This window comes from Vigna unguiculata, chromosome 10 (assembly GCF_004118075.2).
Source record: "Vigna unguiculata cultivar IT97K-499-35 chromosome 10, ASM411807v1, whole genome shotgun sequence".
Classification (NCBI taxonomy): Eukaryota; Viridiplantae; Streptophyta; class Magnoliopsida; order Fabales; family Fabaceae; genus Vigna; species Vigna unguiculata.
Window position 1 is genome coordinate 20,332,242 of NC_040288.1, and position 72,089 is coordinate 20,404,330.

Sequence of the window (72,089 nt, forward strand, 5' to 3'; positions counted from 1 at the left end):
AACATCACCACATTTGCTTTTAGTTGCCAAACATATTCAATTAAAACACCAACTTTAGAAAAACCAATTTCTGCCATTTTATAAAATGACGCAAACACTCAAGAACAACCTAAATACCGAAATACTAACACTCCTACTGCATCCTGCAATTATATATATAATTAAATAAATAAATAAAAACTAAAATAAACGAAACAACTCCATCAATGAAAACATCACCACTGCACTCGTGAACGCAAGGTCACCAACCTGATCACATTATACAACACAAAATGGAAAAGTAGTAGAATATTTTACTCCCGAACATAAAGGAATTAAATTTCCTTTCATCCACAAAGATACACATGTTTTATCTCAAATCCATGACATTAATCGCATAACAAACAGAAGTATACATAAGATAGCTCCCCTTACCTGGTGTTTTAGCTTCAAACAATTCCAAATGAATTCTTCCTTGTTTCCCAAAGCTCCCCTCCTTGCCTTCCACTCTAATTCCCTCTCTGGATTGCAATTTCTCAGAACTCACTAGCCATACACTATGACTCTTTGTTTTGTCACTCACTCCTCTCCCTCTCACCAATTCAGTCCAAAATAAATAAATAAAAAATTATAAAAAAAATGGAATTAATTTAAATTTAAAGTTTAATAGCCATTACTACACCTAAACTACTACCTTTATGATTTCTAGAAAATTTCTACAGTTTCTAGATCATTTAACCACTTGGCAAAATAGTAAAACATAAGGATAATATTCACTCTAGCCAAGATTCGAACCCACATCCTTCCTACCCATCAAACACATGCACACCAACAAACTATCACATGATTCATGTTAATTCACATATACATACAAGCTTAAACCAGGCTTCCGCACTCATAATATATTGGTAAAATAAAAAATAATTAAAATATCACACAAATGGCACATCAAGACTCGAACCCAAGTCCTCTCATTAAAACTAAGTACTCTCAACCACTTGAGCTAGTACTATTTCTTATATAAAACTTGTCAAGAAATTCTCTTAGGTTATTCTCAACCCACAATTACTTGTACTTTATTAGTTATTATTTATATGAATTTACTGGGTCTTACATTCCCGCCATCTTAAAAGAATTTTCACCCTCGAAAATTTCACTTACGAGGAAATAAGTATGGGTATGATTCCTTCATGAGATCCTCCATCTCCCACGTTGCTTCCTGCGTTTCTTCATCCCAAAGAACTTTACCGTTCAGATCTCCTTCCCTCTCAACTTCTTGACCTGAGAGTCCACTGTCATTATCGGTCTCACGTCTAACGTCAGATCATCCCTTAACTGGATATCATCTGTCTTTAGCACATGAGTGGGATCTACAATTTATTTTCGTAATTGGGACACGTGAAACACATTGTGCAAGTTTTCCAGGTGTGGTGGCAACGCGATCTCATATGTTACCTGTCTAATTCTCTTATTGATTTGATATGGCCCTATAAACTTCAGTGTCAACTTTCTGGATTTGATCCCCCTCCTTAAACTTTAGCGGCCTCCTCCTTTTGTCTGCATACGACTTATGCCTGGTTTGCGTCACACGCATCCGATCTTGAATTAGTTTGACCTTCTTTGTCGTCTGTTTTAATAGTTCTGGTCCAATAGTCATTGACTCTCCATCTTGATACCAACAGAGTGGTGTTCTACACCTTCTTCCATACAATGCCTCATGCGGCGCCATTCCAATGCTTGAGTGGTAACTATTGTTGTATGTGAATTCCACCAAAGGAAGTACTTTAGTCCAACCACCCAAGTGATCCAATACACACGCCCTAAGCAGATCTTCTAGTGACTGAATTGTTCTCTCCGATTGAGCATCCATCTAGGGATGATAAGAAGAACTCATTCTCAATTGGGTCCCTAGTGCTGCTTGCAAAGATTGCCAAAACCGTGAAGTGAATCTCGAATCACGATTTGACACTATACTTGCTGAAACCCCGTGCAATCTTACAATCTCTCGAATATATAACTCTGCAAGTTTATCCATTGACATCCTAAGATTGATTGGTAAGAAATGAGCACACTTCGTGAGTCGATCAACTATCACCCAAATGGCATCATGTCCCTTTACAGATCTGGGCAAGTGAGTCACAAAGTCCATGGAAATACTATCCCACTTCGAATAGGGTATGTCTAGTGGTTGTAGGGTACCTCCTGGCCTTTGGTGTTCAATTTTAGCTTTTTTACATACTAAATAGGATGTCGTAAAGTCTGCCACATCGGTTTTCATCCCGGGCCACCAGAATGATTCCTTCAGATCTTTATACATTTTCGTCATACTCGTATGTATATTGAGACGACTTTCATGCCCTTCATCCAAAATCCTCCTCCTCATTCTCCAATTCCTAGGCACACACACTCGATCTCGAAATCGTAAGATGCCATTAGCTCCCATCTTGAATTCCTTCCCTTTATTTGTACCTAACCAACCAACAATTTGTTGTAGCTCGACATCATGCCCCTGCCCCTCTCGAGTCTCCTCTAAAAATGTATTCGTAACCTGTAACATACTACACCTGATATAATCGGGATCCAATTGTAATCCCAAGTTCATATCACGTAGTTTCTCTATCAGCTCCAATTCTTTCACCATTAACGAAGACATGTTTACCCGCTTCCTGCTCAAGGCATCGACCACCACATTAGCCTTGCCTGTGTAAGATATGCAAAATTTAATTAAATAAATAAATAATTAATTAATTAATACGGGTAAGTAGTGTATTTATGACATTAAATTCTGATGGGCATGACACGGAAAAGTAATAGCTCAAGTGGTTGAGAGTACTTTATTGTGTGAAAGGATGTGGGTTCAAGTCCTATGTATGCCAATTGTGTGTTATTTAATTATTATTTTTTTAATAATATGTTAGAGCATGTTTCGTATGACATAATACTTGAATTGTGTGATTTAGCAAGAAACATGAGTTGGCCTAATGGTTTAGTATTGATTTGGCTTTGGCTTGGTTGAGGGTTTGAACCTTGGTGAACTCAAATTTACTTTCTTTTTGCTAAAAGTTAGTGTAGCCTGAATATGAAAGGGTAGAGACAACCCTAGCAGAAGGGGGCAGCCAAGGGGCTGAAAAATAACTAAATAATGGGCCTTGAATAGCAATTAAAATACCACTAAGGCTATTTTCGTTTTTGCACTTAACACCAGTATTAAGGCACCTATAAAAGGTCAAAATTTTGTGAAAAGAGGGTTTCTGCAGTTCTACTTTTGTACCTTTTGAGTGGGGAGTGAATTGGAGAGGATTGAGAGATTTCCCACGGCAAATTGTGGGAGCACTAAGGGATTTTTGTGTTGGGCAAGAAGAAGAGTTGTAGCATTATACTTTTGCAAGGGGAAATTCCAGGTTAGGGGAGTTGAACCTAATTTTCGTACTGTTGTCTTTTGCGCATGATGTTGATGATCTTATGCCATGAAAATTGTGATGTATATGATGAGAATTTGGGGTTTGGGTATTTTGATATTGTTTTATGGAAATTCCTAATCAATTGTATGAATATTAGAGTGTTATGCAATGTACCCGTTGTGTATGGTTCAACTTGGATTTTTGGGGACTATATTGAGGCTACATTACGTTCATATGTTGTTACATTGTTTTCAATTGAATTGGTATGAATAGGGAGTGTGGTTTGGGTACAATTATTGATGTTGCGTGCATAAAACAGTGCCAGAGTCTGCAACTATCGCTCAAGCGAGCCAGGCTCGCCTAGGCGAGATATTCAAAGACTCGAACTTTGTTTCTGCCCAAGCATCTCGCTCAAGCGGAGGATTCTGGTCTTACGCAACAGGCCATCTCGCTTCGACGAGTGTGCCTCGCCTAAGCGAGAAATCATGAGAGATCGTTGTTTTCGCTTAAGCATCTCGTGCAATCTGGAAGTTGTGTGGTGGGCGAAGAGTGTCTCGCTCAGGCGAGAGCCCCTCGTCTAAGCGAGAATACGATAGGGAATATGGTGTTTTTGTTTAACTCGTCGCCTAGATGAGGCACTTCATTCATGGGCGAACGAGGGTCTCGCGCAAGCGAGAAAGAGCTCGCTCAAGCGAGACTTCACGGGCTGCAGTTGTTCATGGGGCTCACTCAAGCTAGCGGGCCTAGCTTAAGCGAGATAGGTTGGACTGTTTGAACAAAGGCTTTTAGCCTAAATGAGCGAGGGTTGTTGTTGTGCGTTCAATGCAAGGGTTACTGTTGAATTAATGGGATGAGATAGAATTTGTAAGGCGTGGTCTATAAGGCTTCTAAGATATCTCAATGATGGGCTTGCTGGTGTTCCTTGGGTTGTGGCCCGAAACGTATCTTTGGGTTGTGGCCCAGGATAGGAGTTAAGCACGTGGCATTCTATGGGTTGTGGTCCGAAATGACTTCCCTTGAGTTGTGGCTCGGGGTAGCGGATGAACACGAGGAACTCTTGAGTTGTGGCTCGGGTTGGCGAGTGTTGCCGGTGTGAGTGTGCTGGTTGTGGCCAGTACGGATGGGTCCAGATGGATTGCCCTCCTCAGTGGTTTGCTGACGAGTTTGGTAGTCCTGGGACGTTACGGACTATGTTCGTATTTGGGAACTCCACCTGGCGTTACGGTGTGTGATCCGTAGCATGGTCCACGCACGTGCTCTATCGGTTGTGGCTGATAGGTGTGGCAGCAAGGCGCCTTGAGATACTTAATAGAAGATGTAGAACACTGCTAGCATGGTTGTGGCAATGTGGAAGAGTTGAAACGAGTCTCCTTGATGTACACCTATATAAATGGTTGTGGCCATTTGAAAGGAAGGTAATGAGTCTTCCGCGAGGTGCATTGCTATACATGGTTGTGGCCATGTGATAGAAAAGGAAAAGGTTCTTTGGAAATGAAATGATATCATATATGGTTGGGGGCCATGGGGGATAAAAGAAGAGTTTGTGTTATTGATGTATTTTATTATTTATACATATATATATATACATATATATATATATATATATATATATATAATAAAATGAAGAAAAGTAAATAATTACATTGTATTTAATAATACCTCATTTCCCAAAACGCAGAAAATTTAAACTTTTATAAATGCAAAAGATCAAACCAAAATCCATAATTACAAAAGTGGAATAATCCAACAATGTCTCAAAGAAGTTTACAAGATATTTCAAAACAAAATGTAAAACTCTCAGGCTTTTTCCCCACTCTGCAACTAAGCCTCACTAGCTCCACCTGCAACATCATATGCTCACGTATACCGTGTACACGATCATCGGCAAACACAAACAGATAGGGTGAACTAAAAAATAAAGCATAAATATACACCAAACATATATATATATATATATATATATATATATATATATATATATATATGTATATATATATGTATATATATATATATATATACATGTATATATATATATATATATATATATATATATACATATATTTACATGTGTATATATATATACATGTATATATATATATATATATATACATGTATATATATATACACATGTATATATATGTATATATATATATACATATATATATATATATATATATACATACATGTACATATATATATATATATATATACATGTTTGGTGTACATTTATGCTTTATCTTTTAACTCACTCTATCTGCTCGTATTTGGCGATGATCGTGTATACGGTATACGTGAGTATATGATGCTGCAGGTGGAGCTGGTGAGGCTTAGTTGCGGAGTGGGGAAAAAGTCTAGGAGTTTTACATTATTTTGTTTTGAAATATCTTGTAAACTCCTTTGAGACATTGTTGGATTATTCCACTTTTGTAATTATGGATTTTGGTTTGATCTTTTGCATTTATAAAAGTTTAAATTTTCCGCGTTTTGAGAAATGAGGTATTATTAAATACAATGTAATTATTTACTTTTTTTATTTTATTAAAATTCGTAATATCCTGACGGGATGTTACATCCTGGATGATAAAGGAGCTCAAAATCATAATCTTTGAGGTACTCCATCCACCTTCTTTGTCTCATGTTAAGTTCTTTCTGACCAAATAAATACTTTAGACTTTTATGATCACTAAAGACTCAGAATTGGGAGCCATATAAGTAATGTCTCAAAGTCTGAAGAGCAAAAACTACGGTAGCCAGTTCCAGATCATGGGTGGGGTAGTTCTTCTCATGAATCTTCGACTGTCGAGAAGCATACGCTATTGGCCTTTTCTCTTCCATTAACACACATCCCAGTCCTTGGTATGACACGTCACAATACACCTCAAATGCCTGGGTTGTATGAGGAATGGCCAACACTAGAGCTGAAGTCAACCTCTTATTCATTTCTTCAAAACATGCCTCACATTACTCTGTCCATGAGAAAGGTTTGTCCTTTCACGTGAGTTGTGTCAAGGGACTCACCATCTTAGAGAACCCTTCTACAAATCGCCGGTAGTATCCAGCCAACCCCAGAAAACTTCTCACCTTTGTCACCGTCTGCGGCTGTTCCCATTTCAACACAACCTCTATCTTTGTAGGGTCAACTGTGATGCCATGGGCTGAAATTACATGCCCAAGAAATTGTACTTCATTTAGCCAAAACTCACATTTGGATAATTTTTTGTACAACTGATGTTCCCTGAGTATTTCCAACACAACTCTCAGGTGTTCAGCATGTTCATCCCGATCTCTGGAATAAACAAGGATGTCGTTTATAAATACAACAAACTTATCTAAACACTATCGGATTATTCTATTCATATAATCCATGAACACCGCTGGAGCATTTGTCACTCCAAACGGCATCACGACATATTCATAATGTCCATAACGAGACCGGAACGCCGTCTTTTGTACACCTTCTGGCTTGACTAAAATCTGATGGTACCCAGATCTTAAGTCAATTTTTGATAACACCCTAGGTAATGGGTACTTGTTCTTAATTGTGAGTTTGTTTAACTGGCATTAATCAACACAAAGTCTGGAACTCCCATCTTTCTTCTTAACTAGTAGCACTGGAGCTCCCCATGGAGATGCACTTGGCCTGATAAATTTCTTTCCTAGCAGATCCTCTATCTACTTCTTGAGTTCTGCCAATTCGGCTGGTGCCATTCTATACAGAGCAACTGACACCGGACCAACTCCAGGGATGAGATCGATAGTGAAATCCACATCCCTGCTTGGGGGTAATCCAGGAACTTCGTCAGGAAATACATCCGCAAATTTAGCCACCACATGTATGCTACGTATTTGCTCTTCACTACTCTTCTTCTCTGACTAAGCTATCATCATGAAACAAGTAACTCCCTCCCTCAGTTCTTTCATAACTTCTTGAGATGAAATCAATTTTACTCCCTCAGTTTCTGGGAATACCAATCTGCGTCGTCCACAATCAATTACCACATTGTGGTTGGACAACTAGTCCATCCCCAATACCACATCCAAACCCTCCAATGGCAAGTATATGAGCTTCACTTTTGAACCTACGGCCTGCCACTTCGATCGAACATCCATCACAACTAGAATTGGTTGTAACTTGCCCAGAAGTCGGTGTCGAGACTACTAGCTCGCATCCCAAATCACAAACCTCTAATCCCAACCTCCTTACACATGCATTGGAAATAAAATAATGCGAAGCTCCCGAATCAAAAAGCACCCATACATTCTGAACCATCATTACACATGTATCTTGTATAAGGTTACCTGATCGGTTTGCCTTTGTACTGGTCAGAGCGAATACCCTTCCTGCCGCTCTTGGCCTCTTTGTAGAAGGCAACTATGGTCGTGGCTCTGCGACTGTCTTTTTATTGGGACACCTGTCTGCAAAATGGTCGGTTTGATCACACACAAAACGCTTCGCCCTCCGACACTACCCTCTGCATTTCGAGTAAGTCTGGGACAGTCTCTCTTCAAATGTGCTCCCCCACACTAGAAACATTTCAATCCTTGCGACGATGTCTGTGGTCGGTTATAAGGCTTCTTCTATTGTCTAGCCTCCACAACATTTCTCTGCAGCCTGACTACTCGACTAGGCCCCGTCTCTAACTATTCCACACTCCTCGCGTGTTCCATTAAAAGAGGAAATTCTCAGATCCTAAGTGGTACCAGAACCCTGAGCAGCTCATGTCGCAGACCCCTCTCAAACTTTCGACAACGCCATTCCTTTGTGATATTCTGTGTGTAAAACCTTGCCAGATACTCGAATTTGTTAACATAAGCCTGCACAGTCATATTGCCCTACTACAAGGTCAAGAACTCAGCCTCCCTCTCATGCTTAGCACTATCCGGAAAATACTTTTCCAAGAATCTTTTCTTGAAATTCTCCTAGCTCACCTCCTCCTCCCTAGTCTCCATCTGTTGTTGCATTCCAACCCACCAGTATTCCGCATCACTCACCAAGAGAAAAGTGGCATATGCCAGTTTTTGTTGATCTAAGCAAGCTAGTACACGAAATATCTTCTCGCACTCCCTGATCCACGCATCTGCGTCATCAGGAGTGGCCTCGCCATTGAACTTCGCTAGTTTGTGCCTCATGAAATTATCCATGCTGAGAGCTCGTGGTGCAGGCTATGGTAGCACCACCTGTTGTGGCTGCATAGCGACAACCAATCGGTGAATTGCATAGGCAATTTCATCAACTGAGTTATTGACACCAAATCTTCTACCTCTTCCGCCATTTTCTAGTTCTGGAACATAGGGTATCATACACCATTATAATTTATCTCAGAAAAATGCATTACCAATACACAACATGCAATAACACATATCTCAACAACTCTACAATTCAATCAATTTATACTAATCTCACAATCGTGATAAGCTCACTTCCCAAGACCCAAAAATCATTTTGAAACCATATGCTTTGATACCAAATGTAACACCCTAGATGGATATTACTAGATAAAGCATATATCATAAAATTTTGTTTTGGAATTAAGACATTATATAAAGTTCCCAAGCGCGGGAAAATTTAAAACTTATCTCGTTGTAGTTCAATCACACTACTCCATCTTTATTACATGTTCATAATAGAGAAAAAGCATCATAAAATTTATTACAAAATGCATGAAATAAAACATAGAGAAAAATCCCCCATCGTCTACCCCACTCTGTCACTATGCATCGGCGTTCTCACCTGGATTCAAATCTGCTCCCACGTGACAAGTCACGTGATCATCGCCAAACACAAACACACAAACAGAAAGGGTGAGTTGAGAAAGAAAAATAATACAAACAATAAAATAATAAACATTAAGCCTCACCCAATCTATCTTAGACAATTTTTAGTTCATTGACTTCTTTATAACATTACACCCCAATCTCATAACCTATATGAGAAAGATCCATTCACAACCCTGGTCCTTAGGGACTATCATGCTTCCACGAACCTATCCGCTCGTGGTCCAACTCTACGGACCTCCCCGCCCGTAGACCAACTCTACGAACCTGCCCGCTCGTAATCCAACATGCGTGAACACCTACTATGAACATTCCCACTCTTAGTAGCCTCAAGTGTGAGCACAGAACATACAAACCTCCCCGCTCGTATCCCCACACAAGAGTAGAACAGATACGGACCTCCCCGCCCGCATCCATCACGCATCTCAAATCTCTGTTATGAACCTCCCTGCTCGTAACTAATCCAGCATATCCCTGACCAAGCCATCAAGCCCATCCATGCAAATCCATTTGCAATGGACCCGTACCCCTGAATTGTCGCCTAGCGCTACCTAAGCGCCGCTAGACAAAATTGGGCTACAAACCGCCTAGCGATCCAACCCGCACCACCAGACACTACTCTAGTAGCGTAAATTGACTGCTTGTACCATTCCTAAACAGATTTTGGTGTACCCCAATCATCATGTGCACACCTTAAAACACCCAATGGAATGTACCAGCATTTCCATTCAATTCCCATTGCACCCCACATATCATATTCATAACATAAACAAACACTTATACATTCATAAATTTAAACCCATGACCTCACTTGAGTTTTGGTTAATAATAGACATTGTACATATGAGTTAAAACAAAACAACCAATCATGATTTTCTTACCATTATATTAATACCTATAATATACATATTAATTAAAGTGGTATGAATTCAAACTTGAATTCACGTAACTTATCATGTAAAACAATATATGCCATTGTTTATTAGGCATTGCAAAAGTCATAAGCAACATGCATATCAAGGATACCATATTAACACTTTAATGCATACTAATCACCACTGGGACCCGCGACTGAAATGAAAGAAGTAATTTATATGCATGGCCACTCAAAGAACTCACACTTACTACAACTTCATGGCATAATTCTAAGACCCCACTTTGGTATACTAAAGTGAACCATTGAAACAATAACCCGTCTTCATTTTTCTAATTTACTATTATAATATTATTACTACAAATTAACAATCCACAACCCCAACATTTTATTTTCTACCTGATCTTTATTTACTTAACTTGAAAAGTATAAAAACAGAAACAAAGAATACTAATCCTATTTACCCTTGATATGTGGTAGCACAACCACCAAAAACTCTCCTCAAATACGTAACCACCAATCCATTATTCATCTTATCTAACTACAAAGCACCTGATCACTTTTATAACAAAAGATCAAAACCAAAAAAAATAATAACAAAAACTCCAACTATGATTATGAACGTAAAAAAAGAAACTGAGATGCACTCTCCTAAACCAATTAAAACAATACTTTTAGTTTTACGAAAATATAGATATTTTGATATCCACTACAACACCTATTGATCACCAATAAAATAAAAATAGTAAATTTCTCTGCACATTATTCTATCAACATCTGCAATTCCCGTTAGTAATATCTACATAAAAAAACAACATCACACCACATTTGCTTTTTTGTTGCCAAACATATTCAATTAAAACACCAACTTTAGAAAAACCAGTTTCTACCATTTTATAAAATGACGCAGACACTCAAGAACAACCCAAATACCGAAATACTAACACTCCTACTGCATCCTGCAATTATATATATAATTAAATAAATAAATAAAAACTAAAATAAACGAAACAACTCCATCAATGATCACATTACCACTGCACTCGTGAACGCAAGGTCACCAACCTGATCACATTATACAACACAAAATGGAAAAGTAGTAGAATATTTTACTCCCGAACATAAAGGAATTAAATTTCCTTTCATCCACAAAGATACACACGTTTTATCTCAAATCCATGACATTAATCGCATAACAAACAGAAGTATACATAAGATAGCTCCCCTTACTTGGTGTTTTAGCTTCAAATAATTCCAAATGAATTCTTCCTTGTTTCCCAAAGCTCCCCTCCTTGCCTCCACTCTAATTCCCTCTCTGGATTGCAATTTCTCAGAACTCACTAGCCACACACTATGACTCTTTGTTTTGTCACTCACTCCTCTCTCTCTCAACAATTCAGCCCAAAATAAATAAATAAAAATTATAAAAAACGAAATTAATTTAAATTTAAAGTTTAATAGCCATTACTACACCTAAACTACTACCTTTCTGATTTCTAGAGAATTTCTACAGAACTAATGGCACTAATGGCAAAATAGTAAAACATAAGGACTAATGGCACATCAATTAAAATAAAACACTAATGGCACATCAAGACTCGAACCCAAGTCCTCTCAACAGAACTAAGTACTCTCAACCACTTGAGCTAGTACTATTTCTTATATAAGACTTGTCAAGAATTATTCTCATCCCACAATTACTTGTACTTTATTAGTTATTATTAGTTACATAACACGTGGCCACTCTAGGTTGTAGCCTGTGGTTTAGGAAGTCCAGTGGAGTGTGCAAGATCGTGGCTCGTACGACGAGGTTTTAGATGATTACCCTCTTTAGTGTATCTGATTGAGTTTGGTAGTCTGGGGACAACTACAGACTCCTGTTCATTTTGGGGAACTCCACTTGGTGTCGCGGTGTGAGGCCGTGGCAAATTTATTCCCACATGTGGACTATTAGGTGGTGGCCTGTAGTCGGCGGGGCGAGTAGACTCTCGTGCAGCAAAGATCGATCAATGGACTCACCAAAGGGTGTAGAACCAATAGACGTCTAACGAAAGAGTTAAAAGCCGAGGAACTAAGAAAAAAGGAAATTTGCTAACACCTTCTATAGTTTTGAGATGCTTTACTTAATGTAATGTTTTATTTTTTTATTTACATGAGTTCACCCTATCTGTGTATGCTTGGTGATGATCATGTAACTTGTTACATGGGAGCAGGGATTGATACAGGTGAGCAGGTGGATGCGTAGAGACGGAGTGGAAAACACTTGGGGATTTTCACTAGGTTTTTATGGGCAGATTATGAATTATTTGTATTAGTTTTATAAACATTTTATAGTTGCAATACTTGAACGCCACGAGTTTATTTTGGTTTGGTGCGTTGAAATAAAATTTTTAAATTTTCCCGTGTTTTGGGAAAATGAATTATCATAAATGCGATTTTATACTTATATCCCCATTTTAAATATTTAAATTAGTAATATCCGACTGGGATGTTACAGAAACATATTCTTAAATTTTTTTGTTAGGATTCTAAGGTTCAACCTTTATTGCATATCCAAATTTTCAAATTATTTTAATAATACATAAACATGTTAAATAAATTCAGTAACATGCATTATACGTAATAAGTATAAAAATGTTGTCTTTGCAAATGAGAATTTTTTTTAAGATTTAACAACAATTTTTAAATTTTATAAAATTTAACATTCATAGTAGTGGATCCACCGTAAAAAAAAAAAAATTACGATTGAAATCAATGTTTCAAGAATTGATCATTAAATCCATCGTACAAAGTTTATTGTTTACGTAGTTCACACTATCAAGGATGAAAAACATGATTCACACTAAAAATTGAAAATGGGTATATTATAAACTTTGACATTTGAAAGTACATCATATGAAAAACAAAATTATGTATATTATAATCTTACGTGTAATAGACGATAGTATTTATCAACAAAAACAATTTTAAATGTAAAATAAAAATAAAAGTGATAAATCGTTCAAATTTATAACGATATTGTATTAAGCATTTATATTCATTTTATAATAAGTAGTCAATTTAAACTTACAAATTACAATAAAATTTACAATAAATAATCGTATGACATTCTTAAAAGAATGATAACTCTCAAAATCATTATAAAAATAATCCTAAAAACATTTTTATAAAACTTACAATAGCATCATACAATTTGACTTTTCTATGAATCTGGAATGCTTGGAACAGTGGAACAAACACTTCCACTCAGAATATATAAATGGTCAAGTTTTTTACTTGCCAATGTTCATCACACTTAGAGCCATAGAAGATGCAAATGAAATGCTTCACAGCGAGGTAGTATATACTCCTTACTAAAGACAATAAGATATTTATTCTTTCTTAATAGTGTGTAATATTTGAAGAAAAAATAGTTTTAAAATAACCTCCAACCAGTTAAAGAAAATTAAATACTTATTTTATAGTTTGAGATTTAACTTATTCTAAAAACAATACACCCAAACATATTAGTAAGTCTGGAATCAAACCACGCAAAATATAAAATAATAAAGAAAAAATATAAAAAGTAAAAAATAAAATGGGTTTCTACTATACTAATCTTAGACTCTTAAACCTCTTAACCTAAGCTACACATTGGTTTGAACAAGCTGGAACCACTGGCTTTGAGGATCATCAAGACATTGAGAATCATCTTTTATGCAGATACACTTTGAAGTCACAATGGTAGATGAGTTAGAATCCTTTTGCAAGCAATGTTGTTCCTCATGTTGATTTAGAGTTGCCAAGTGAAGTTTAGAAAGAGATACAAATTTCCAAGAATTGTTATTCCTTTCACAATTAGAAACTACAACTGGAAGCCCTTCACCAACTGTTGTTAAGCACTTCTTAGAGCCATGTAAAACTATTTTAGTGGTATCCTCTCCACGAACCCATCTGTTTTTGGTCTCACAACTTCCAAGTTCAACTTCATTCTTGTCATTCACTTGAGCACATTGACCAGATAGTGGGTGGTACAAGATATTTACAATGGGGGCATTGGAGTTAGGTTCTGCATCAACAACACGCAGTGTCAACATTTATACACATATGCTAGTAATTGATATAAGTCATCTTATGAGTGTTTTATATTGGTGATCAATCTAAAAGTGCATGATAAGTGAACTCGAAAAGCTTACCAAGATTCTTCCTTTGCAAAAGTCGAAACTTGTCGGTGAAATTGGGATATCTAAGGTTGTGCCATGTTTCATCCATTACACCAAATGACTCATGAACTTGGACCTGGTCTTTCTTCAAATAGTAGGTACCTTGGAAAGTCCACAATCCCCAGTCTAAATCCTTTCCAAGAAGATAAGTCTGAAGGCATGTCAAGAATCTGTTGTCGTCCACTGAAGAACCTACCTCGTTAAAGCCAAACTCTGTAAAAATCAAAGGAGTTGCATTGTTGCCTGTGGTAAGAAATCCTGCTCTGTAGTCTATCGCTTTAACGTTATTGGCACATATCCTATTCAATGGTTGCTTTGTCCATATCTCTCTCAATTTGAGAGTTCCAATTCCAGACCATGAGTACAAATGTGTCTCAAACACCATTTTCTTACCCAAGTCTATGTTCAATGGTTTTCTCCTTAAGAATTGCAACTCAGTGTCATAGTTCAAGCCTGAGATAAGCACAAGCACATTTGGGTTTGTCTTGTGAATATCTATTGCTCCTTGGCTCATGTACCTGTACCAATCCTTCAAATTTTGCCGAGGACCATGCAGCTCGTTCCTCAAACTCATTGCCACAACCTGTTAGTAAACCACAAAAGTAATAACAAAGTCATCTTCCCTATCCAGCAAAATAAAGTGCTAACATAATCAAAAACCAAAAAGTCTCTGTCATATATGTAGTTGAGCCAAAAATGGAAAAAGGAAAAGTACATACAACATGGTTTCCACTAAAGTGTTTGGCTGCCAAAGTAAGGCCATGCACCCATTCTTGAGGATTGAAATGTCTATCATGGAAGAACCCATTCTCATCGTCATCATTGCAACACCACATTGGCTCACTCACATGGTTATCAAGCAACACTTTCACATTTTGAACTCCAAGTTCATGAACAACAACATCAAAGGTCTGAACATGTGTCATGGACAACACATAAGGGTTGTTCTTGGCAATGCCTTCGACCACTTCTGGTACATCCAAAGAGGCAAAGGTGGCACTCACATTCTCATTGCCATAACGTGTCCACATGTAGATTGCGTATGTGAGACGCACGCAGTTGAAACTATGCTTCACAAGCTCACCAACAATGTCCTTCAAGGGTCTTTGGTCAAGACCCTCAGGGATCATTGGTTGAAGGTGGCCAGCCCAATTGCCACATACCAACTTGGCACGTTGTCCTGTGGCTTCATCTATGATCCATCTGTTCTGCGTTGATAAAGGGTATGCATCGGAATGTGATGCATAGATGACTACAAGGACGAGAAGAAAGACAAAACGTGAAGACATTTTGGATTTGAATGGAAAAGAACTTTGATGTGGTGTGATGAAGGATTATCTTGTTTTTTTTTTAAGATTATTGAATATGGTGTGAGTTGATTAAGAAAGCTAAGTGAAATCCCCACTGGACATTAAGATAGCAAGCTATCTAGATGTGAAGGTTCCTTTCACAAAGCTCAAGAGAAGAAGATGATGGATTGATTCAAAACAAAAAGGAAATGGAAAGCACATAAACCATAGAAAACCAAGAACAATTAAAGGAAGAAGAAAACATAAAATGGAAAGGAAAGAAATGGTAAAAATGTGAGAAGCACGCCACTACAAGGCTAGGCTAGAAGCCATGGCAACCTTGAAGATGAGTGGATGTGTGTCGCCACTTGCTATGCAAGATAAGGCTTAAAAGTATTCACTCCCAAGGGAGGAAACTCTCACAAATGGTTGAGACACAAGAGTGTTTTAACTTCAAAATCATCAACCCTTTTACATGTCTAGGAGCACCTCTTATATAGAAGAGTTTAGGGGCCTCTAAGCAAATAAAAGATACCTAAGGATGTCTCTACAAAAACCTAACCCTAGCTTCTAGAAACTAGGTCAAATAAGGTTACAAAAAATGAGAGACAAAAGAGCTAACTATGGTGTGTGCAAGGCTAATTTCGTTCTAGCACAAAAGGAGACAAAGAATGTGTCTCATATGTCTCCAAAAAGTGGTCAAAGTGTGCTAAAAACAAAGGAGACCAAAGGTACATAAGTACACTTGCTTTATGCCTTTTACTTTATGCTTTATGCCTTTTCTTTACTCTCTCCTCCACATCATTTATGCTCCCCAATCACCATGCGCCACCTAGCATTGCTTTCTTACTCCTAATTAACCTACAAAGCAAATAAACATAGATTAGCATGTTGGCTTAAGTCAAGTCAACTATAGTGAACAAGTCAAACCTAGTCAAAGGTCAACAAGTCAACTAAAGTTGATTCAACTAAGTCAACTTAGGGAATTAAAAATAACAAACACAAATGAAAGGGATGAAGGATTAGTGAACTTCCTTTTTAAACATGCTTAGTCTTCTTAAGCATGTGCCTTCATCCTTGGTTGGGGTCAATCCTTCATCATGGTGAAGAGAGAATGAGAATAAATATATAGAGCTTTTAACAACAATATTAACAAAATTTTGTCTGTCATTTGTTTTATGTTAACAAAAATTGATTAACTTTTTATTATTCTATTATCTTCCTCTTATTATTCTTTTTGAAAGACAAGTATTTTTATCGTTTGTTTAGATTTTTAAAGTCTATATTTGGCATTTAAACGAAGTTGTAGGTTTATGTAACAAAACCTCTAAAAATATCAATATCAATAACATGTTTCTTATATTCCATTACCATTAATTGAATTGGTTAATTATTTATATAATTATACAAGACTAATTATCAAAATTATAGCAATTTAATAAATATATAATTTTGAACTCGTATAAAATTATTATTAATATTATTATATTTTTTCATTATCATTTAAAAAATAGAATAAAAATATTTCCCCAAAAGTTATTAAATATATGAAGATATATGTATAAAATGTTAGTTTATATAAAAAAAAAAATTTAGAGTGTCAACATTGAAATGTTCGATGAATTATTATCTTTCATCCTCTTTCATTCATTCATCATCTCTACTAGTTATTTTCAAACATACATCATTTGTACTATTTTTGTTCATAAGCATGTTTAGATATCTATATTCAAAAATCAATATCATATCATATACTTTCTTCACCCTTCTCTTTACCCTTCCACTTCTGAACGCAACATTCTCATTTCTCTTTTTCTTCTTCTTCTTCTCTCTCCCTCTCTCTCTCTCTATATCATTAAATCACTCTCTCTCCTACTTTCCGCCATCTTCTCACATGCATATGAACCTAGCCTTGGTTGGGAATCACCTTGCTCAAGCCACTCCGACAAAGGTTGCCGCTACACCATACACGCCATCACTATTGTCGATCCTCATGAGGTCGTCTCTGGCATTGGTTTCTTTTTCCTCACCTCGAGATACCCCAAACAGATTAACGCAAGCTAGCTATAGTTCACCGTGATACCTTCTTGATACCATATCAGGTCGCTGAAACCAGTGACACAATGCACGAATGAGACTGTTGTCGGCACCACTGAAAACATTGTCATTCTTTGTCGTGCGATGAACCTTTCTTCCACTATTCTCTCTCTTCCACGACTCAAATGTTTAGCCTTTAACAATGACACTTCCACGAAGCATAGGGTCGTTGTCCCAACCTTTATTGCATATCCAAATTTTGAAATGATTTTAATAATACATAAACATGTTAAAAAAAATCGGTAACATGCATTATACATAATATGTCTAAAAATGTTCTCTTTGCAAATGATAATTTCTTTTTAAGATTTACAACAATTTTTAAATTTTATAAAATCTAATATTCGTAGTAGTGGATCCACCGTAAAAAAAGTAAATTACGATTGAAATCAATGTTTCAAGAATTGATCATTAAATCCATCGTACAAAGTTTATTGTTTACGTAGTTCACACTATCCAGGATGAAAAACATGATTCACACTAAAAATTGAAAATGGGTATATTATAAACTTTGACATTTGAAAGTACATCATATGAAAAACAAAATTATGTATATTATAATCTTACGTGTAATAGACGATAGTATTTATCAACAAAAACAATTTTAAATGTAAAATAAAAATAAAAGTGATAAATCGTTCAAATTTATAACGATATTGTATTAAGCATTTATATTCATTTTATAATAAGTAGTCAATTTAAACTTACAAATTACATTAAAATTTACAATAAATAATCGTATGACATTCTTAAAATAATGATAACTCTCAAAATCGTTATAAAAATAATCCTAAAAACATTTTTATAAAACTTACAATAGCATCATACAATTTGACTTTTCTATGAATCTGGAATGCTTGGAACAGTGGAACAAACACTTCCACTCAGAATATATAAATGGTCAAGTTTTTTACTTGCCAATGTTCATCACACTTAGAGCCATAGAAGATGCAAATGAAATGCTTCACAGCGAGGTAGTATATACTCCTTACTAAAGACAATAAGATATTTATTCTTTATTAATAGTGTGTAATATTTGAAGAACAAATAGTTTTAAAATAACCTCCAATCAGTTAAAGAAAATTAAATACTTATTTTATAGTTTGAGATTTAACTTATTCTAAAAACAATACACCCAAACATATTAGTAAATCTGGAATCAAACCACGCAAAATATAAAACAATAAAGAAAAAATATAAAAAATAAAATGGGTTTCTACTATACTAATCTTAGACTCTTAAACCTCTTAACCTAAGCTACACATTTGTTTGAACAAGTTGGAACCACTGGCTTTGAGGATCATCAAGACATTGAGAATCATCTTTTATGCAGATACACTTTGAAGTCACAATGGTAGATGAGTTAAAATCCTTCTGTAAGCAAAGTTGTTCCTCGTGTTGATTTAGAGTTGCCAAGTGAAGTTTAGAAAGAGATACAGATTTCCAAGAATTGTTATTCCTTTCACAATCAGAAACTACAACTGGAAGCCCTTCACCAACTGTTGTTAAGCACTTCTTAGAGCCATGTAAAACGATTTTAGTGGTATCCTCTCCACGAACCCATCTATTTTTGGTCTCACAACTTCCAAGTTCAACTTCATTCTTGTCATTCACTTGAGCACATTGGCCAGATAGTGGGTGGTACAAGATATTTACAATAGGGGCATTGGAGTTAGGTTCTGCATCAGCAACACGCAGTGTCAACATTTATACACATATGCTAGTAATTGATATAAGTCATCTTATGAGTGTTTTATATTGGTGATCAATCTAAGAGTGCATGATAAGTGAACTCGAAAAGCTTACCAAGATTCTTCCTTTGCAAAAGCCGAAACTTGTCGGTGAAATTGGGATATCTAAGGTTGTGCCATGTTTCATCCATTACACCAAATGACTCATGAACTTGGACCTGGTCTTTCTTCAAATAGTAGGTACCTTGGAAAGCCCACAATCCCCAGTCTAAATCCTTTCCAAGAAGATAAGTCTGAAGGCATGTCAAGAATCTTTTGTCTTCCACTGAAGAACCTGCCTCGTTAAAGCCAAACTCTGTAAAAATCAAAGGAGTTGCATTCTTGCCTGTGGTAAGAAATCCTGCTCTGTAGTCTATCGCTTTAACGTTGTTGGCACATATCCTATTCAATGGTTGCTTTGTCCATATCTCTCTCAATTTGAGAGTTCCAATTCCAGACCATGAGTACAAATGTGTCTCAAACACCATTTTCTTACCCAAGTCTATGTTCAATGGTTTTCTCCTTAAGAATTGCAACTCAGTGTCATAGTTCAAGCCTGAGATAAGCACAAGCACATTTGGGTTTGTCTTGTGAATAGCTACTGCTCCTTGGCTCATGTACCTGTACCAATCCTTCAAATTTTGCCGAGGACCATGCAGCTCGTTCCTCAAACTCATTGCCACAACCTGTTAGTAAACCACAAAAGTAATAACAAAGTCATCTTTCCTATCCAGCAAAATAAAGTGCTAACATAATCAAAAACCAAAAAGTCTCTGTCATATATGTAGTTGAGCCAAAAATGGAAAAAGGAAAAGTACATACAACATGGTTTCCACTAAAGTGTTTGGCTGCCAAAGTAAGGCCATGCACCCATTCTTGAGGATTGAAATGTGTATCATGGAAGAACCCATTCTCATCGTCATCATTGCAACACCACATTGGCTCACTCACATGGTTATCAAGCAACACTTTCACATTTTGAACTCCAAGTTCATGAACAACAGCATCAAAGGTCTGAACATGTGTCATGGACAACACATAAGGGTTGTTCTTGGCAATGCCTTCGACCACTTCTGGTACATCCAAAGAGGCAAAGGTGGCACTCACATTCTCATTGCCATAACGTGTCCACATGTAGATTGCGTATGTGAGACGCACACAGTTGAAACTATGCTTCACAAGCTCACCAACAATGTCCTTCAAGGGTCTTTGGTCAAGACCCTCAGGGATCATTGGTTGAAGGTGGCTAGCCCAATTGGCACATACCAACTTGGCACGTTGTCCTGTGGCTTCATCTATGATCCATCTGTTCTGCGTTGATAAAGGGTATGCATCGGAATGTGATGCATAGATGACTACAAGGACGAGAAGAAAGACAAAAAGTGAAGACATTTTGGATTTGAATGGAACAGAAATTTGATGTGGTAAAGAGAGAATGAGAATAAATATATAGAGCTTTTAACAACAATATTAACAAAATTTTGTCTGTCATTTGTTTTATGTTAACAAAAATTGATTAACTTTTTATTATTCTATTATCTTCCTCTTATTATTCTTTTTGAAAGACAAGTATTTTTATCGTTTGTTTAGATTTTTAAAGTCTATATTTGGCATTTAAACGAAGTTGTAGGTTTATGTAACAAAACCTCTAAAAATATCAATATCAATAACATGTTTCTTATATTCCATTACCATTAATTGAATTGGTTAATTATTTATATAATTATACAAGACTAATTATCAAAATTATAGCATTTTAATAAATATATAATTTTGAACTCGTATAAAATTATTATTATTATTATTATATTTTTTCATTATAATTTAAAAAATAGAATAAAAATATTTCCCCAAAAGTTATTAAATATATGAAGATATATGTATAAAATGTTAGTTTATATAAAAAAAAAATTTAGAGTGTCAACATTGAAATGTTCGATGAATTATTATCTTTCATCCTCTTTCATTCATTCATCATCTCTACTAGTTATTTTCAAACATACATCATTTGTACTATTTTTGTTCATAAGCATGTTTAGATATCTATATTCAAAAATCAATATCATATCATATACTTTCTTCACCCTTCTCTTTACCCTTCCACTTCTGAACGCAACATTCTCATTTCTCTTTTTCTTCTTCTTCTTCTCTCTCCCTCTCTCTCTCTATATCATTAAATCACTCTCTCTCCTGGTTTCCGCCATCTTCTCACATGCATATGAACCTAGCCCTGGTGGGGAATCACCTTGCTCAAGCCACTCCGACAAAGGTTGCCGCTACACCATACACGCCATCACTATTGTCGATCCTCATGAGGTCGTCTCTGGCATTGGTTTCTTTTTCCTCACCTCGAGATACCCCAAACAGATTAACGCAAGCTAGCTATAGTTCACCGTGATACCTTCTTGATAACCATATCAGGTCGCTGAAACCAGTGACACAATGCACGAATGAGACTGTTGTCGGCACCACTAAAAACATTGTCATTCTTTGTCGTGCGATGAACCTTTCTTCCACTATTCTCTCTCTTCCACGACCCAAATGTTTAGCCTTTAACAATGACACTTCCACGAAGCATAGGGTCGTTGTCCCAACCTTTATTGCATATCCAAATTTTGAAATGATTTTAATAATACATAAACATGTTAAAAAAAATCGGTAACATGCATTATACATAATATGTCTAAAAATGTTCTCTTTGCAAATGATAATTTCTTTTTAAGATTTACAACAATTTTTAAATTTTATAAAATCTAATATTCGTAGTAGTGGATCCACCGTAAAAAAAGTAAATTACGATTGAAATCAATGTTTCAAGAATTGATCATTAAATCCATCGTACAAAGTTTATTGTTTACGTAGTTCACACTATCCAGGATGAAAAACATGATTCACACTAAAAATTGAAAATGGGTATATTATAAACTTTGACATTTGAAAGTACATCATATGAAAAACAAAATTATGTATATTATAATCTTACGTGTAATAGACGATAGTATTTATCAACAAAAACAATTTTAAATGTAAAATAAAAATAAAAGTGATAAATCGTTCAAATTTATAACGATATTGTATTAAGCATTTATATTCATTTTATAATAAGTAGTCAATTTAAACTTACAAATTACATTAAAATTTACAGTAAGTAATCGTATGACATTCTTAAAATAATGATAACTCTCAAAATCGTTATAAAAATAATCCTAAAAACATTTTTATAAAACTTACAATAGCATCATACAATTTGACTTTTCTATGAATCTGGAATGCTTAGAACAGTGGAACAAACACTTTCACTCAGAATATATAAATGGTCAAGTTTTTTACTTGGCAATGTTCATCACACTTAGAGCCATAGAAGATGCAAATGAAATGCTTCACAGCGAGGTAGTATATACTCCTTACTAAAGACAATAAGATATTTATTCTTTATTAATAGTGTGTAATATTTGAAGAACAAATAGTTTTAAAATAACCTCCAATCAGTTAAAGAAAATTAAATACTTATTTTATAGTTTGAGATTTAACTTATTCTAAAAACAATACACCCAAACATATTAGTAAATCTGGAATCAAACCACGCAAAATATAAAACAATAAAGTAAAAATATAAAAATAAAAAATAAATTGGGTTTCTACTATACTAATCTTAGACTCTTAAACCTCTTAACCTAAGCTACACATTGGTTTGAACAAGCTGGAACCACTGGCTTTGAGGATCATCAAGACATTGAGAATCATCTTTTATGCAGATACACTTTGAAGTCACAATGGTAGATGAGTTAAAATCCTTCTGTAAGCAAAGTTGTTCCTCGTGTTGATTTAGAGTTGCCAAGTGAAGTTTAGAAAGAGATACAGATTTCCAAGAATTGTTATTCCTTTCACAATCAGAAACTACAACTGGAAGCCCTTCACCAACTGTTGTTAAGCACTTCTTAGAGCCATGTAAAACGATTTTAGTGGTATCCTCTCCACGAACCCATCTGTTTTTGGTCTCACAACTTCCAAGTTCAACTTCATTCTTGTCATTCACTTGAGCACATTGACCAGATAGTGGGTGGTACAAGATATTTACAATGGGGGCATTGGAGTTAGGTTTTGCATCAGCAACACGCAGTGTCAACATTTATACACATATGCTAGTAATTGATATAAGTCATCTTATGAGTGTAAATATATAGAGCTTTTAAAACAATATTAACAAAATTCATCATCTCTACTAGTTATTTTCAAACATACATCATTTGTACTATTTTTGTTCATAAGCATGTTTAGATATCTATACACTACAAAAAAAACTTGTAAATTTTGACAGTTATTTTTGTATTTTACGTCATTTTTAACCGTCATTATTTACTTGAGTGACAGTTTTCAGAAATGTCATAATTCTTACCATCACGAAGTATAATATGGCAGTTTAAGATGAACCGCCGTGCCAACCGTCCTTTTATACTATGTATATAGTGACCTTTAGAGAAGTAAATAACGTTAGTTAAAACTGATGTAATATTTTAATGAAAAACAAATTAAATGAAAAAAAATGACGTTTAGAACTGACATTTTTGTCATTATATTATGATATTTTTAATTTTCAATATTATAATTAATTCTCATATCTATTTAGTCATTATAAATTATTGTAATCTTAATATTTAATTATTTATTATTTTCCACTTGCACTTATACTTTTATAATTCAATAAAAAAATTATGTTAATTTAAAATACACAAAAAATCATAAGATAATAAAAAAGAAATTAAAAAACTAAATTGTTTCATTGATTGATCAATATAAAATTAATTCACCAATGTACCAAAATATTCATGCATCCAGAAAAAAAAAAGACAACATTGAAAAGGTAGCTATAAAGCTAAAGTTGTAATCTAATTCTAAGTTGTTTTGTTTACTGAAGATGAGAAGATGACATCCTTCCTGGTGAGCATATTTGAAGTCTTCCATGTTTAATGATTTGATGTCCCTAGTGTAACGTATTCCTGTCATTTAGCAAACAAAATAAGTAACATGAGTTTCTTTTAAACATGTAAACATATTTTGTAAGATATTATAATTCTTATTAATTGAAAACAGATTAACAACTTAATCAGGAATGTGCTCAACATTCAAGAATAGCTTTCAACTCCGTAACTTTAGTTCAACCACCATACTGCCACACAATAGCTTTCAAGTAAAAATGCATCACTTCAATATTCAACAAAGTATCTACATGTATGTACACATAATGTGTCAAAGTAAGTAGAATATCAATGCATATTGCATAACATAAAGGATTATAGCAACTTTATACCTTTAACAAAAAAATCACAGAAGAACAAATGAGTTCTTAATATCAAACGACACACACAGATCATACTATTGTAACTCTTCAAACCAACAGAGTAACAAGCAACTATATTTCCTTGTTAAAATGTAGAAAAAGGACCAATGTTAACAAAGTTACTCATAACTATTTATAAGAGAATAAAATAAAAAGATAAATGAATCAAACTTCAATAAGAAGTTAAGTTCAATTTGTGCATTTAAACTTTTAAAAAAAGGACTACTCCAATAGTTGATGTACATAACTTGATTGATTTTAACTTGTGGAAGATATTTTGTTCACCCTAAAATCAACCCTAAAATCATCTCTTTTCTACTTATCTATAACTTAGAATGTAACAATCAAAATGCCCCAAATATGCTCACCATAGTCTAGCCTAGGCACAGTTTTCTAGAGCCTCATATCCTTTTCCTCTTAAGAAACATATTGCAGAAGATATATGTAATAGCATAATAAAATGTATTCAGATAATCAAAACAAGGAAATAAACAACAACAAATGTTCCTGTTTAAACAAGGAAATAGCCTCACCCAGCATCGTCAGGCACTGATCCCACTCCTTCAATTCCTCCTTCAGTACTACCGCAGAGTCATTTACAAACACCAATAAAAATTAACAAAATTATACAAAAATATACTTAAATATTATAAACAACGTTAAGTATTTTTTTATAAGTATAAATAATTCATCAAATTAAACTTGAATGCAAGTACCAAAAAGAGCTTAGAGACTAAAACGAGAGGTATTTAACTGAGATTATTCACATTATTTTATTATTTCACTATTAGATTTAACAGTGACTAATACTTAAAGAACTAAGTTGTTGGTATATCTTAATAAACTTATTTATTTTTCAATCAATGAAATAAAATATAATAAAAAACGAAATGGAAGAAAGATTGAGAACAATACGACGAGGTCAGTGGGTCGGTGGTGAAGGCTGCGACTTTATCGGCGAAGATGGCAGAGGAATAGAGGTGTTTCCTCACGCAGTTGCGCACCACAACTCGGAGCAAGAAACAACGCCCAACTAATTTGAACCACAAGGTCTTGAGGGCTCTCATAGCTTACACAAAAAGGTTTAACCAAAATGGTGATTTTGGGGATTTAGGGTTTCATTTTCTTGGCTAAATGATGGGCAAATGGGGAGTAAATAGGAGAAAAAAAGTGTGGGGAAAATGGAGAAAAATACGATTGGAAGGGGAAGCAAGGTGAATACATAACCTAAGATGAAAGTGCATTCTATTCCCCCCATAGTGAGATCGGTGGGTCTGAGTCGAGGAAAGTGATGGAAAGATGCCGATTACCAAGATGTTTTGAATGCAAGTTCACTTCTTAGGGTTTTTGAATTAGGGAAATGTTTAAAGTGTTGAGTTGGAAAAAATATAAAAGAGGGAACAATTTTTTTTAAAAAAGAAAAGGGGTACAATTTTGTTTTTTAAAAAGAAAAGGGGTACCGAGACAAAAAATAGGGACCGAGAACAATTTCATAAAATTGAAAAAAATAATGTTTTAATATGTCATATTATATAAAAAATGGCGGTTATAAATGTCATATTATATATGTATATTATGACAGTTATTAAATTGACGTATTATATTGTAAAAAATGACAGTTTTCATTAACTGTCATATTAAAAACGTCTTTACATACTTAATTTTTTGTAGTGATATTTAAAAATTAATATCATATCATATAGTTGGTATACTTATTTTATATATATTTATTTGTTTAGGTCTGGTCACGATTTTGTATTGGCAAAATAAGAAATGTCTTCTTCTTTTTCATATTATAGTATCTGTTCTTCTTTATTGTCTCTCATCTAGAAATGCTTTTTAGCAAGTTAACAGAATGGACAGGTTGGAGTAATAGTTCCTTCTTAAAAAAACTGTGTATATATAAAAAATTGCACATGACATTTAAGTATTGTCGTTATATTGTAAAGAGAAGGTAAAGCTTGAGATAAAGAACTTCAAATTATTATACTCTTAAATAATGCACCTGATCCCATGTCATATTTAATTTGATGTACTTCTTTATCCCCCAGCTTCTATGGGAGCGATTCACTGTAAAAGAAATAGAGCTTTTTCAATTAAAGTGCACAATTCATTTGTGTATTTTGATTCCCATGTGGGCATAGATGAATAAAGTGTTTTTGGTCGATGACATTTTCAAGAAAGTGAACATTCACTTGATATAACCAATATTACATTAAAAAAAAGTAACACTTATTTTCAGAAGATTTTTCCTGAACACTACACTTGTTATGGAAATGGGGGAGTATTTTCCTGATAGGTGTTTTCTGAGTCTGGTTGATGAGCATGATCCAATCTTTGCTCTGTGGTAACTTTCTCATCTTCGGGACACACTTCCTTGTATGCATATGTGACAGAGTAGTATGCAAAAGCCAGAAGCAGCACAGCATTCATTATCGCCAACATCAGATAGTACCTGTCCAAATGGCTAGTGTCGATTGTTTCCTTGATCCACCCACTGAAAATCAACACACTTGGTATAATCAGAAGTTTTCCACCACCAACCACCAACTCACTAAACGAATCCTCAAAACTCGACAACGATTTCGCTACATGGTCATCGAATAATCTCTCTAATCCCCCGTCAACAAGTCCCTGTGTCACTCCTAGTAACAAAAACTGCGGAACCAAAGCGACTGTTGTATCCACCTTTGACGACAACCTACGAATCTCCACTTGCCATGCTATGAAGCCGCATATTACAGCACACGTAATGCCAAATCCAATCCTCGTGATTGTCGCAGCTTTTCTTTCGAACATGACATAGGTAACTCTTGGTTTTTGCTTGTTTCGAAATGCAAGACTGATGAGAAAACAAGTAAAGTTTGACATGTCAGTTGCCACGGCTTTGATCAAAAATAGAATAGAGATATCGTTACCCTTTTTATTCATAACTGGTGTCAACGCACTTGCTTGTGCAACAAAGAAAGTGTTCCCAGAGGCCATGAGTAAACTATAAGGAAAAATGGTAAGGCCAAGGTAGATCATATGAACAAGGCTTTTAACATCTCTCACGTCCTTCACAGTGCAAATCTTCTTTTTCCTTTCTTGCGTCTCAAGACTCTCTCTATCATGTCTTGAATCTTCTTTTTCTTCTTCCTCTTCTTTAATGATGGCCGCTTTGTCCAACCACCTGAATAGCCGTGGAACTCGTGGCAATAACCTCACTCCTTCACCACGACTATACGTATGTTGCTGCTTGTAACCCTTCCAGTAATAAGAATTCGGCGAGGTTGGATATTTTGAACTCAGTTTTCCTAAAGCTGTGCTGAAGATTCTATGGATCTTGCTTAGATCGCTTTCAACGGGTAATTCTTGGCGGCTATACCCCAAAGAACCGATGAGGAACAACAGATTAGTCGCTCCCATGAGAAGTGCAGCGAATCTGAATAGGTCCTCTAATGTTACATCATAGAAGATGAAGACAAGACAAATTGTTATGATGTATCCAACAACCAGTGGAGCGAACAGCCAGATATTAATAAAAATTGTATGTCCGAGGCTTCTCTCATTTCTGTCTTGTGTGCTTCCATCTTCTTCGCCTTGTTTCTTTGTTTTCATTTTCTCTTCCAACTGATACTCAAGGAAATTTTCTGAAAGCTTTTGACCACTTTTTCCAATTCCAAGGAAGACTATGGCTGCAAAGACCGCACCAAACGCTGAAGGTGATGTAGATGTCCATAGTAGCATTAAACCCTGACATTTAGTAACTATATTTAGAAACCCTATATATCAAACATCTTATCTACACCCGTTTAAAAACTCTGATATCTCTTTTCCTTTCACATAATTTATCATACTTATATTGTCTATTTATTTTAGGTATCATGTTGCGTTGGTCGTCCCATTGACAGGTTTTTTTGCTTCGTGTCAGGTGTTGAGTAGAAGGCATCTTATGTGGGAAAGAAAATGAATACTATAATTTTTCAATTGATACCAACTTTTAGAAGTTAAAAAAAGAAAAATTGAAAAGTTGAGATTAGGCTCTCATCTTTTCCAATTTGCATTTTCACTCTTTGGATCTAAATACTATAACAAAATGTCTCATTAGTAACTAATTTTAATGATCAAAAGTTGTTAGTCAGTATGGTGACTAATTTAGACACTAATTTACAAAATAAAAAATTATTGCTTACTAAAATAGTCACTATTATGAATAAAAAATTATAATTAATTATTAAATTGGTTTTTAAAATTAGCTATCATGATTTTGGCTACCAAAGGAAATTAGTCACTAAAAATTATCTACCAAACTTTTAGCTACTAAAATGACTTAGTTACTAAATTGGTCTCCAATTAATTAGTGACAAAATTAGTGACCATTTATATTTTTGTATTTATAATAAGGACTATTTTAGTAACCAATAATTTTTAATTTTATAAATTGGTATCTAATTGGTCACTATAGTGACAAACAACTTTTGATCACTAAAATTGGTTACTAATAAAGCATTTTCTTATAGTGAAATGAGTGTTTAGTATTAATCAAAGAATCTTAAATGTTTTATCAAATATTTTTTCCTTTGTTATGTACTTCCCCTTGCTTTTCTCTATCTTCTTTGTTTGGTGTGTGCTATGTGAAAAGTGTGTGTTTGTGTGTGCCTAAATCATTTGGAGTTGTATCTCTATAAAAGTGGTATCAGTGCTAGGTTTTTTTAGGAACCTACTGCAAGGAAGAAAACATCATTGAGTGTGTGTGTGTGTGTGTGTGTGCCTACTATGAGTGTTATTCCAGGAAGTCTTTCGATTTTTGATGGGCAAGGATATGAGGATTGGTGTGTGAAGATGGAGGCTATTTTTGGAATTCAAGAAGTGGATGAAATTGTGAAAATGGGTCTTCAAGAACTTGCCAAGAACACCTAAGATGAACAGAAGATGACATACAAATTGAACAAGAGATTGGATTGCAAGCTAAGGTGTTACTACATCAATGTGTCTTAGCAAATATCTTTCAAAAGATTTCACAAGCAGCCACTGCAACGCAAGCCTGGGATACGTTGAATCAGGCGAATGAGAATGCAGTAAAGGCGTATGGGAGTGGTTGATTGACTTGAACCTAAACATGAAAAATAGTTTGAAGTTTGCTGACAATAGTACAATTGTGGCTGAAGGGATTGGTAAAGTGATCATTACCCGCAAGAATGGAAGCACAACATATATGACTAATGTGCTATATGTTCCAAATATGAGGAATAATCTTCTTACTTTGGGACAATTGCTTGAAAAAGGGTATGTGATAAATTTATAACAGAAACACAGAAATATATGCCTCTAAGCAAAGACTAGTGATTAAAACACCACTTTTCAGAAATAAAACTTTTAAGGTGGATTTGAGTGCCACTACAATTCAGTGTTTCGCAGCGGCTGATGTTGAAGACTAGAGCTACCAGTGGCATTACAAGTTTGGACATTTAAACTTTAAGAGTTTAAGCCAATTAAGTAGGAACCAAATGGTGTGTGGTATGTCATCCATATACTCACCTTTGAAGACTTGTGAAGAGTGTGTTATAGGAAAGCAACCACAAAAGAATTTTAAAAGTTGTGGGTATCATAGATCATAAGAGCCACTTGAAGTTATATATTCATATGTATGTGGATTGTTGGATACGCCATCATTCACTGGTAATAGATATTTTGTTAGCATTGTGGATGAGTTCACAAGGAACATTTGGGTGTATTTGGTAAAAAAGAAGATTGAGGTGTTCAAGATTTTGTGAAATTGTTCACTAGTTGAAAGAAAATTTGAGAGGTAAATTATTCAAGATTTCTGTAAATTTTTTTTTTTTGCAAAAAAAAAGGAATAGAGCATGAGGTGACTGCACCTTACACACCACAATAAAATGGAGTGGTTGAGAGGAGGAATAGGACGTTATTGGATATGAATCAGTAATATTGGAGGGAAAGGATCTGCCACATTGCTACGGGGAGAAGCAGTAGCCACTGTTGCCTATATCTTGAATAGATTTCCCACGAAGAGGTTGAAAATAGCGACACTAGAGGAAGCTTGGTTTGGAGTTAGGCCATCGATGCAACACCTGAAAGTGTTTGGTTCACTGTGCTATGAACACGATACAAATGAGAAAAGAAAGATGTTGGATGATAAGAGTGAATCTCTTATCCTAATTGGTTACCATCCAAAAAGTGCTTACAAGATATATGATCCACTTAAACAACAAGTAGTGATTAGTAGAGATGTCATTGTGGATGAAGCAACATTCTAGTGTTGGAAGACTAATGTTGTATCACAAATTCCATGTGTGCAAGAGGAATTTTTGGAGACTAATAGATTGAACGTTCCTGAGATATCAATTGCTGACAATAGTGGCACACCTTAGAGAACAAGGTTCCCATCCTCAAGACTAACTCATTATGAAGTTTGCCTATGGTTATGTGTTCAAGTATGTTAATGCACCAATTTCTTCATGTTTAAAGAAGCAAAACATGGTGGCTTTATCCTCCTACAAAGTTGAGTATATAGCAGTTGTAGAGGCTGTTAGTCAGTGTTTGTGGCTGGAAAATATTCTGGATGAATTGAAGATAGAGTGTGCAAAACATGTGCAATTATTTGTGTACAATAAATCTACCATTAGTCTTTCCAAGATAGGAGCAAGCATATAGAAACCAAACTCCACTTCTTGAGGGATCAAGTCAAGAAAGGGAGAATTGAACTAGTGCATTCTGGTACTAAAGAGCAAGTTGTTGATGTTTTTACTAAGTCCTTTAAGTAGTCCAGATTTGAGAAACTAAGGGAGCTTTTGGGACTAAGGTGTATTGATTCTTTGATTAAGAGGGAGTATTGAGTATTAATCAAAGAATCATAAATGTTTTATTAAAAAATTTCTTTTGTTATGTACTGTTATATAAAACATAGTAATAACTATCATGTGGACAGTTGTGAAAACCTTTAATATCATTTTTATATGTGAGTTTCTAATGAGAATATAATTGTTCCCCTTGCTTTTCTCTGTCTTCTCTGTTTGGTGTGTGTTTTGTGAAAAGTGTGTGTTTGTGTGTGCCCAAACCATTTGGAGTTGTATCTCCAACAATGAGTTTGGTCTTGTTCTGTAGGTGAAACCTGATGACATATGTTCACAAGTTGGTTTATGTTTTGCCAAAAGAGTTGATGTAAAGGTCAGAAAGGTCTATGGCCCTTGTATATACATATTTTTAATTTCTAGTTCTCTTGCATTGCTTTTTGATCGTATTTGTTTCATTGCTAGTTAATTTGGTAATACTTTGAAGATATTTGATGAATGTTTGATACTTCTTTCTGGTAATACTTATTTTGTTATCAACTCATGAGCTTGAAGCTTGAGGGATCAATAGGTTAAATAGTTTGTTAAGCACATTATCTAGAATTTCCTCAAGCCATTTGTTCTTGAAGTTCTACAAGGCCATATACATGGTGCATTAGAAAGGATGTGTACATGTTGTATATAGATGTTGTCTTCAAGTTTACCATAAAAAGGGCCCTCAAGTATTACCAATTTTCAACCTTAATAAGTAATCATTGTAAACCTATAATTTTGTAGAAATATTGCGCACTTGAAATCATTTGGAGAATGTCAATTTGTGCTATTCTACGTTCATTACAATTTCCGGATGGGTGGTTGAAAGTGAAATCTATAATTAATTCCAGTATGTAAAGGGAATTTTCAACAACCTCGTCTGTTTCATTGTCTACCTCCTTATTTTGCAACAAACAAATGTTCATCAATTAATGCATTCAATTGTTCTGATAAGATAGTTTTATATGTCTCATTACTTACCAAAGTTTTACTTAAGCTATTTTCCCGGTGATTTCTTATTATTTACACTATGATTTGTTTTTAGAAGATCTTAAGCAAGAGGTAAAGATATTGAAAGATCTTCTAGGCCATGAAAATGTGATTTAGCTTGGTAACACTCTTGAGGATGATGATTCATATGTTTGTATAATTAGGGAGTAGGTTGCTTTAAAAAAAGGATAAGGAAGAAGCTCAACCAGATCGTGATATCTACTATAATGTATTTTATTGACAATTTTTTGTCGATGGATATTTACCGATGGATCCTTCCATTAGTAACTGATGGAGCTTGGCCGAGACATGTGAGCTCCAAGTGCAGCAGAAATGATGGAGGAAGCATGGAGTAGTGGGAGGCAAGTTTGTAGGCTCTTGCTTGCAATGGATAGGTGAAAGAGTGAGTGATTTAGAATTGGCTCTAGCTTAGGAAGGAGGCTCGAGGCAAAGAGAGTAAACTCTCTAAAAGATGACTATCAAGTGGCAATAGTGAGGAGTGTTCTTAACTCATTGACTTCTATTGCACAAAACTTTAAGAGTGTTACAAATGAGTGAATTTTTGGCTTTTATATGAAGCCATATACACATGATAAAGGAGAGCCATTGGATGGAGTGGGCCTTGATCTTGGCTGTTGGTGAAAGCTTGGAGAAGAAGGCAATGTCGTGCCCCTTGGATCTTGGCTTGAAAAACAAGAAGTGTTCTTGGCCTTTGGATGTGATGACCAACCTTAGTTAAACCATGAAGCAAAGGGCATCCTTGCCTTGCCTTGTCTTTGGTAGTCTCGGCCATGCATGAAAAGAAATGGGCCAAGCCCAATTTGAAACCCCATCCTATGTTCCTTTCATGTCTTATGTATTATTGGAAAGCAAGGCCTAAATTGTTCTTAGGGGACCAAGTTGTACTTCACAAGTCTGGTGGGCGGTCTCGATGTTGAGATGTCAGATGAATCTTCTAGCTCCGAGGGACTCTGGTCACGGCGCAGGTGTGCCTGCAAAAGACACTCCGATGCCAAAGTTAGTGCTGGTGATGTTAGTGGTTTCAGAAAATATTTAATGCGTAATCAATGCATAGAACAGTGTACCTGGAGTGTACCTGGTGGTTGCATACTATAGAAGAGGATGTCTAGTGGAGGGTATGCGGCCCAGGTGTTTGTTGAGGGCCGCATGTTGTAGAGGGGGTATCCAGCACAGGGTATGTTGTGATTAGGTTTGCTGAGGTCGTATACTTAGGTATGGTTGGGACATTAACCTCCCAATCTTGAGGAGAGAAGTGACGTATAGACTTAGAGGTGCCGAGACCGTATACTTAGGTATGGTTGGGACATAAACATTGGCCCAAAATAAATTCTATTCTACTGCAATTACATGTAATCCTTCATATCTTGGTGATTTTCTTAGCCCATGTGAATAATGTGTGGAAGCTTTGGTCTTGATGGTAATTTAGAGGAATACCCATTTGAATCTTTCTCATCACAGACCTTGTTGTTGGGCCTCTCAATGGGCTTCCACTGGATGTTGGTCTTGAAGGATCATGTATGCTTGGTGGGATCACATCAATAATTATCGACAATAAATTACTGACGAATATTCTCTGAGCTATTGGAAAATTTTAGTGACCATTTTTTTCCTATCGGTAGGTCGTTAGTAATTTTGATTTATTGACTGATTTTAAGCGTTATCGATGAATTTTGACTGTCGATAATATTTTCCATTAAGGTTCATGTAAAGACTTAGTCAAATACAGTTTAGAGGAACACAGAATTTTAAAATATGACACAAGAGAGTTTGGTATATGGTACAAAACTATGAGAAACTCAAGATTGGATGGCTATACTAGTGGTGATTGGATAACAATGTTCAAAGAAAAGTACATATTAGCTAGAAAAAGTACACGTCCAGCGATACAACTTAGAAGAGTACTCAAAAAAATGAGAGAAAAAATAATATAACTCTATTAGCATCTACTACTTCAACAAATTAGCTATATAGAATGGAATACAATACATTCAGCTATTAGAAAACAAAGCACACAATATTTAAATATAACTTGATCACTATAAGAAAAACTCGTATTATCGACAAACACAATATATCGATAATAGCAAAAATTCCTTGAAAAATCAAATTTATCGAACGATTAATGACAACCAAACTTATCGACAATAAATTCGAATTTTCTATTTTTCTGATAAAAGTTCATCAATAATTTAAAAGTTCTTGTAATGGGCAAAAGAGTCAAAATATAAAAAAAATAAAAATTAAACTTGAGTGATGCCAAGAGATAAAGTTGCAAACATACAAGACAAAAAGTCAGGTTGCAAACATGCAAGACAAAAGATGAAGTTGCAAACATACAAGACACTACAAAAGTCCAATTTGACCATTTGCTATTTACGTTTGGAGTTGCTGAAATTTACACTAAGGAGAAGTGTCAAACTTATGAATCTCTAAAAATTACAAAGAAAAATTTAGAAATTAAGAGATTATACTGTGTATGAAAACAATAGATAAATCTTGTGTATACAAGTCTAGATTATTCTAAAGATTAAAAAAATCAAAATTATCTAAAACAAGTGATGGATTAAAATTATAAATCAGCAATAACACTTAATTTGACTACAGAAAAAAACAATATAAATTTATCCAGGTACCAGTCATCTTCAAAACTATCTTCTAAAAACTTATATTTAACATATTACTCACCCTACTAAATTTCTTTTATCTCCTCAAATTCTAACAATAATACACAACTAAGAATTTATGTACCTCGATGGAAGCTGCAGCACAAAATGTGATCATAGTGAAAGAACCAGTATATGTTTGCGAGATTAGAGAAACAACAACAAAAAAGAGAGATGATAAAGCATCTTGCAGATTTGTGACAATAGCAGCTATCCGTTGATTCTGCACTTCGAGTGCATTTGTGAGATAATCCATCATTATTGCCAACACCGCGATCTCCATAAATGTGTAACTTACAACCAATGCTGAAAATAAATAGGGGGACAAAGAGTTAACTTGAATTCTACTTCCCATAAATAAAACAGCACAATTAGTTATAATTACCAGCAATGAAAGTTAAGGCCTCATAACGGTGGATTAGATAACGAATTCGAGCTTTTAATGATAAAATTTTCTTCTCAAAAGTAGACGAGTTTTCTTGCCGCGCCATGATGATGTTTGATGCAAAAACAGAACACTCACTTAAACTAATTTAATAACAGAAGCATAGAATTCAATGTGAACTTCTGGAACAAGGGAAGTTTTCTTCTGTTGTTTGAAACAGCAACAAGGGAAGTTCATGGAAGAAGGGTTTTGGATGGTTTTTTGATGACTTTTGGTTCGAAATAAAGATTATTAAGAAGACTCAAACAGAGAAGGGAAGAATGTAATAAACAAATGATGTGATAAAAAATACAGAGTACAATGAGAGAAAAAAAGACAGAAATGAGACAGAAGAGATAGAATAAATATTAAATATTTGTTTTCTATAGAGGTGATAGATGCGAAGACTTATAAGTCAATTTTTTAGATACATGACTATTTGCTTAGTTAAACAATGTGCAACATGCATTATTGTAACTTTAAGCATCTTAAGTGTGGTATACAAAAAGCTCGATAAGCACTTCTTTTCAACACTAAATCGGACACGTTTACATGAAAAAAATAGTATATGTCCACATGATAAGAATCTCAACACTATATTTGAAAAGTCGTTACAAAGTAAAAGCAATGGATTTCATTTCATTGCAAAAGAAAATGTTATAACGATAGAAAAAAAAGTATAAAACAGAGACAGTGACTTCAATCTATTTTTGTATAACTAATTTTAAAAGCAAGTTGTTCAAGTAGCTATGACTTCGAAAACAAGTTACGTTTATTATATACGTAGAACGATATTTTAAAAGTAAACAGTAAATTGTATTATAAAACACAATAAATTGTATGATAAAAAGAAAAAAAAAAACGAAAAAAAGAAAAGAGATGGTTCTTCAAATATGCTATTTTTACATTTTAAAAGTGTATTTGACTTCGAAATTACTTCGTACGTTATTGAAGAATATGTCTGTTTTAGTAGTAGGGATTAACAATATAATATTTTAATTCTCGTTTCATATTTTAAGAAATGGTTAGGATAAAATTTATAATGGTCATTTTATAATTTAAAATGTTTGTTACATGTTAAATACACCCCCAAATCGAAGAAAAAAAATAATTGAGTCACTAGGATAAAACTAATCTTTCACATCACATGATTACGTCAAATTAAAAAAAAATGACGACAAAATACGTAGGGATACTTTTTTGTAAATGAGTTAAACTTGTTTAAATTAGACTGTTTGGAGTCTAATGCAAAATTTGACATTTATATCAAATTGTATGTGAGTATGAGGTAGATGTCAAGTTTTAGGTTATACCCTTTTAGGAATACAAGTGAGTCTAAGTTTTATATTATGTAAAAATAAGAAAGTTGAATATCATATAAGAAAGAAAACTCATAAATTCATTATCTTAAGATTTTTGGTTGAAAGTGGTGTCAAACTCTTGTGTAGATTAGACTTAATTATCATTGTTGTTGAATATCCTTAGTGAATCTCCCCAAAAGACCCATTATACCCCAAATGTTAAGTTTCACATTATACCCTTTTAGTTACACTAGGTAGAATTAAGAAAATTGAGTAACATAAAATAAAGAAAACCCATAAACTCAGGTTTTGGGATAGAAATTATGTCAATCTCTTATGTAAGTTAGAATTGGTGAGTCCCCAAATAGTCTTATGTAAAATTGTTTAAATTAAGGCTCTTAGCTCTTCTTCCTCTCTATTACTACCCTTTCTAATTTTCATTCTAAGGCTTTGTTCACTTGCAAAGATGGATTTGAGGGAGAGGGGGAGAGGATGGGTTTGGGTGAATTTGAGAGTGAATGGTGTGTTGTTTCTTTTAAAGGATTTAAAGGTGATTAGGAGTGAATTTAGTAGTAAAGGTTGTGATAGTTAGTGAGTGATTTGATTGATATGATAGATAAAAAAAAAATTAATATATTTAAAAGAGAGTTTACCATTTTGCCCTTATGTAATAAATAGTATAAATTTGTGTTTCTCCAATCCACTCTCCTTCTCGAATCCACTCTCCCATGAGCCAACAAAGTTCTCCAATGTGCTAACTCCAGCAAAGGACGCTTCTTGGATCAGATACGCACAATTTGGGATCCGGATCTGCACCATGGGATTGGATACGCACCCACGGGATCGGATCCGCCACTTGTTGGATCGATTCCAACTTCACTGGATTGGTTCCACACATGTGGGGATCGGATCTGCTCACAGTGGATCGATTCCAAGCTGTAGCAGAACCCTTCCGAGCCACCTACGACCTCCACCAGATCTGTTCCAAGCCACCAACAACCTGCATCAGGCACCATCTCCTTCCACCGTTGCTAGATTTCTCAAATTCTCAGGTCACACGTCAATAATTTATGATGAGGGTAAATGTGTCTTTTAATAGCATTCTCCTTCAAATCTCTGCTTATGAAGCGCGATTACAATATGGATGAATCCTTCAAATCCTTCTCGAACCCCGCCTGCAAATCATGCTAACCGAACAAGGTTTATCCCTGCTGATCCATCTCCCCATTTACATTAAAACAGTAAATACATTGAAACGAACACAACCTAAGACATTAGTGAAAGGTTTGGAGGCCATATTTGTGGTGAGAATCAGGAGTTGCAGGTGTTTCATGGCGGTGGATACTCTTCTCCAATTAGATTGAAGTTTTTGTTTGTCCAAGTTTCTCATTGAGGTAGGAACTCTATATCTCCATTATTTTATTAAAATTGAAATTGTTAAATGTCTTTCTCGAATTTGTTTATTGGTGTAGTTTTTGTTTTCACTAATCTACTTACTCATGAAAAACTAACCATTTTGTTGTATTTTTATGTATTTACTATTCGTCTAATTTTATAAAAAATATTAAAAATAGTTAGAAATTGATTTTGATCAAAATATTTTTCATAGTTACTTATTTTAGTATATATTTCATAGTAAAGTCATACATTTGATGTGTAACATATTTTGGTAAAGAAAAAAAAACTCTCAAATGTACATAACTTTTGCTAGAGCACTGAATTCAACACATGATCAAAATAAAAATTGCTATCAATAAATAGAGGAATCCACCTGTCAATACCCCAAAGAGATTAGAGCTGAAAATCTAAAAAATTGTCCATTTATTACAAAATTTTCATTTTGTTTTTTACTTTTGAGACATTTATCTAGATTTTAGGCTTTTAGTTCATAAACATATACTTGTCGAGAAAATTATGAATTTTTGTGGTGTCTCTCTATGCCATAGAGACGTATCAAACCGTTACATATTTGATATTTCATATCATATACAAAATTTATCATTTCTCATTTTATCATTTTGTATATGTTGTCGGTATTTTTTTTTTATGTATGACTATGATCAATTCACATATTTTGCATCCTTTTTTATCCTTGATAGGACATTCCATAAACTTGAAAGAAAAAAAAAGATGCTCATTTTATATCCTAGATAATAAAATACAAGTTTTGTTTCTTGTTCATAGTGTGATTCTCTTGACACTTTGGTTCATTCTGATTTTGAAACATGACACAAAATAATAATGACACAACTTTGAAAGTGTTGGACTCAAGTTCGTAAATTGACTAAATTGAAATCTCGATTGATTGATTTCTTGAAATGTTTTATTTATATTGTATATAAATGAGCATTTGTATTTTTTTATTTCAGGTATTAGTTTTAATTTAATTTGTTTTTAAAAAATGTAAAAAAATTTACGTCAAACTATAACTATTAGAAATAAATTTATGTTTGACCTTAAGTTTGACGTAAGTTTATTTAAATCATACCAAATTTGACGTAAATTTATGTCACATATTTTGTCCAACATAAATTTCTACTTCTACATTCGCAATAAATATTAATATCTCTAAAAATCTTATAAGAAAAGTTTATTTTGTACTATTGACTAAAATAATAAAAAAGAAATGAATAATAGTTTATTTTCTTCCATTATATGCATATTTTTATAAATAATAAATCATGTAATGGAATAATGTAAATGTAAACACTACCACATAAAACATCGATTAACATATTCACACATCCAAGACTATGGTAACTTTACTAGTGATTTCAAGTTGGAGTCTTAAGTAAGTTAAATAAGTATGTTAAATGATATTTGGAAAAAGAAAATTGACAACAAATAAATGTAAATGTAACTAATAATACAATACCATAATAAAAATAATAGAAATTTAATATATATACTTATCCTACAATAAGAAGTATAATTACCAATATGAATTCGTTTTTTCTTATTGAGCCTGTCCATCTTGACCTACTTTATAAATAACTTTGCTAGTTTTGTTATATTTAATATGTAATATTAAAACTATTAGTTCAGTTGAATCTATCTTAATAAAATATAAGACATGACAATGAAAACTTCATAATTAAAAATTAAAGATGATGAATCGTGTATGATGAATTTATAGTAACTTTTTACGATCTTCATATTATTTTATTCCATAAATTTTAAATTTTTATATAATATATATAATGAATTAAAAAATTAAAATTTGAATAAATATCATCTTTACAATTAAGTGCATTTTTCTTTATTAGTGGATAGGTATGTCAAATCTAATTTTTCAACCCATCATGCATATATTTTCGCTTCCAAAGGATATGTTTTCTTTTAGCAATAAAAAGCTTTTCTCTTTCTAACAAAACCGTGGGTCTAGTTTCAATGGTTCTTGTTCACACACCTTTCAGTTGAAAATATACCCAACAAAATAAATTATGTATTTGCTTTTCGACTAAATCATGTACGCATTTGATTGAAAATTGCTGAACAGGCACAAAAGAATATGCTAGCTATTATTGTAAATGAATTTCATTTAATAATCTATATGTTTATGTAAAGCTTGAAATAATTTATGCAAATATCGCTAAAGAAGTACCTATGAATATGGTAGCTATTATTTTATACTGACAAGTTTTCCGTCTGCATTTTACCTGTTATTCAATTAAATATTTTCATATTTCCATGAAGCCCCACAAGCTAGAAGACGAGGAATAAAAGATTACTTTAATGACATTTTTTTTCTTCTTCTGGTTACTCATCGCATTACTTCTGACTTTTCTTATTCTGGTTATTGATTGCAACGAAGAGGAGATCTAACTTTTTTGAAAAGTATGTTGAAATATAATTTTAATTTAAAAATCTAATAAATAAGATATACTGACTTAAAATATTTTAAAGATTCTTTAATTAATTAATTAATTATTAATATATTACTATTTTTCAGATTCAACGTACCTATTGTTAGGGTAAGATAAATTCACTCAGGATTAAAAATTGAGTGTGTGACCTGAGTAATAAAAAACATTTAGAGTGTATTTGGACAAAGTATTTTAATGAAGCAATTCAATTTTTTTGAAGAATTTAGATTTTTTTTAATGAAATGCTTTGTTTGGATAGAGAAATTAAAAAACATTTTAAATGCAACTATTTTTTTTTTTGAAGGATTTCAATTAGCTAAATTAGTAGAAATTCAAATACCCTTAAAATAGGTGGAATTTGAAATTCTTCTCACTCAACCTCACATTCTACACGATCCGGACAGGTCCGACGACCCAGACGTGCCCGACGACCCGGACGTGCCCGACAACCTGGACGAACCCGAGGACCCGAACGAGCTCGATGACACGGACGGGCCCAACGACCCAAACAATCCCGACGAACCAGACGGGCCCGACGACCCAAACGGGCCCGATGACACAAACAGTTCCGACGACCCAAACAGGTCCGACGACCAAAATGGGCCTGACGGTCAAGACGACCCCGATGACCCGAACGGACTTGACGACCTAGACAGGCCAGACAACCCGGACAAGCCCGACGACTTGGACGAGCTCTACGACCCAAACAAGCCTAACGACTCGGATGGGCCCTTCCAAATCATTAGGCCCGACGATCCAGACGAGCCCAATGACACTTACGACTCGGACGTGCCCGACGACCCAGAAGTGCGGGACGACGCAGATGGGCCCAACGACCCGGACGGGCTCGATGACCCAGAAGAGTCCAACAACCCGAACGAGTTTGACGACCTGGACGGGTCCGACGACTCGGTCGGGACCGATTACCCAGACGAACCCGACGATCCAGACGGGCCCGATAACTCGTACGGGACAGACTATCCAGACGGGTCCGATGACTAAGACGAACCCGACGATTTGAAAGGGCTCGTTCAAGTCTCGGGCCCGTCTAGGTCATCGGGCCTGTCTGGGTCGTCGGATGTGTCCAAGTCATAGGGCCCATCTGAGTGGTCGGGCCCGTCTGGGTCCTCGAGCCCGTTCGGGTCCTCAGGCCCATCCTAGTTGTTAGACTTGTCCGGGTCTTTGGGCCCATCTGGGTTGTCGGGCTTGTCTGGGTCATCGGACTCGTTTGGGTATTTGGACCCGTCCGGGTATTCGACCCTGTCTGAATCGTCAGGATCGTCCAGGTCATCGGGCCCGTCCAAGTCGTTGAGCCCGTCCAGGTCGTCGGGCTCGTCTTGATCGTCAGGCCCGTTCAGGTCGTCGGACCCGTCTGGAGCATTGGGCCAATGACCTAGACGAGTTGGACCGAACCATATTGACGAACTTGACGGCACAATTGTGCAGTATGGCCCGTCAGGCCTCTAGATCATCAGGCCACCCAGCCTTTCTGGGTTTCCCAATCGGTCCAGCTCGGGTGGGTCGTCGGGTCTAATCAATCTGGTTGCGTAATTGGGTCTGCCCGACCCATCTAGGTTGTCAAGCATGTTTCCAAATTTATCATGAACTCAAAACATAATTAAGCGTAAAATAAATATTGTTAAAATTAAATTTTATCTCACAATAAATTCAATTTTTTTTTCCAAACAAGAAATTTAGATGTACGGTATTTTAATTTCTTTATCCAAACAAGTTATTTAAAAAATGAATGGAATTTAATTACAAACAATTCAAATACAAAGTATTTCAATTTCTAAGCATTGTTGAAATGCTCCATCCAAACACAAGGTTAAGATGAAGAGAAGTCTACCTCAAGATATATATATATATATATATATATATATATATATATATATATATATATATATATATATATATATATATATATATATATATATATATATATATATATTGGAGAAATTGACGAAAAGGAATTATTCGAAGAGTAAGTTAAGTTATAAGAACATCGTTTTTAAAAGAAGAATTATGGTATAAGTACAAGATATTCAAGAAACTTTGAGAATGAAATGGAGTTGATGGAAAAATTTTAAAGTCTCATGTAGACATTATATAAAGGATGATCACTTTGTAAGACAAAAATACATTAGCAAAATTCATTTCTACAAAACATCTAAACCCAATGTCAATAAAAGAAATTAAAGCATCGATATATTTATTCAATCTTCCACCTTTTTTTTCTTAAGGTTTTCCTTTTCCTTTAATTTCTTGCACTTCTTTTTATATATTTTTAAAAATATATTATGAAAATTTACATTAGAAACAATATATAATAAATAGGCAAAATGTGTTTGTTATCTTTATTATTAACTAGTTTTTTACCCGTGCAATGCACGGGATTATTTTTAATAATGATTATAAATTATAAAATTATTAAAAAAAGTTTAACAATTTATTATAAACAATTATATTGTCATATAACAAAGTTCAATGACCATAATTGATCAAGTACACAACTATATTGTCATATAATAAAGTTCAATGACCATAATTCATCAACATTACAAAATTATGCTTAATCTAATCACAACAACAACCATTAACGAAGACTTCAACATTTGATTCGATGAAATCATTGTCTGCTTGAAAGACAACAATATCTCCTTCTTTTAATTCATTTTCAGAACAAAATAGCCTCCAACCTTGACCTATCTTTGTTGAACTTCGTTGTTTGTTCGATATTAGTATTTTGCAATTCACTATAGTTTTAGGCCCTATAAGAAAGACGTCTTCTACCTTCACCTCCCGAATAAAGTTGGCAAACTATGATGGCAAATCCGACATGATTCAAATGTTTTTTGTTAGTATAAGTATTTCAATTTAATTATAGTAATAAGCATAAGAATAAATAAGAAGGAATATACCAAGTGACTTACTTTGCTTTGATACTTTGTCAATTTCACTGAAAATATAGATCTTGTATTTTGATGAGTAATACGGTGCATAAATGTTGTCAAACTTGTTGTTGTACATCCACATTTAAACACTGTTAGGTGAAATAAAGAATTTCCCAAATACTGAAACTGGATTTGAGAATCGTTTTGAATTTGATACAAATTTCTCATATTAAACCAACCTTCAGTGATCCTTGGGTTATCTGAATCCATGTTATAGGTAACTGTTGTGCTCTTACCATTTACATCTACCAAGTGCCACTGTGGGCCTAATTCGTGTGCATAACCAATAGCAAAGTGTCGATCGACAAATAAAAATGGCTACAAAATAATGAGGACACTAAATTATTTTCAAACAATAAAGACATTATCAATCTTTTTTCTGCAAGAACAGAAACATAAACAAAACATATATAAGTTATGAACATACTTATATATAACTTATTTTAAAATTATAATTACAAAATCTGATATTCTAAACAAATAATAAATTAGAAGGGAAAAATATATTATATACAAACAGACGTTCATAAAAATTAAATCCAGAATTAATAATTCTTTACAAAAATAATTAGAAAAAAATGAAATAAAATAAAAATTCAGAAGATTGAAATAAAGAAACTATGAATCTTTAGATATATATGAAAGTGCAGTACATACGTTAAATGAACGTTAGTAGATTTGATTGTGTTCCTCTGTAATACTACTACTAAAGTGGGGATCATGATGATACAATATGAATACAGAACACAGCGTACCAGACATAGAACAGAAAATCTCAATGCATGGTATTAGATCTAAATTTGTATTTGTGTTAAAATTGAAGACATACCTAAGAGAATATGTAGATGGTGTTGAACTTCCAAAGTATTGTTCTCTGATCTTGGGTTTGCTCCATTTCCATTTTTGTAATTGTAGAGAAATGGAGGTTCAAATGTAGTGTTGAGTGAAGGATGTGGATCAAATGGTAAAGTGAAAGTTGTGAATGAGATGGGAAAGTTTAAGTCAGAATAGAGAACATTATCACATGCAAACAGTGACAACAAATTTAAAATTGTTATTGTTCACTAACACAAAAAGTAACAGATAAAATAAAGTATAGAAGTTACAGTTAAAGTAACAACAAAATTATATAATTCCGATTCTTTAACATTTAGAAAATTAAAGAAATGAAAGGCAATTATGTAAATTTAAATGAATGTTGTTTTTTCAGTAACACCCAAGCACATGTATCTAGACATTTATTGTTGACAATACAGTAAAGCAACAAATAACAATTGAAAAACAACATATATATATATATATAACGAATACAAGAAACAATAGTGTATTAATATATAAGTAGCATTACTGGAATTCAATGAAGTAGATCCTGGAAAACAAAAGAATATCTAATGCAACTATCAAAACATTTATCAATCACTATATATTATACACTACTAATCTGCATGAACTGTAATGTGCACCAAAATTTGTATATGGACCCAAAAAATCAGTTAATCTGCAAGGTAAAAATGAAATACAGTTAAATGTACAATAATTGAAAATTTTTAAGAATGTTGTAAAAGTAATTTTTATACCTTTATCAAAGATTTTCAAATATTTCTTTGTAAACCACATTTGTAGTTGTAGTGGTTACTTTTCCATCTTCATCCAGAATTAAGATTTTTAGTCCTTTTTTTGATGTCACTCTAGAAATTGCTACATACAATTGTCCATGAGTAAAAACTGGGTGAGGAAGATAAAGTCCAACTTTAGAAAGAGTTTGACCTCGACTTTTGTTTATTGTCATCGCAAAGCATAAGGATATTGGAAATTGCCTCCTTTGAAATTTGAACGGGATGCTGGAATCAGAAGGTGTCAAGTTCATTCTTGGTATGAAAATTTTGTCACCAACATTTTTGCCTGTTATTACCGTAGCAGAGATAACATTCTTTCCCAAATCATTAACTTGCAACCTTATACTATTGCACAAACCATTTGCTTGATCAATGTTTCTTAAAAGCATAATTGGTACGCCAACTTTCAATTTAATCCTATGATTTGGAATTCCTGAACATTTAATATCATTTAAAAACTCTTGAGTAAACCACTCACCTTGAATTTCTTGATCATCATCAGATTGACAAGGATTGTCTGAACTTAAATAAACTTGTTCTTCACCAGGAATCAAAGATAAAATGAAGTCATTTACTTGTTCAACACTATCAATTGTAGGGCAAAGTATAGCACCATCATCAAAGAATTCAGGAGTCATGATATTTTCAATTAGACCACCATACACAAATTTGACTAAAGAAAGTAAAGGTGTTTCACTTTCTTGAATTAGAAGATTTGTTGGTATGGAAAGGTTTGCTTCACCACTTTCATTCAAATTCATATTTCCATCTCCAATTTTAAGAATCCAATCAGCAAATTCTTTTATATCTTTTGCACTTTCATTTGAAGCAGCAGGATTTAACCTCATGTTTTGTGATAGCTTAAGAACTGTGCAATATTGCCACAAATCAGAATAGTTAATTGATGAGTTCACAATATCATACCTTGATCCCTTTCTTACTACTGGCAAGATTTGTCTAAAATCATCGTCCAAGACCACCACCTTTCCACCAAATGGTTTGTCAACATTATGTTGATTCGTAGCTCTCATAATGTCTCTCAATGTTCTATCAAAAGCTTGAAAGCATAGCTTATTCATCATAGGAGCTTCATCCCATATTATAAGTTTTGCTTCCATCAATAGTTTAGCACGAAGACTTTCTTGATTGATGTTACAGGTTGATTCATCATTGATTGCTAATGGTATGCAAAAAGTAGAATGAACAGTTTTTCCTCCAGGAAGCAATAAAGATGCAATGCCACTTGAAGCTACATTAAGGGCAATCATTCCCTTTGCTTTAATAGTAGCTGACAAAAGTTTCCAGAGATATGTTTTTCCAGTACCACCATAACCATATAAGAAAAAGAAATTCTCTACCTTTAAATTCACTGTTGTCATAATTTTGTTATAAACATGTAGTTGCTCATTAGTGACAGACTGCAATAGAGATTGATGTAGCTTCTCCATTTGTTCTTTATCATAATTCATTTCATCAACAATGAACCTGTTTTGAAATTTGAATGAATTTGAAAGATCAGGTTAAGGAAGGCAACTATAATCTGTTAAAGCTCGCCCATTTGAATTTAGAAGTTCTTGTACTTCTAGGAGACAAAGATTGTGTAAATCATTCTCTTCAATTTGAAAATCTACAAAATAGAACATATAATTAATACATAATTATGGAAAAAACAGTGGAGATTAATTCAATTTAGTACTTGGTATGTTCAAGTCTTTTCTTTTTTGATATAGGATACCATCTGCAAGTAAAGTCCAAGTTGCATCCCAAACAACATTTGGCTTAGACATTGTATTCATGATTAACAAAGCAACAAATAACCTTCTAAGTTGATTTTCATATGCAAGATGGCTAGCCTCTTTAATGGCATCAATGAATTCTTTGTCATCTGCCAATAATCCTAATTCTTGGCAAGCCTCTTGGTATGTGGAGAATGTTTTACCATTAATTGTCTTTATACTATCATGATCAATACAACCTTTTTGTTTTGTTAGTAAGATTCTGGAGGAACATATGTTAGTCGACCAATACTATAACCTTGTTTTCTTGGTTTCCATTGTTTTTGTTGAGACATCCAAACAAACTTTGTTGGAAATTCAGCATAGGTCAAGTTTCTGCCATCCTCAAATTTTTTGTTAGCTTCAAACCAAGCTAGGAACATGGTGTTCATATTCTCATTCTTATGCAATACATCATCAATTCGATCATCATCTTTAAACAAAACTGGTTGTTGATCTTCTAAGTGAAAAGTTAAACGTTGAACAGCTGGCCATCTATGATGGATATCAAAGCCATAAATTCGCCAAATTGCTTCACATGCAAATAAATATCTACAATCATAGTATCTTTTTATCTCATCAACAATACGCATCTCTGTAGATTCATTCTCTTTGTCTGTAATTTTAATTGTTGCTCTATCAGGACCTTTGTTGACATATTTGAACAAATAATTGATTGAGTTGGATTTGTTGCAATATTCTGTATTAACATGAGCTTGATAACACATTAAGAGAAGAGGACTATACGACACCACATTTGCATTACCTAATTTATGTCTATTTTTCAACACAAATAAACCATCATCTCTACGTCTATATACAGGATATCCATCTTCATCAATTGTATTTGAATGTTTAAATTTTTTAGGAAAAAATTTAGAACACCGACCTTCTTTCATACATGGCGAGTTGAATCTAGCGGCTCCGCAAGGACCATGTATCATATATGTTTAAACAGCCTTTGAAAGTTTAGGATAGAGATCTGGATGAGGAAGTTCAGCAAAGATGACTTGATCTATATGCTTTGCATTTTCTAACTTGTTTAAGTCAGACCTCTCTTCTGAAATTCAACTGTATACATACCTAAATTTGGAACATAATTATTAGAGAAAACAATTGCCAGTAAGAAAAATAAATTAAGAAAAGTAGTATGGTATACCTGCATTGACTTTGCCAAAGAAATTATTCTTCTTGAAATCTGTCATCATTTGGTCTAATTTCATTTTAAAAACTCTACAAACAATGTCTGGCCTATCTGAAACAGTTAATCCTCTTGATTTGACAAAATCAAGAATTTCAGGCCAATTTACATTACATGTGATTGTTATAAACAAATCTGGATAGCCATACCTTTTACAAATTGCCATAGCATCTTGGCAATTATTGAACATGTATCTCATACCACCTGTAAATGAAGCTGGAAGAACAATACGCTTACCAATGGAAGAAGGATCGGTTTCACCTTTGTTAACAGCTTCTTGTAACCCATTCAGAATATCTGAACGAATGAGTTTTTGATTATTTCATATAAAAGACAACCTTTGGGCTTCAATCATAGTGTATGTATCCACCAAAAACTGTTGAAACAATCTACGTGAATTTACAACATTACCAAATTCAACCTTTCTATCTTGTATTCTTAAGCAATGAATTCTCGTAAAGAAATGCGAATTCTCTTTCTACTTTGTCCATATTTTTGATAATCTCTAATTGGAATATCCTCTTAATAACCATCCTCTCCACATGGGAAAATCAAAGGATATTGAAGAGGAATGAAACATGTGTGTGTTTCATGTAGTCTTGTTAACTGACCAGAAACTTTCTTGACAATGATGTCCCTTCCTACATCTAAGGTGCTCAAATCACCAACAATCAATGCCGCCACTTCATCTGTTACTGGTGTATTGTATACTCTAGGATCCTTAAAGCGATGTCTAAATAACCTCAATCCAAAATGTGATTGTTCATCATCATGTATAAAATCTCTTACTCTTCTGAATGTTTGAGCAAGTACATTGTGTTTGTCAATCATTTTCTTCAACTCTTCGATCAATGATTTATCAAATATGGATTGCTGACTATCAGAGCTGTAAAATTAAAAATTAGACAAATATATGCGCAATGATGGCTAAAACATAAATAAACTATTTACACATACCCAAAGTGACTAACTCTATTGGTTGTTTCATTTTCTGTGTCATAAATATATAGTTGTGCAAATTTTGGATTTAATCCTTTTTCAAGCAATAAACTTCAAATGCGATGGTAATTTTGACCACTAAGAATAAATTGAGGAGGACCCGATCCATCGTTGATTGAGCATTGGATCTTAGCACCAATGGATGTAAATGAGAACATGTTGTTGTAACTTCTTATGTAATGTAAGAAATGTTGGCTTGTATTGTCTTCACCTTTGAACAACTTTTGAAGCAATTGTGGAGGTTTCTTCAACAATGGAAGTTGGACTTTTCCCTTTTGACAACAAAGAGAGAAATCAACTTGTTTTGATCTTTTGCATTTATCAGATCTTTCTTCGTACCATAATTGAGCTTAACAATAGGGACACTCAAGTGAACACTCCCCAACATCAACATTTCCTAAGTACATAAAAAACATATATGTCATTACTTAAATAACATTTATATTTATATCTATATAGTAATATAAAAACACTAAAAAGTATTGTTGCACCTTGAATTTCAGCTTTTGAATACAAATCAGAGGAGAAATGTCCAATTATGTTATCTGAAAGAAAAGGAAAAACCAATTTTACATAAAGAAACAATAAGTATTTATTATTTAAAACGAACCATTATTGATTACCATTATATTCATCTTCGTCAAAATTATTGTCAAAATCCAATATCTTCGAAATAGATCTAATAGCCTGCTCCCGAGAAGGCTGACATAATTGTACACCTTCATCATAGATTGAAATGAATATTAGCAACTGAATTTGTAACAATTAAAGAAATTAAAGTAATAAAATGAATTTTGTTTATATTAGAAATTACCATGACTTTGGTTTTGTTGAACATAAAAAGGATTAACAACTTCAGAAAAAGCAGAACAATTTAGTGAAGCATGACTGGAGCTGCTACCCAAAAATTTCTTTATGTAATAGTTCTTGTGTATTAAAAAAATTGGTTTTGCTTCTTCTAATATGACAATCAAATTGAACAATACCTGCAAGTACATCCATAAATTAATGAACTGAATTCTAAATTTATGAAAACAATAAATATTATTGATATATATGATTTTGTAATTCTATTCTTAATTTAATTTATCACTAAAATATAATTATACATTTGAATAACTAAAATAACTTAAATTTGACTTTGAAAAACTAAAATTAATAAAAAGACTAAAATATATTAAAGTACTGTGTTTGTACTTTTTCAATTAAGAGAAAAGCATTAAAAAAAATAAATATATTTTTGATTTGTACCTGTGTTGTTACTGTTGCTGTTGTGCAAAATTGGAGCATTGGTAGATCCAATGGAGGTAGAACCATGAAAATCTACTAAGAGAGGTAGTAATAGTAAAATTTAGTATGAAAGGAATTGAAATCAAGATAAGATAATAATAGATATATAAAGAATTAGTAATTAAATTTTTTTATCACCAATGGTATTACTTTTTTCTGCCAACTTCTGATTTATAATAAGTTTCCTTCTTCTTCGTGCATCTTTCCCATTATTTTGGTCAAGTTCTGTAAAATGCAGTTAAACAAATGATTATGGAATGCATTTAAAGATGAAACAAATTGATTATGAAATGATGTCATCTAATATCCATGTGTGTTAATTGTATAATATGCATTAAAGAGGAATAATGAGACTAATAAGTCTGTAGTGCTAGCATTTGTACTGAATTTGAATGAAAATTAAATTAAAATAACAAACTTACCATAATATGTCAACTCGGAAAGTGGCTTTCTATTTGTAGATTGAATTCTTTTATTCTGCACATATGTATCTTCATTGAGAGATAAGTAGGTTTTGATAGTTGCATCTGGGTAACATTTTCTTTCCATACTGGTAGAATTATTAAAAAGTCAAATGAGAACATAATAGATGTAAACTATGCAACACAAATAATAAACATAGAGAAAACTATCACACTGTAAGTTTTTACAAAATCCATATTTGTGTTAGTGCATTGAGTAAATTGATTTTGGTGCCTTTTTGATATCAATATTTGGGAAGGAAATTACAAACAGATTGACAATAATGAATGTAGTAATAAATTTGTTGGATGAAATTTATAGTGAATGAAAAAATGATTACCACAATTTCTTAACTGAGAAAGAGGTGTAGTATTTGGGAAAGGAAATGCTTCACTTGGACTGGATTTGTCCTCATTTGTAACTGCAATCAAAAGAACAAAAAAAAAATAACATACATGAAGTAAGATTAGTATTTACATCTTTGTTTTTACATATGAGTGTGGATTTAATTGAATTGGATGAGAAACGAATGAAATGAGATAGAAAAAATGAAGAAAGTTTAAAATGCAATGTGAGAAACATAAATTTATTTAACCTGTGGACTTCATAAAGCTATTGGAAAAATTTTGTGAGACAATGTCTTCCTTTTTCTTCTTCCATTTGTTGAATCCATTTTGTTGTGATAATGTTCAAAGTGTGTAGAAGTTATGCATTGTATTGTTGTATTATGGTGTTTTACAAATTCAGAACAGGTTGGAAATCAAATAAGATTAAGATTTAAAATTAATAATAGAAAAGTAATAACAAAACCAATTAACAATGCACTGTGAAGAAAGTAAAGCAGAAAGCAAGAAAAAAGCTATTAATATATGTAGGCACATTTTTAGTTTTCCAAGCACATTCTTCCTGATTCAGGTACTGTCAGTACAAACTTTTGACACAAAAGAACAAACATTTCATTGATATAGAAATATCAAAACTGAACATATAACTCAATATTTGGAAAAGTGTACCTTTTCAAAAAGATTTGATCTGTAATGTCCAAATTGATGATTTGCAGAAAATGCAAAGCCTTATTTCAGAATGTGCATCTGTGCTATATGTCTTTTTTTGGCAAGCACAAAAGTACTATGGTTTGTAATAGTCAACCCTTAAAGTAGACATTTGTTTCTACATTGAGTGTAACATGTAACTACTCTAGAAAGGGCAAAACAAAATAATTTTATTGTTTTGAATTTTAGAAATGAAAAAAAATTCAAAGAAATTAAATTTAAATTAAAAAACTTCTAAGAGAGTTCAAACTGAAATGGGTTTTAATGTTTTCATGGTTACTATATTATTCGAATAAGTTATAGATTACTAAAAAACAATTAAAATAAATTTTGCAACAAATATTAAAATATTTTTTGTAAAGAAATTAATAAAATTTTATGCAAATTATATTCGGTTAGTATTTCCAAATATTAGTACTGCAAAATATAAAATTGACTTCTTTATTATTACTTCTAACCTTTTTTTAAGAAAATCAATCAAATCCTTTAAGATATTTGAATTCTCATCATAATCATTTTCAATTATTTTTATTACCCGAATTGAAAAATTATTTTAGAAAATCATTATTTAAATAAATTTTGTATTAGGAAAATAATTAAAATATAAAACTTGACAATAATTAACTTAGATAAAATACTTATAGATATGGCTTCTAATTATTAGAAGCAACAAAAATAGGATGCTAAAACTATTACAAACAAAATAAAAGCAAAGTACTTTCAAAGTTCTTCAAAAACCATACATAATATAAAAAGTAAACTAAAAAAAAAAGTGCAATATTAAAAACTGCATTCTTTGTGGACGTAGACTTTGATCTTCTTCTTTTTCATATCTTTGTCAGCTAGAAACACAAAAGAATATCTCCTTCTTCCAAACGATTGAATGTGCAGAAGTCCTTCCATCCCTTCCCAATCTTACTTGACTTCTTAGGTGTATTACGGAGCAGAAGTTTACATTGAACAATAAAGTGTTGTCACGTCCCTGCAATTCCAACCTCCTCAATCTACATTTACGAACGTAATCAGCAAAGTCAGATTGTAGGTCCTGAAAAAATAACTAAATAAGAGCACAAAAATATATAAAGAAAATAAAATATAAAACAAAAATATAAAATGAAAAGTTCACCAGATGGCTGGCTTTGCATTGAGATTTTGACAATTTCACTATAAACAGATGTTTTTTTCGCAACCGAATTAGGTTTGAAAGAAATTTCGCACCAGTCGATATTGTAAACATGTTGGAGAATACAATGATGTGGAAGGTTGAATTGCCAACATATCTAAATACAATTTGATGGATATGATGCAATTTATAAAAAACTCTTAGGCTATACCAACCATACGTGAGAACGGGATGATTCACATCCATATTAAAAGTTAACTGATGTTGATTCCCTTCAATATCTTCCAACTGTCAAACTAGTCCTAATTCATGAGCAAAAATAGTAAAAAATATTGGATCAACATGTCCGAACTTCTAATGAGACAAAAAACAGATAGAAAGGTCAAAAAGATGAATAAGACAAATATGAAACTGATGATGAAAGCAAAAATATTTCAATCAAGGAATAAAAACATGCATGAGTGATGTAAACAAAAAAATAAGCGACATAGAAAAAAAATGTATAAAAACAAAAAACAGAAAAGTCGTGAATTTGAAGGCTTAATGAAGAAAGTTGACATCTTTAGAAGAAATAAATACTAAGTCAAGGTTCAAGCAAAGTAAAAATATAAGTTGTCTTATGAAAGCCAAAAAAGGTCGACATACATAAACAATGCATCAAAAACAGAATATGTAACTGATTTGAACGAGTATTGAAGAAAGATGACATTTTGATAACCAAAAAACAGATGAAGTAAGATTTGGAAAAGAAGTAAAAAAAATTGCATAGATGATGACAGAAAATATAGTTTGACATACATGAAGCATGGAAAACAAACAAAAAGACCGACCTTTGAACGATTATTGAACAAAGTTTTAATTTTTAGAAAGAAAATCGAGAATAAGTAATATTGTCAACAAAGTGAAAAAAGAAATAAATGCTTTTGAATGATTAAGATGGATGAAGAGGCAATGTGCTACGGTTTAAATGTAAAAAAACAGCAAAGAACATACTTTTTCAAGTTTTTGTGAAGTAAACGTACATGATTATGAACAAAATGATACGTAGTGAACCTTCCTAAAATTTTTCTGGCAGTGACACTCAAAGAGGAATCCATGGAAGCAAGTTGAAGGGAGTGACCGTTCTTTTTCCTTGATTTATAAAAAACATAAAACTTGATAGTAAATAAGGCAAACAAACGGTTATATAGATATGAAAAGACTTGTAATTAAAGCGAAATTAAAGAAGGGTTTTTGAAAATACAATCATATTTAAGAATATTTTTAAATTAATTTTGATAAAGTAAAAATGACTTTCAAAAAAATTTAAAGAAATATATATATTTTTTATAAATAAAAACAAATCAGTAGTTGAAAGAGTAATACCAGATAAAAATAATATAATAAAATATTCAGAAAAAAAGATAACTAATTACTAATTGAATAAAAGTTAATATTATAAAAATTGTATTTTTATATAACAAAATTAAACGTTGATTTAAAGTTATTTAAAATAAAAATGGAAAATTTAAATTTAAGGCACTAAACATAAAAATAGGTAGACAATTTTTTATAAAATTGTAAGAGTAATCATTTTTATCTGAAAAGCTAAACAAAATAAGGAAGAAAAATTATGATTAAGAAAATAAAAATAAACTTTCATTCTTTAAATGCAAAGTTACTTAGGTTCTTTTATTTGTTAATCAATCTGTGAAAAGAGAATTGTGTAAAATATTTGATGAAGGAAGAATGGTTTTGAAGACATTAAATAAGTTTTATATGTTGCGAAAACAATAATGTAGTTGAAAAATATACATAGATAAAAACTTAATGACTTTGATGTAGCTAGCATCATAATGTAGTTGACATTAAAAATAATATCAACACTTCGACATTATGCTAGCAATATATACTCAATTTTAAAAATAACCATAGACAACAAAAGGTATATAAATTTATAGAAATATATTTAAAAAAGGTACACAAATAGTGAAAATAAACGATTTTTTATAACCCAAAACACAAGGAAAAACCTCTGCTGAACTTAATTAATTTCATGTAGCTAGCATGATTATGGTGTTGACAATATCAAATTATATCAACACACTTTGATTCAGCTAGCAAATTGTGACTATAAACATAGAGTACATAATTAAGAATAATAAGCATGAAATCTATTCAGAATTGAGCAACATTTGATGTAATTCATAATTAAATTAAAACATAGTTGAAGTAAATGTTTTGAAAATAACAACCTAAGACAAACACAAAATAGTGGTCATGAGTACAAATACATAAAAGCAGCAAATGTTTTTCAAAAAAAAAAAACATAACCAACATAAAACACCAAATAAAGTCTATTACAATTTGTAGTCTATCACTTTTCAATCTTGATATTCTTCTTCAACATCTTCACTGGAATCTTCTTGTTTTCTTGAACCATAGATCGACTTTGTCTTTTAAGTGCTGGGACAGGTGGTTGAGTAGCCAACTCAAGATTGTCCAGATGAGATGATTCTTTGTGGGTTAACTCATCAATTTCAACATCAATTACATCTTTATTATTCAACGATTCGTTTGCAAGAACATGGCTTGATACTATATTGTTGATCACTTAGAGTCTCAACATCATTTGATTCTTCTGTGAATTTGATCAGCAAATCCTAAAAATAAAATTAAAAAAATTAGCATATACAAAGCTTTACAAAATAAGTTAAATTGTAGGATCAACTACCTCTACAATGGAATCAGATGAGATTTGATTTGTTCGCTCATTTACTTTGCTTTCTTCTTCATTTGCAGAGTATAGATCCTAAAAATTGTATCGAATAGAAATAATATTACAATTAAAGAAAAATATAGGATAAGACGTCAAAAAAAATAAATAAGATCTTACCAAAGACTTAATTTCAACATCAGAAAAGCTTTCAATTACTTTTTCATCCATGCAAACTTTTTTAAATCTGAATGATCGTTCAAATTTGCTATTATAATCATTCTTGCACTCAACTTTGAACAGATAGGTCTTATCAATTAGGACTTCAAACTCTTTAGGCAAGTCTCCAGCAGCAGTGTTCTATTAAAAAAAAGGATAAATATAAATGATGTAAATTAATGAAAAAGAATTATTGTAGATAACAATAATGATTAAAATAATTGGAAAAGAAGTACCCAATATAGAATAGGAAATAATTGATTGTGAATTAATTTGAAAATCAAACAAAACATTTAAGTTAAATGTCAACAATATAAGCAGAAATGATTACATTAGAAACTTAACCTTGTCTTATAAGTCAAGAATATCAGAGCATGATTTCTTCAACATTGCACTTGCATCACGATCAAATACAACAAAAGTTGTAGAATCCGTAGCATCAATTACACAAAGTTTAAGTTTATACCTAAAAAAAACAATAAAGACATAATGAACATTATTAAGTTTTTTTAATATTATATTAATAAAATCATATTCTGAAGATTAATAATATTACCTAGGTGTAACCTTAATGACATGCTTGTTACACTTTTCACAAAAAAACATTTTGGAATCAGGATATACTGCTTTGTTGTAGATACATGTTGTATACCACCAATCATCATGATCTAGTACATGTTTGATAATAGCCTTTACTACAAAAGTACTTTCCTGTAAAATAAGTAATGAAACAATATGAAAAAAAAAATGAACGATAATTAAATAAAAATATTTATGTGCAACATAGAGACAAATATTTGAACCTGTTTCAAATCTTTAAGACCTTCAATTGAACTCCTAGGATGCAACTTAATGAAATCATCTTCTAAGCTAACTTTAGAAGAAGCACAAAGTTGAGTAAGAGGTTGAGAAGGAGATTCAGTACTATCCCACATCCTACGTTAAAAAAATATGTTATATTACAAAGATATACATATATCTATCTATAAACAAAGATATATCTTATGTATATATACTTACATTTTTTTCAACTTGGTTGCATCTTCACCATCACAGTTAAAAATTATCTTGGTACAATTCATACAGTTTTGAATAGAAACTTTATCTACAAAAGACAACATGTCAAAAACAATTTTTAAAATTAATACAACTGTAATAATCAATCAAAGTTAGTTACCTTGGAAGGTCTTCACTTTGCAATAATGTAAAGCAATGACAACATGTTGATCCTCTCCAGAGGCCAGAAATGCATTTAACATATCAACATATTGACCAAATAAAGTACACTCCAGTCGCAAACTATTGCATGTTAAAAATCAGATAAAAAGAGAAGCAGATGAAATACATAAAAAAAAATAAAAAACACTAAAGAAGAAAAACAGGTGAAATCCACTTACCCATCAGCTTCAATAAGGATGACATTCATTTTGGTTTTCTTACCAGCTTTCTCTAGCTCCCTCTCTGTTCCAACACTAGTAAACATTCCAATGATATCTACAGAAAAAGGAAAAAGTACGAAAAAAAAATTAACAAAAAGTTATACGAAAAAAGAAAGAAAAATAACAAAAATATACTTACTAACTAAGTAATCTGTGTCAAAACCAGCAGCTATGATTGTTGAAAAAGGGGTGTATGAAGTTGTAGTTTTCGGAACTAAGTTACTTTCAACCATATTTACCTTGGTTTCAAATTGGAAGTTGATCTTATAGGCGTGATTTGTAGTTCTATAAGAACCACCATTACATGAAACACTAAAAGATTGAATGGTGTAAATCTTATCCTCTTTGATTTCAGACTGGAATTTGTATATCAATGTGCGTCTAACAGATGCATGGATTAGGACACCCTGCAAAAACAGTTTCATAAATGAAAGAATAAAAGCATATTTAAACTTATGGGTAAAAATAAAAAATTTAGGAAAAGTAAAAAGATAAAAGGCGTTTATAGTTTTAGGAAGGTACCTCTGTGTCTTGAAGAACAATTTCCATGGAAAATGGAGTTTTTCCTTTTGTGTAATCTTCAACAAACCATAACCTTACCACTCTTGCAATGTATTCCAACTTTCCTTCTCCGGGTTGAGTTCTTGTAAGGAGTGAGTGTGTTTTTGGATAATAGACATGGTGTAAGGAATGAGGGAAATGAGGGAAATTAGAGTATAGTAAGGAATGAAGAAAGGTTTGCAGACATGTATTTGTACAAAACAAAAACACACAATAAAAAAATATTGGAAGATCATAAATAAAAAACAACACCATACGGATGCTCTGGTTTTCATTTCACAAATTTAGAAACAATCGGGAAAAGCAAAAGCAGTTTTTTGACATGAGTAAAGATATTTACTAAAACAATACGCAGACTGTGGTTTTGGTTAACCAAATGGAGTAAAAAATGGAAAAGTGACTGACAAAAATACGAAGACCACAGAAGAAACCAAAAGCTGTTTTTCACATGGCTTAATGTTGTGCAAGAAAATAAAATATGGCAGAGAGCAGTAGAAAAAGACAACATAAAGTCACTTTAAATGTTGGAAAAGGTTGACAAATAAACGAAAATAGGAAATAAAGATCTGATTTCAAATAAAGATGTAGTTTGAACATTTGAAAATTTGAAACACAAAGAAGAAAAAGGAAAGAAGTAAAGTAATGCAAAGAGTAACATAAATGTTGTAACGTAGATGAAAAAGGAAAGAACTGACTTGATGTATGCATATCAAAAAACATAAGAATTAAGTAAACCTGAAATGTTGGGGTTTCTTGAAAGTTGAGGTACAATCAGATCAAATTTCAACAAACATTAAGAATAAAATGTCAAATTACATCTTGCTAATATTAAGAAGCAACTTTCTCAAGTAAGAGAAACCAATAAAACATGCAATAGGCCACAAAAAAATAATTTTCAAACGGTAGTATGGAAGATCTTTGAATCAACAATACAAAAAAAAATCAATACAACATATTAAAGGGATTCCATTATATCAATATTCTTTCTTGACTTACATTTAAAAGTTGGTTACCATTATCAACTACTCCTTGGTCTCTGCTTACCTCAATGCCATATTCATAACTAATCAACAACAAATATGCTTATGACTTAAGATGGCAACAGTTTCTACAAGAAATTATGAAAATGAAAGGCTTCGAAAATGAAATTAAGAATGCATTTAAACAAAATTATACCTAAAATCTTGGCGTCTCTTGAAAGTTAAGGTGAATGGAAAGTAAGAGAAAATATAAAAACTACATAAGAATGAAATAAACCTCAAATGTTGGGGTTTCTGAAAGTTGAGGGACAATAAGATCAAGCTTCAATAGACATTAAGAATAAAAGCTCAAATTACATACGAGATGGAGAAAATTGAATTCATCAAACATCAGAAAATCAATAACAATGGAAGACATGTTTAATCAAAGCATATGAATTAAACAATACAACATATTAAAGGGATTCCATTATCAATTTAATTAAAATGGAGAAAAGAAATTTGATCAAACATGATAATTTTATACAAAAAAATAAAAAAGTGATCGCTTAATTGTGATTAGAAACTGAAATGCAGAATCCTCGTCATGATAAAGGTGTCATCAGAAACTGGAATCCGCAATGCTCGTCATGATGAATTTATCTTCTTAGAGTTAGTGAACGAATAACCCCAAAAATAATCTACATAAAGAAAAAAAAACAAAAACATGAGTTAGATTTCTAAAAAAAATAAATGTAAACGAAGTTGGAATCAATGAAATTAAGAAAAAAATAATTAGGGTTTCAAAATGAGAAGTGAAAAGATGAAAATAGAAAGTATGATTAGAAGAACATATCAGGTTGAAATGGTAGGGTTTGAGGCGGCAAAGAAGTGGAGAGGGTTTGATTCAGCAGAGACGTCAAGAGGGTTTGAGGTGGTACAAAACCATAAAAACAATCTACACAAACAAAACAAACAAAAACATGAGTTAGAAGCAAAAAAAATAAATGTTAACGAAGTTGGAATCACTGAGAGTAAGAAAAAAAAAATTAGGGTTTCAAAATCAAAAAAAAAATTAGGGTTTCAAAATCAAAAGTGAAGAGATCAAAATAGAAAGTATGATTAGAAGAAGATAGGAGATTAAAATACTAGGGTTTGAGGCCGCAAAGAAGTGGAGAGGCACTAGTGCAGATTTGACATTTTACTTCGCCTTATAGGCCTCGGTTACAGCTGAACCGAAGCCTATAAGGAGGCGGTGGCATTTTTGCAATTTCGTCAGGCTTTTGGCCTCGGGTCTTTAAGGACCGAGGCAATAAAGGGGGCTTTAGGCCTCGGTTACAAATGAACCGAAGCATATAAGGCAGCCCAGTTTTCAAATTTTCAAAAATGCCACCAGCATCAGGCTTTTGGCCTCGGTTCTTTAAAGACCGAAGCAGTAAAGGGCGCTTTTGGCCTCGGTTATTAATTGAACCGAGGCCATAAAGTCAGCATCAGGCTTTTGGCCTCGGTTCTTTAAGGACCGAGGCAGTAAAGGGGGCTTTTGGCCTCGGTTATTAATTGAACCGAGGCCATAAAGTCTGTTAAAATTCCCAATTCGCGAACCCTAACTACTATTCATCGTCTCCCAAACTCTCTTCTCTCTGCGCGAATTTCTTCGCTCTACCACCACCATCACGCTCCGCCTCCGTCGCCGACCAGCATCTGCCATCAATAGTCGTGCGTCGTCGCCTCCGTCGCGCTGTCCAGGTTCACCGATTGCAAATCACCTCCCAATGCGGGTCAGTTCGAAAACTCTGCGCGAACTTCGCTGCCACCACCACCACCGCAGCTGCACCATTCACGGACCTCACAATGCATTGTGTTCTCTACAACAGAACCAGTGACAACCATGGCAACACCTCGCACCACCGTGACCTGCCATCAGCACCTGCAATGAAACCAGCGCATCCTCACACAACACCACCATGGGAGCGCGAGTCATCTTCACCAGACGTGCAATTTGCACCACACAGATCCATGCGAAACAGCAGAAACCACTACAACAGCGCGTCATCATCACCACTGCAACGGTGAGCGAGAATGAGCCAGAACAGCAGCAGAAGCCATAGCCACCACTGCGAAGACGAAACAGACGCTATGGCTTCGGTTCTTTCAGACCCGAGGCAGAAAACAGACGCTATGGCCTCGGGTGATAACCGAGGCCAAAAGGAGGTGCCTTTTGGCCTCGCCCTAATATGCCTCGGTTCTAAAACCGAGGCAGAATCACGAAAGTAACCGGGGCCAAAAGCCCTCACTGCACTAGTGAGGGTTTGATTCAGCAGAGAAGTCGAGAGGCTTTGAGGCGGCAAAGGTATTAGCCAAGAGTGATGGAGAGCGTTTGAGGCGGCGTCAGAGAGGTGGCGGCACAAAAGCAGAAAAACAATCTACACAAACAAAACAAACAAAAAAATGAGTTAGAAGCAAAAAAAAAATTAATGTTAACGAAGTTGGAATCACTGAGAGTAAGAAAAAAAAATTAGGGTTTGAGGAGAGCGTTTCAGGCGGCATCAGAGAGGTGGCTAGGGTTTGAGGAGGTAGAAAGGGGGAGAGTGCGATTCGAATGGAGAGGGTTTCATGCGGCACAGAAGTGGAGAGGGTTTGAGTCGAGAGAAACATGGAGAAGGTTTGAGGCGGCAGAAATGTCGAATGCATTTGAGAAGGAAGAGAGGTGGAGAGCGTTTGTGGAGGAAGAACGAGAGAGAGCGTTTGAGGCGGCGGCAGAGAGGTGGCTAGGGTTTGAGGAGGTAGAGAAGTGGAGAGTGCGTAAAACAAGGTAGGGTTCGAGAGAGGGAAAGTGAAAAGAGGTGGAGAGCGTTTGTGGAGGAAGAGCGATAGAGAGCGTCTGAGGCTGCAGTAGAGAGGTGGCTAGGGTTTGAGGAGGCAGAGAAGTGGAGAGTGCGTAAAAAAGGGTAGGGTTCGAGAGAGGGAAAGTGAAGAGAGGTGGAGAGCGTTAGAGGTGGAAGAGAGGTGGAGATCGTTTGTGGAGGAAGAGCGAGAAAGAGCGTCTGAGGCGGCGGTAGAGAGGTGGCTAGGGTTTGAGGAGGCAGAGAAGTGGAGAGTGTGTAAAACAAGGTAGGACTCGAGAGAGGGAAAGTGAAGAGAGAGGAAAAAAGTGAGTGTGGTGGAAAGTGAGAAAGAGGGCTTGAGAATTGATAAAAAGATGACACGTGTCCAAATTACTTTAAGAGATAAAAAAATTTTGAAATCTGAAATTGTAGAAATTCTAAGAAAATGACACGTTTAACTTTTTGTTTTTTTGTGATACTTTGAATTGTATTATAAATAGATGCAGTACCAAACCATTCATATTAATATAATTGTGGTAATTATGTGCTTGAATAATTCAGAAATTTACACCACTTTAAAAATGGTTTTCTAAAATCAATTAAAACGTAAAATCATAAACTAAAGGTTAATTAAACTATTACATCAAACAATTGGTACGCTGAATTGGGCAAAGGTTAATGTTAATATGACGTATATATTAATACAAATTGGGGAAATAAGAACAAAATATTAGGTGAGATATCATGAAAACGATGTAATAAAAAATACGGTGGTAGATTTATAATTATCGAAAACAATAATACATTGATAGTTCAATTTAACCGATGTTCTCTACTCCTCATTCTCCTTCGTGCCTAGAACTCTTCTCCTAGTACTTCGTTTCACCTCCATTGTTGGGGAAACCCATTCCATTTTTCTCTCTCCATTAGAACCACCAAACAATCGGGCATTCTCGCCCTGGCTCTCTCACCACCACTTTCATTGCAAGCAAGAAGAATGCTCCCTGCACTGCCGTTGAGAAGCCTCAATCTCGCCAACACTAGTTTCGTTTATATTCTCTCTCCTCCGGCTAGTTTCACCATCACGACCCTCCACACCATGTCGCCGCTGTTGTTTTGTGAAGGATGTGCCGCCCCAACGTAGTCTCGCTACTTGGCATTGAACCTTAGCCGCCACCCTCGTTTGGTCTTGGGTTGTGGTGAGCTTCATACCTCGACGAAACGCTTTACCTGCATTGCTGGTGTCTAAGCTGCAACATTCTCTAACGGTTAGTTATTGTTAATAATGTTTTTAAAATTTTCAATTTTGACTTATTTAGAATAAAAGTTAAACCTTTTTTATACTCTTGGATTAAGAATATATATTTTGTTGTGTTTTGATATTGGTGGTTATTGCATGCTCCGAGGGTGTTTGATCCTAAGCAATATCTTTATAAATTATTATTTTAAGTGTTATTTTATTAACACACAGTTGTAATGTGGTTTAGTTCCTTGTTAAATATTTAAGTGTTATTCTATTAACACACAAAGTTCTTATGTTGTGTAGTAAAGGGTCAAAGTTGGGTGCATGACAGATGACGTGTATGAGAATGACATTGAAAAGTTTCTATAATTTGCCTAGCTAAATGAAAGACCAACAAATGGAAAATATCATTGCCTATATGTTAATTGTTTGTACCGGAAACAAATTCCAATTGAGTTTACTAGTGCAGGGAAGCCTTTTTACACCGATTTAAAAAGGCTATCTAAATCGGTTTCAGTATTAATATATATACAGCAGGTATAGAAAGTTTCTAAATTCTATAATAACTCCACATTTTATACTGGTTTTAGAACTGGTATAAGAAGTCCACTTTCTATACCAGATCCACAACCAGTATAGAAAGTGCTCACAATAAGCACAATAGTGAACGTGATGATAACAATTTCTATACTGGAACCCTACTTCTTAAATCCTAAACCCTAATTCCTAAACCCATTAACGTTTATCGGTATTTTCTCGTATAAATATTTATAAGGAAAGTATTGATAATATCTTCAAATTGATCTTCAAAACGTGTCTTGAAATTTCTTTTATTATCAAATATTTTATATGAAGTTTTAATATTTTTTCCTTCTTCGAATCAAAAACCTTTGATATTATATTTTCTCAAATGTTCATAAACTCTCGCTTTCTAAATTGTTTTCTAAAACCCCAAAAACTACAAATTTTAATAGAACACATCAAACCACTAAGTTCCAACTCATTCCTTCAACTATAAATAGTGACAGATTCACAAGTCATCCACACATTATAACATATAACATAATATGAATTATCATACATTCATAACATGAATCAAAAAACATCATTTCAATTCTATCATCCAACATAGAGCCACTAATCAATATCAACAACCTAATAACAACAAGCACAATTAACTTTCCTTATCTAACTTAAAGCATTTTTTGTTCACGATATCTAACCACCAACGCTTTCTTTGGGATTTTTCTACTATACACAATGTTAATCACATATAAGCAATATGAATATACTTTAGAAATCTCTGACATACAGAAACTCCTATTAAACCCCAAAAGAATCATAAACAAATCAAATGCATTCATAGTTTAGTTCATCACTTATCTACCCGAGAATAAGGCTTTAGGATGAACTTACTCCGTTCACACTTCTACTGAATTTAAAAGTTACTCCATGACACCAAAAGTACGATGCTCTCGGATGTTCGAAGAATGAGTAAACTAGCAAAGATTTAGAAATGATTGCAAAGGAAGAAGAGAGGAAAGTCTCGTGGAGATAGTAGCGTCGTATAAGAGTGAAACTCAACCTAATTAGGCAACCTTTTATATCTTGATTTTTTGACTAATTATTTAATCAAAACTTGAATAATTATTTAATTAAATAGTAAATTAAGTTTCGCTAATATCATACACTCTCTTTTAGTGACATTTATTGTCTTCTCTTCCAAATTTACCTGTATTGTCTACTCTGCTTGCTTACTTATATCATTTTCCTTACATTATGATCTCAGCGTCTATCGTACCCAAGTACGTAGCATTTGTTTCATGTAACCACATAGCATTTGCTATGTTTAAAACAGTTAGCATCTACACCACTTGTCCAAGCAAGACTCATCTATTGGACTAATCTACTACCTTTGTTTAGTTTCACTCTTAGCTTATTTTTTTACCCTTTCTATTTGCCTACTCTAGCACTTAGCACATAAAACTAGGTTTCCTATGGCTTGATGCAATTGTCTTCTTGGGTATTGTCCATTTCCTTAATTTATTTTAAACAATTTTGTCATACAAAGTACACAATTCTTCCTGAATTGACAATTCTTAATTAATTAAGGGATTTGGAGTAGAAAAATAGCCTTTACTGTAAATCCAAGAGATCATTTTATGTGACTTTGTCCCTTATCTAGCAATTCTCTTTTGACATACAAAAGTTGTAGGCATTCTAGAACGCATAATTAAAATTTATGTGTTTTCACGGGATACAGGTTAGCTCACTTTTATGTACTTATCATCTAGAACTTTTGTGTCATATAAGAGGTAAAATAAGATTGCAAAATGTTGTATTTTTTGTTAGATGGAACACTTGTGTCTTACATTATTTGTTTTTGGAATTAACCATAGTCTTATAGTCTTTCTGACAAAACATGATCATATTTTTACATAAATATATTTTCAACATTTCATTAAGATATAATTAAATGCGATTTTTTATTTAAATATTAAAAAAATGTGAATGTTTAAATGTTTATTTTTTCCCCAAAAATAAAATAAAAAGGTATACAAAATAACAAATACAATATTTTTTAAATTTTCTATTGGACTTGACAAAGATTGACATCAGTGTTATATATTTATAGTCATAATCAAAAATAAAAAAATACGTACTACTTATTAAAAAAACTATTTGGAATTAATTTGTTTTATTAAAATCATAAAGAGTGGCATCGTTCCTACGTATTTATATTCACAATAAAGAGACATGAATCACATAATTTTAACTGAAAAGCTATTTGAAAATATTTTTTTATTAAATTTGAGAAATACATATTTATAATAAAAAATTTGAAATCGTGTAGCTCTTAGATGAAAAGTTCCATGAGTATTGATATTTTTAAGTTTGAAACTTCTATAATTTGTATAGTACTTTTGTGTTGTTGAAACATAGGTATTGAATAATTAGATGACGTGTGCGATGATATGAGTAGTCAAACCATTATTTGGGATATCAGATTGATGTATGCATATAGACATTCAAAATGGTAATAAAATAATAATATTGTCTTATTTTTAATTTTTTTTAAAGTTGGTGGATATTAAAAAATTGTGTCAAATAATTTTAATGCGTAGGGTATGGACATTAAAACAAGTGCAGCGGAAAACAGATAAAAAGGCTAAAATAAAAAAAAATGAAAATACAAGACAGGGGGTGTAAGAAGAAAACGTAATTGACATAAGCAAAAAGCCCAAAACTCAGAAAAGTAAAAAACAAAAATTAAAAAGGTGGTGCAGGGAACGAAAAGGATGGTACATAAAGTGAATGGCCGAAAGAAAAAAGAACGAAATGGGGATGTAGGAAACGAAAAGTAAGCTACAAAAAGTAAAATAAGCATAAACGGATTAGATAAGAAATCCAAACGGAGTGCACGAAGTAAAAGCATAAAACTCAATTGAAAGGATAAAAAAAAAAAAAACAGAACGGGTGGAGAAGAGTAAAAATGGGGAATGAACGAAGTGAAATAGCCTATTATGAAAAGGGGTAGGAAAAGAGACAGAGAGAGTGCAGTAGGAAAAATTTAGGTTTGCCGCTAAAATGGTGTTGAAATATATTATTATTTTTTTCTACAAATATTTTTCTAACTTTCTTTTTTATTTGACTTATTCTATATCCACAAAGTTAATTAAATTTTCAAGTTACTTTTTTGTTTATTACAATTTTAACTACAATTTTTATAAATTACATATTTTATTATCTCTACTCATTTTTAATATTTTTAATATAGATTTTATAAGTATAGATTTTATAAAAATTAATTTTTTAATATTTTGGAAGAAGACTTTGAATTAACTTTATCCTTTCTAATCCCTTGCTTACAAAGTTATCAATACTAAAGTTACTACTCTTAAGTATGCTAAGTAAGTAATGTTAATAGATTAGTTCCAATAACTTCTTATAAATTTTTCATTATTTTCAGTTTTATATTCTAATAGTGTCGGTTAAACTTACACTATTAGTTTAATTTTTAATGTTAAATTCATTACTATTAATATATATTTTTGTGTTCTATAAGATGACGGTACGATTTAGTTTTTTTTTGAAATTATTTTGCTTACTAATATCATTCTAGCATTGTTTAGGTACACATAATGTCCCATTTAAAATATAATATAATTAAATGAAATATTACACAAAATAGTAATAGAAGCAAGGTCCTAGAGTAAAGTCATTATTCCTTACAATTATCTAATGAAAACAATAATAAACTAGGGCACACCACGATGCCAGTAACAAATTATAGGAAAGGGTCAACAGTAATTCAAAATAAAACCCAGAGACAAGACATTACATGGGCCATAATCTCAGAGAAAAGTCCAAATAAACGGAAATCCAGTTCAAGCAGGCTATGCAGCGAAGTCACCATTTCCCTGTTGACCACGAGTATTCTCGCATCTTCTCACATCAATAAATTGATGATCATCGCAAAGAGAGAAAACCACACACATAACAATCAAACAAGCAAAGGGTAAGCTAGAGTAGAAAATTTTTTATCATACCAGTACATACAATTTCATAGACCAAAATACATGTGCCAACCAATCATGTTATGACTTGCAAACCACACACTAAGACTCAAGACACGACTCATCCGGATACATATAATTAGTCGGATTCAGCACATGCTTGCACTTGTGGTGACTTTTACTGCTCTACCGAGCTGCTCTACCGAGCTGCTCTACCGAGCTGCTCTACCAAGCTAATTGTTCCAGTGTCTCATCCCCCACACAAGGTTAGCCCTTAATGGGTTCCAGGCCTCCTACTACTGATGTGACCCCACCAAGCCCAATTGCACCTTCAACCCAACCCCAAGCCCAAGCCCATTAAAAGGCCCAATTACAAGATCAATGATGAAGAAGATTCAAAAGGACCTCCCATTAGATGATCACAAATTCAATAGGCTTCATACATTATTCAAATGGGCCAAAGAGATCATAAAGACTTGAAGAAGTGCATGTAAATCTAGTAGTGTAGATTTAAATTGAGCCATTGTTTGGGCTTTGCTTTCCAATAATACATAAGACATGAAAGGAACATAGGATGAGGTTCAAATTGGGCTCGGCCCAATTCTCTTCATACATGGCCGAGATTATCAAGGCAAGAAGGCTCTTATGCTTCATGGTTTTACTAAGTTTGGTCATCACATCTAAAGGCTAAGAATCCTTCTTGTTCTTCAAGCCAAGATCCAAGGGGCGTGACCTTGGATCCTTCTCCAAGCTTGATCTAAGGGCCAAGATCAAGGCGCACTCCATCCAATGGCTCTCCTTTCTCATGTGTAAATGGCTTCATATAAAAGCCAAAATTTCACTCATTTGTAGACACTCTTGAAATTTTAAGCAATAGATGCAACTTGAGTTGAGAGCACTCCTCCCTCTATTGCCTTTGAGAATCACCCCTTTCTAGAGATTTACTCTCTCTACCTCTAGCCACCTTCCTTAGGCTAGCATAGATTAGGAAATCCTATCACCTCCTTCACTTTCCATAGCTTGTAAGTGCCTTCAAAACTTCCATCCATTCCTTCATCCAACTTCCGCTGCCATGGAGTTCTTCATGCACCTTTAGAGCTCCATCATAATGGTATCAAGAGCCATCAAACCATGGTCTCTCACGGTTTGGTAAGGTTGTTTCCTAGTCTTGTGTTTCCTTCATTTTTTCCGTCTTGTTATCATCTTCTTATCCTTCTATTTTGTTTTTTCTTTCACATTTACCGTTCATTGTCTATTACATTGTGTTTCTCCATTGATTCCATGCAACTATGAGACTACAAGAGTGTTCTACACTCTATTTGTAGATTTCCTTGCTTGTTATGGTTCACATCATTTACTAGCTTTCCTTTACATTTCAACACCATTTTATTACTTCCATTGTGTTTCTTGTCATTTTTATTCGGTGATTCTGTTTTTCTTTTCAATTTCCACCATTCAAGTTGTGTTCTATGTCTTGTTCATGCTTTCTTTTACATGTTTCTTCAATTTTCCACCATTTACAATCATTTTCTACACTTGCTTGAGTGAAACCGTGCCAAACTCCACTCAAAAACGCAATGAAGCTTCATGCTATGCGTGTGGTTGTTTGATTCAGCTTTCCTTACTGTTTTCATGCCAATTCACCGATTGGTTTGTGCCTTAGAGTGTCCTAAGATGTTCATCTTCATCTAAGCTTGATTCTAGATCATAATCAAGCTCCAAATCGAATTGATTTGTCTATTGAACATCTTCCACTTTCACTTTGCTTTTGCTTCAGTTTTCAATCATTTTTTTCCACTCCACACCTTCTGTTTGAGAAGTGTCACGAGTGACTCAATGCACCCAATTTTCAGCTGATTGTTGCTTCGAAACGCTAAGTCATAGACGCAAATTCTCCAACAAAAATCATTCAATTATGTTGAGAATTTAATTCTATACAAATTTTTGAAGTAGAGGCAACTTTCTGCGTTTTTAAGTGCCAATTTGCTGTTGTTTTCACTTGTGTCCTGACGCACACTTTTCTTTTGTGATTTAACTGGAATGATTCATAGCACCGAATCACCTTCTGATTTTTGCCTAATTTTCTTAACATCTGGATGAAAAATTAGCAAAAAGAATCATTCAAATATGTCCAGTACCAAAAATATGATAAATCTGTAAAGTTAAGGCATCTATTAGCGTTTTCTGGTGTTGTGCTTTTGGGAAAATCACTGTTTAGTGCGATTTTGGTGTGTTTTGCTTCAGAATTTCAGTGCTCTTGCTCTATACATTTGCTTGTTTATGTGTGTATTCCATATTGCCATCAATTGCTTTCATTTGGAGTGGATTACTTCCCTCACATTGGCACACATGCAATGAATACCATAAGCATTTTATGAGCACTGCAATTTCTGTTTTTGGTTTTTACTCCATTCTAGTTCCATTCTAGGATTCCTTTTGTTGTGCTTTCCTTTATTTCAAGCCTTAATTTCTTGCTTGTCCTTCTTTTTGGCTATTCAATTCAGTCTTGTCAAATCATATTCAATGTGGTTTAGCTTTCTTAATTAGCTTTTCTTGTGTTATACATTTCAATTGGCAAGTAATGTTGGCTTCAATGCTCTTGATTGTGAATTAAGTGATTTTATTTTCCAAATTGGTTGTTAGTCTAAGGTAGCATTTTAGGTGGTGGTTGAGAAGTAAAACTCTAGAGAGTGTGCTTGAATTCTTCCTCTCACCTTCACCATATTTTGGAAAGTTTTGAGCCATCAATTTCTTGCTTGAGTGAGAGCTAACTAATGCCTTTGGCCTAGTTTGTTTGCTGTTTTTGTTCATTATTTTGGCCAGGTTTTGTTGCTGTTTGATGTTGCATTTTGTGTCCACAAGGGGTCCAAATATTCCTCCAATTGGTGTATACTTCAAAGCCATCAACTAAGGCTTCTTTTGGCACCAAAGTGCTCTTGGGAGTGCATCACTTTGCTGTCCAAAATTGTGGTGTTCAAGTTGGCCTCGGGAGTAGCTTCCAACACCAATTTCAAGCATTTTTGTTGGCCATCGTGGCTTGTAATTGTTGCATTTTTTTAGTTTACTAGTTTTTCTACAATTTGATCACTTATTTTGGTCAATTTGGAACATCCTTTGTGCCTTATTTTCTACTCAAAGTTCTCTAAAAGTTTGGTGCTCTCGGTTTGCTCCTCTTTGCCTAAATTTTGTGTACCAATTTTAACTCTCTTTGAACTTGTAATTTTGGCCTACTTAGGTGTCTAGGGGAACCACAAGGTGTTCAATCACATCTCCTAAGTAGAACCTTTATCATCCATTAGTAATTCGCTTTTAGTTGTAAGTGTGTTGAAAGTTCTAAGTGTTTTCTCACCTTACATTAGGCCGCATAGCTTATATTCAAGTTTTCACATTGTTTAGTGGCTTAAAATTTTGAGACCCAAGTCTCTCCATATTTTGGCCAATTAGGGGTCCGTCTTTAGTGTTTTATAGATTTCTTTGTTCTTTGTTGACAACTAGGGTTTAGTGATTCTCATCATTTAGCACTTAGCCATTGTGTGAAATTCTTTCAAACTTGTCCAAGTGTGCCTTGGCTAGGATTGGCTTTGGTTATTAAGTGGTCTTTTTAGACTCACCTCGTCTACCTGGAGGTTCATTTGTGTTCTTAAAACTTTTATTCACACTTTGTCTCAAGTGCTGATCGTGTCAATCATGAGCACTAGAAGGGCTACACGTGCAAGGGTGCAAACCCAACAAAATTCACCACAACCCACACAAAATAACACTAGTGCGGATGATGACCGAGATGTTTCCCCTTGTATGCTTCACAAACTCACCAAAGAGGTGAGTGACATCAAGGATCAAATGGTTGCCATGCAAGTCAATTTGCACTTCATATATGAGCAATTAAGGAATCCTTCACACACTCACCGTGCTTCTCCTAGATCTTCTCGCCCCCCATCAAGACATCATCATGATCTTAGTGGCGAGGAGGAGGACTTACAACGCCCCTTTCCAAGGCAATCTCCTCACACTAGGAGACAAAAACGTGTTCCTCCTCACCCCAAAGAAACAAGAATAGATTTGCCTCCATTCCATGGAAAAGACAATGTTGAGGTATATCTAGATTGGGTGGCAAAAGTTGAACAACTGTTTGACAGCCACGTGGTTGAGGAAGAGAGACGTGTCTCTCTTGTTGTCCTCAGCTTCCAAGGTCATGCCTTAAATTGGTGGACAACCCTTGTCCTCCAAAAGCGAAAAAAAGGCTTTCCCAAGATTGAATATTGGTTTGATCTCAAAGAGGCCCTTCATGCTCGCCATGTTCCTTCATACTACAAAAGAGAGCTTATGGATAAACTCTAAAGGCTCCAACAAAGAACCATGTATGTGGAGGAATATAGGCAAAA

General features: G+C 33.6%; 4 protein-coding genes and 1 long non-coding RNA gene across 5 annotated transcripts; 1 reads left to right on the forward strand and 4 right to left on the reverse strand.

The window, feature by feature from the left end:
* Positions 1 to 13,655: 13,655 nt before the first annotated feature.
* LOC114165368 (glycosyl hydrolase 5 family protein-like) lies at positions 13,656 to 15,520 on the reverse strand. The gene is made up of 3 exons (XM_028050012.1): positions 14,951 to 15,520; positions 14,205 to 14,814; positions 13,656 to 14,077 (listed from the first exon to the last, which is right to left on the reverse strand). Exons 1-3 carry the CDS (start codon positions 15,518 to 15,520, stop codon positions 13,656 to 13,658), a joined length of 1,602 nt encoding a protein of 533 aa, XP_027905813.1.
* Positions 15,521 to 18,874: 3,354 nt separating this feature from the next.
* LOC114165369 (glycosyl hydrolase 5 family protein-like) lies at positions 18,875 to 20,739 on the reverse strand. The gene is made up of 3 exons (XM_028050013.1): positions 20,170 to 20,739; positions 19,424 to 20,033; positions 18,875 to 19,296 (listed from the first exon to the last, which is right to left on the reverse strand). Exons 1-3 carry the CDS (start codon positions 20,737 to 20,739, stop codon positions 18,875 to 18,877), a joined length of 1,602 nt encoding a protein of 533 aa, XP_027905814.1.
* A 3,419-nt stretch (positions 20,740 to 24,158) lies between these two features.
* Positions 24,159 to 26,027, reverse strand: LOC114167541. Its single transcript, XR_003600255.1, has 3 exons — positions 25,601 to 26,027; positions 25,219 to 25,266; positions 24,159 to 24,344 (listed from the first exon to the last, which is right to left on the reverse strand). It is a non-coding gene; the product is annotated as an uncharacterized LOC114167541 (long non-coding RNA).
* Positions 26,028 to 26,794: 767 nt separating this feature from the next.
* LOC114166480 (protein NRT1/ PTR FAMILY 5.4-like) lies at positions 26,795 to 35,860 on the reverse strand. Its single transcript, XM_028051216.1, has 3 exons — positions 35,572 to 35,860; positions 35,272 to 35,492; positions 26,795 to 28,420 (listed from the first exon to the last, which is right to left on the reverse strand). Exons 1-3 carry the CDS (start codon positions 35,675 to 35,677, stop codon positions 26,954 to 26,956), a joined length of 1,794 nt encoding a protein of 597 aa, XP_027907017.1. The 5' UTR covers positions 35,678 to 35,860; the 3' UTR covers positions 26,795 to 26,953.
* Positions 35,861 to 37,728: 1,868 nt separating this feature from the next.
* On the forward strand, positions 37,729 to 41,779 carry LOC114165370 (sporozoite surface protein 2-like). The gene is made up of 2 exons (XM_028050014.1): positions 37,729 to 37,970; positions 41,182 to 41,779. The coding sequence occupies exons 1-2, from the start codon at positions 37,729 to 37,731 to the stop codon at positions 41,777 to 41,779; spliced, it is 840 nt and encodes a 279-aa protein (XP_027905815.1).
* Positions 41,780 to 72,089: the final 30,310 nt, after the last annotated feature.

Bases quoted from the DNA above. Each gene is read 5' to 3' on its own strand.
- LOC114165368 (XM_028050012.1), bottom strand. From the start codon at position 15,520: ATGTCTTCACGTTTTGTCTTTCTTCTCGTCCTTGTAGTCATCTATGCA. The intron at 14,815-14,950 runs GTATGTACTTTT...GTTTACTAACAG, and splicing joins ACTTTAGTGGAAACCATGTT to GTTGTGGCAATGAGTTTGAG. The intron at 14,078-14,204 runs GTAAGCTTTTCG...TTGTTGATGCAG, and splicing joins TTTGCAAAGGAAGAATCTTG to AACCTAACTCCAATGCCCCC.
- LOC114165369 (XM_028050013.1), bottom strand. From the start codon at position 20,739: ATGTCTTCACTTTTTGTCTTTCTTCTCGTCCTTGTAGTCATCTATGCA. The intron at 20,034-20,169 runs GTATGTACTTTT...GTTTACTAACAG, and splicing joins ACTTTAGTGGAAACCATGTT to GTTGTGGCAATGAGTTTGAG. The intron at 19,297-19,423 runs GTAAGCTTTTCG...TTGCTGATGCAG, and splicing joins TTTGCAAAGGAAGAATCTTG to AACCTAACTCCAATGCCCCT.
- LOC114166480 (XM_028051216.1), bottom strand. From the start codon at position 35,677: ATGGCGCGGCAAGAAAACTCGTCTACTTTTGAGAAGAAAATTTTATCA. The intron at 35,493-35,571 runs GTAATTATAACT...ATTTATTTTCAG, and splicing joins GGCCTTAACTTTCATTGCTG to CATTGGTTGTAAGTTACACA. The intron at 28,421-35,271 runs GTACATAAATTC...ACTAAATGTCAG, and splicing joins GTGCTGCAGCTTCCATCGAG to GGTTTAATGCTACTATGGAC.
- LOC114165370 (XM_028050014.1), top strand. From the start codon at position 37,729: ATGGGATTGGATACGCACCCACGGGATCGGATCCGCCACTTGTTGGAT. The intron at 37,971-41,181 runs GTCAATAATTTA...CGATCCGGACAG, and splicing joins CTCAAATTCTCAGGTCACAC to GTCCGACGACCCAGACGTGC.